Source organism: Chamaea fasciata, unplaced genomic scaffold, assembly GCF_029207755.1.
Source record: "Chamaea fasciata isolate MVZ Bird 193981 ecotype frontalis unplaced genomic scaffold, bChaFas1.0.hap1 SCAF_6, whole genome shotgun sequence".
Taxonomy (NCBI): Eukaryota; Metazoa; Chordata; class Aves; order Passeriformes; family Sylviidae; genus Chamaea; species Chamaea fasciata.
The window spans coordinates 11,163,553-11,235,641 of record NW_027094091.1 but is presented as its reverse complement, the minus strand read 5'-3'; the positions used below and the strand labels follow the sequence as shown (position 1 = coordinate 11,235,641).

The window sequence follows — 72,089 nt, the reverse complement described above, 5'->3', positions numbered from 1 at the left end:
ATCTAATTTGCTGATATCTATGAGGAGATATCCTAGAGAGACCACATTCCATGGTTGTAGGTAACATAGGAGATGTTTTTCTGAATTTCAGCTTGCAGGGTCTTTTTAGGGGTTCTTGTGCCCCTTAATTTTTAATAAAAAGAATGACTTGCTGTCTTTAATACATGCTGCTACTCTTTAAGTTCTAATCCTAGCACTGTGAAATAGATTATAGCATGCTTCTGGTGGACCATTACTTGCTTCTGGAACAAACAAGGAAACTCATATCCTGAAAATCTGATATTTGCCTAATTTCTTCCTACTTCTTCTCTCTGTGTTTCTCCTGTAGATTTCTCTTTATTTAAACCACGAGAAAGTGTGAATATTGGCTTTGTCTTTCTGCCTTCTTTAAGGTATTCAGTGAACTTTAGAAAACTTGTAATTTTCTGTGTAAGAAGAAGCATGTGCAGGGAAGACAAGGAATTGCACATACGTGGAGAAAGATGAAACAGAGTATTTGGAACAATGTTGGACTGAAAAATCCATGCTAAATGAAAGCTCAGCTGGGCATAACTTTGCATCTGGTATGTAGCCTAAACTTCTCACAGCCTCTGCTGTAAAACTAGAAAAATGCTGTCTGGGCAATTTGTGTGAGCTCCAAACAGTATGAATGGAGTAAGGAAGCCCCACACGTGACAGCAGGTGCTAATATCTTTATTCTGCTGCACCTGAGACCCTGACATTCCCCCTCTAATGCTTCTGAAAATGCGGGTCAATTATTAGGAGCAGAGTTCTCATTTTTGATCCTGTGTTTAATTCCCTGAAGCTATTATTGCCTTAAGGGAGTGGGGGAAAAGGGGAGAAGATAATTATACTTGACCTTGTGCTATGACTTGTGCAAACTCTTGGATTAGCAATGAACACTGTCAAAGCTTGGTTAGGAAGCAGTGGGGGACACGACACTTTGTAAAGCATGTTGCTGAATATGCAAGTGACCAAAATTGAAATAGAGAGGACAAGAGAGAAGCAGAAAACAAATACTGAGGCCAACTCTGAAAATGCAGTGCTGACAGGAGTTAATGCCTTTTTCTTTCTTGTTGTCAGAACATCAGTGATAATCAGAAAAAATGGTACTTATTGTAGAAAAACAATTAAGTTGGGCCTTCACAACTCAAGTGATTAAAAAAAATAGAAATTACACTACAGGAACATGTTGGAACAGAGCCTGTGATGGCTAAGCAGCAGCTGTAGATCAAATGCATGGAGCAGAGAATGGATTCTTATCACCTTTGCTTTTCTTTGCCATTTCTACTGCACTTTCTCTCACATTATCCTACTATTAGCATTACCAGCTTCCATTTTGGTAAGGATTGCAATGTCTTGAATAAGCGTTTTTTGGGAACCATCTGGCCCCAGATGCCAAAGAACAGCTGTAGATAGAGCTGGCTTCTAATGTAGCTAAAGTTCACATCTCTCTGTAAAATAAAACAGAGCCGTGCCCGCATTGATGCTGACATAGCAACACTGAGTCTCGCGGAGTTCTGTTTCTCCTTTTGGTTTTCTTTGCCTTCAGCCTCTTCCTCCACTAGGGATTCCCAACCAAGTCCTGTTCACCTTGCTTGTGTGAAAATAGTTTTTGTTATCAGTAGAATTATTCTCTTGCATTTTTAGACCATACAGTCTGTGTCCTAAATGTAGACATTGTTTATCAAATAGGGATGAAAGGAAAAGAAGGTGATATGAAACCACACATAGATATAGAAATTTTGCTATGATTTCAATTTTTCTAAATACTTTTTTTGGTTTGTCTGTGTCTTTGTGGCACTGGCAATCCAAAATCAAAAGCAGTTAGGCAAATTGAAACATACCAGAAAACACTTCAAAGGGTGAAACTATAGGGCTGGATCCTGCTCTCATTTCTTGTGGTGTAAATCTGGTGCAATGTGGACATCTTACAGATTTACTTAGTTGTCACAAACTATTCCCAGCCTAGGAAATGAAAGTGATTGTTGTTTTCAAGACTGGGCTATGTGCAGGAGGGAGAATTTGAGAACTTGACATGATTTATGAAAATGTAATAATTTCCTGAATTCCTAGGACTTAGCAGTAGCATTACAGCTCAGCTGGAGCTTTATGTGAAGTTAGAAAATTTCAAAGGCAGCATCAACAGCCAGACTGCTTCCAAGAATGGGCACGTGGTTGTTGCATTCCCTGTGCCTGGGTCCACAGAAAGGAGAGCAGTGCCATGACCTTTCCTTTCCCTCCTGCCCCTGGGGCTTGGCACAGTGAGCGATGCTGATCTGACCCAACCCACTGCACAGGGGTGCAGAGCAGTACATAAAAAGATACTTTATCTTCATACCCTCTTCTGGCTTTTGAGAATCAAACAGAATCTGGAAATGACCTGGCTTGCTGATCATCCCTTTCTGCTTCCATTTCAGTAAGTAAAAGTACCTGTGACTGCTGTGTACTGTGGAGCAAGCAGAATTGTATTTGTGTTATTGCTTTAATAACGGGCTGTGCTGTCAAAACAGAGCAAATGGGGAATGAACAATGAGACAGGAAAGTAATCCCCTGTTTATACCAAATCATTTTCCGTAGCCCTCTCTGAAAGGACCAAAGAGTGAGTAAAGTCAGGGGAAGAGGGGGCTGCAAAAACATGTTTTGATTGCCTTATGAAGAAGTATCTGTTAACATTTGTCTTTAAAATTTGCTAAGCTTCATTGGTTAACACTGCACTTAATGTGGGCATTTTCCTCCAGTGCAGCTAGATTACCCTACCTGACCTCTTTGCTCTGTTTGTTCTTTTATTTTTTGAGAGAATTTTTGATAATGAATTGCAAAACGAAATGTGATTCACTGCTGTAAGTGCTCTCTTTACTTTTCTGTATTCTTTGGCCATTGAAGTAATTGCTTATAGGAGACAAATATGTTCATGTTATGAAAACCACTCCCTATAAGTATAGTGTATATCCAAACTCGTGTCCTTATCCTGATCAGATACATTTTTTTAGATAAAGTGCCCTTAGACAAAGTGCCTTGATCAATAAATATTCCAGTGAACATTAAATGAAATAGGAATTGGACTGGATGAGTTTTAATATTTTGTACTTCCTCCATGGAGTCCCTGAAAGTTAATCCAAACCCTGCTTCTCTTGGATTGCCAAGTAACAAGGAGCAGAAAAAAATGGGGGAAAAAAGAAGAAAAAAATCTCTAGCCAACTGCAGCGTAAAAGGCTGTTACAGGATGAACATAATACTAAAAGGAGAGTTAAAAACACTGCCCAGCCACACTGTACGTTTATACCGGGATTACCTAATGAAAGCACGAGAGGAGCATGTATGTTGTATGCAAATGTGATATAAATGTAAAATATATGATTATTATCCTACATCTAAGGACATAACAGTGCTTTAAATTAAAGTTTATATACAAGTTAAATTTTGATTAAGGACTGGATAGGTGAATTATCTGAATTGGAGGGGGCTTGGGTGATATGCTGGAGCTACTGGGCCAGTTGCAGAGCTGAGATTTACTTTGAGTAACCTCAGAGCAAGGGACTGTGGTGTCTGGTGGATCCAAGAGCAGAGCTGGGATTGGAGCTTCCCTACATGAAATGTCCATCAGGATAAAATTGCAGATCACTCACAATGTTTTCATCAATTAAGGTTGAAAATAATCGTCAGCTGTTGGGGATTTTTTCACTCTTTTCTGTTTCAGTTGTTCTGGCATCTATCTGAGGACTTTCTCTTGCTCTGAGAGCTCTCTGTGTGTCTGTGCCCTGTGGTTAGACAGCAGTCAGTATTCAAGATGTATTCATGAGCTAACTTGATGCTGAGAAGCCAGGTTTCACACTTGTTCACTTCTTTCAAAAAGAAACAGGTTGTGATTCTGAATTACCTTCTGTAGGCTTTTATCTTCTGGAGACTTTGTCATCCATGGATTTATTTAAAATTGATTTTTTTTTCCCCAGGCCATAATTTGCTTTGTGAAAGTCTGTCCAGGAGTCCTGCATCAGGAGAAGTGAAGGATAGGTACTGCCTTAGCTATTTCATGTTCTTTTGCTGGTATCTAACCAATGACTTTCTGGATTTGGGCTTTCTGGGAATTGAGTCTCATTTTTCTTTGCACAGTAGTTCTTCAGAGGACTCAAACTCACCACAGGTGGTGTTGTTTAATCAGTAAATCAGCTGAGCCACGGTGACTTCCTGTGAGGACGTGTTCATGGGGCTCATCCCTAAACTGTGCCCTGATGGCTCACAGAGATCTCCAGTGAGCCATGTCAAGATGTCAGTGATGTGACTGCTATTTGCTCTCCTTGTTTTTCAATGGTGTATTAGTAATCCTAAATCAGAAAAATAATTGAAGTTTTAGTTCAGTTGCTAGTCTTAAAGAAAGCTTTTTTTTTAAATTCATCTTAAAATTCAGTTTACTGTCTTTTTTCCCCCCTTATTTTAAATCAGGATGTGTATTACTTGATAATTTGGTCAACTCTGCAGCAACAAAGGCCAGCCAGTGCCTCATTGCATGTTGTGCCCTCTGGTTTGAATAGTAACAGCACATTTTCATGCTGAGTTTAGATGAATTGGCTCCTGCCTGTGTGTGCTGGGTAATGTCCTTTCGTATTCTTGGCATTGGTAATGAATAGGATTTTGAACACTGCTTGTAGATGTTAAGGCTTACTGCAGGAAAAATGCTCACAAAAACTCTGAGCTTCTAATAAGTGCCTAAAAGCCAAAGAGGTATCAGAATTATGGTACTAATTCAGTTGCTATTGTTGCTTGCCTGGTTTCTAATTGCCTGTACAAGCACTTAAACTCATTCACTCATAGGTGACTTCACTTCACAGTTCTCAGTGGTTTTTTTCCTGTCCTTTTGCCCATATATAAGAGAACTGTCAATTTCTTTGCTAATAGGTCTGCATTCATTTTTAAAATCCCAGATATTTTCTTGAAGTTTAGTAGTATTCTGGCATCTTAATTAAAAAGAAGTTTGACCTGGATTTTTTTGCCTGAAACAAACAAACAAAAAACCAGCTGTTACTGATACCATGGTTTGCAATAGGGTAAAAAACCCCTTCAAGAACCCTAACCAAAAACCTGATAAACCCCCAAAACACCAAGACTCTATTGAAATGTCTTTTGTCCGAAGATGGTCAGAGTATTTGCCACCATGTGATTTATTGTTTGCAAAACCAGAAACTGTCAAAACTGTCCACTTCTTGAATAGCAAGACAAATTATAAACAACTAACAAATAACAAATCGCCATTTTTGAGGAACTACTGTGATTTGGAGATCCTATTTGATTTTACAGCAGAGTAATGCTATTGAAAAGCTGGATTTCACACAGACAGTAAAGGGGGATTCTATATGTTGAGGGGTTTTTTTGATTGTGGGTTTGGAGTTTTTTTCCAAGAGAGATATTTATTTCAGCTGTGGATTTAATCCTTCCTTCAAAGAGAACTGGAGGATGAAGTGAGTGCCAGAGCGGCACTGTGGGTTGCTACAGTACTTTTGTTCTTTGCCACTGCAGTGTTAAACAAGTTTCTGTTAATGTGGTGGTGCAGGTGAAAATGCTGGAACTTCATTAATGGTCCTGCTGACGAAGTGTGAGCCAGGACAAAATCCAGTTCCTCCTCTGTTCACTGAGTTCGATTTGCAGGACGAGCAGGGGCAGAAAGCAGCTTGCCCTGCTTGTGTTACTCCACTGAACAGATTGCACTGAGATTCTACAGGGGCAGTAGAGTAAAAGAAAAACAGCAATAAAAATGTGAAATCTTTCTGCAGTCACATTTTGAGTAAAACCAAACATCTGAGACCTTCTGAGTGAGACTTTGCAGGCAAATTACGATGGGTCATCTGTGCTGTAGCCAAAATATACTGAGAAAAATAACTGGAGAATGACACATTGACAAGGAAAAGGTAAGGAAATGAACACATCATTTTACCTTGCAGTCTGTGTAATTCAGCACAGTGTCAGAGAAGGGGCTCAGGCTCTGACACAGGCATCTGTGGTTCTACTGGTGCCTGATTTGCTACCTCCTTAACTCTAGCGTGCATAAAATGGATGGTCTTGTGGCCAACAATGTCTCTAGGTCTTAGGAGTAAATCTGAATGAATAATAATGATTCTTCCAATTTCCTAGTTAGAACGAATTAAATAAATTTGAAACCAAATAAAAAGTTTTAAACCAGTTTAAAGCCATTGATTCTTTTTTCCTGCCAATTGTTCCACAACTCTTATGTGAGAGTAAATTCAGTGCTATATATGTACTTTTACAATGGATAGTTTTAATAGACAGGCAGTGACAAAGCAAGTCCTGTCCAATTAAAAAAGTAGCCAACTCACTAATGAATTACACTAGATGCTAAAGGAAAAGTTGGTTTTGTTCTGCTTTTCATAATCTCTCTGGTAGAACTATTTTCTAAACAATATTTTACATAAACCAGTTTAACTCATGTTAAAGGGTGGCTCAACATGCTTGTTAAGAGACATGAAAAAATAAAACATTTTTCAACAATGGGAGTGCATCTAACAATTCACTGTTCCCAAGTATTACAATACAGAGGAAAGTGAAAAATAGAAAATCACAGTCAGGTGAAGATTGTAACAACAGAAATTCTTTAAAAAATAGCACTTCTGGTCTCTTGGTAATGCAATCAATATATCCTCTAAAAGATTTAAGGCAGTAAGAGTTTCTTTAAATAGCAGAGTAGCTTTGAAATTCCCTTTTATACCTAGGTAGAGCAACATTAAATCAAGAGGCAGCATCATCAAACTTGCTTTGACTGATGAAAGAAAAGGGGTGGTGGGGGTTTTTTTTGTGGGTTTTTTTTTTTTTTGTGTTTTTTTTTTTTTTTTTTCTCTTCAAGAGATCTGGATAGCTGAAAGTCATTTGTGACAAAAATCAGATTTTGTATCCCTATTACCTTCCTACGGAGATCTTTGCAGTTCTAACCAGTGCTTTGCCTTTCTCCCTACCAATCACCAAAATCTTTGCTGTTTTTCACTCAGTCATGTATACTGGAGACTTTGCTTATTTCCCAGGGCACACTTCAGATGATGCATAAAACTTGGGTCATGAACACTGGTGGTAATTAAAGATCCGTGGTATGTATGTTCTAGGTTGTTAACTCGGCTATTTGGGCACAATTCCAGCCTGGGTAATTATGTGCTGTCTCGCTGACTTCTGTCATCAGCTGCCACTGGCTAAGGTATTGCATTCAGCTCCTGTCCTACATGAGTGTATAATATTATTGTGTGTTGGTTTATGAGATCCTCAGCATGAGCTAGCCATGTACACTCACAGCCCAGAAAGCCAAAGCTCCCCTGGGCTGCATCCAAAGCAGTGGGAGCAGCGGGTGAGGGAGGGGATTCTGCCCCTCTGCTCTGCTCTCCTGAGACCCCACCTGCAGAGCTGCATCAGCCCCTGGGCCTCCAGCACAGGAAGGACAGGGACCTGCTGGAGCCAGTCCAGAGGAGACCACAAGAAGGCTGGAGCTTCTCTGCTGTGAAGATAGGCTGAGCGTGTTGGGGTTGTTCAGCCTAGAGAAGAGAAGGCTCCAGAAAGACCTTCCAGTACATAAAGGGGGCTACAAGAGAGGTATAGAAGGACTTTTGACATGGGCATGTAGTGATAGGACAAGGGGAAATCGCTTTTAACTGAAAGAGGGCAGGTTTAGGTTAGATATTAGGAGGAAATTCTTTACAGTGAGGGTGATGAGACACTGGAGCAAGTTGCTCAGATAAATTGCTGATGTCCCATCCCTGACTGTTCAGGGCCAGGCTGGATGGGTCTTTGAGCAACCTGCTGTGCACTGGAAGGTGCCTCTGGCCGTGGCAGGGAAGTTGGAACTAGATGATCTTGAAGGTCCCTTCCAGCCCAAACTATTCTATGATTTTGTGATTCTGTTGGTTGCTCAGTCTCCTGGGCATGTGTTCTAGTAACAAATTTACCCTTTGAAAAATCACTAATAATTTTATGTCTGTCTTGTTGCCTCATAAAAACATCCAATTCTGACAGAGCACATCCTCAACATTTACTGCAAGTCAAGTCCCTTCAGTATTCCTTGTGAAATTAAGTGTGTGAAATCACCAGTTATTTTGGAAAAAGAAACTTTCATCAGAAATACAGGAATTTCTGAGCAGGTTTTGTTCACTTCTTTTTTCCCCCAAGTATTCCCTCCTCTACCCCCAGTAACATTGAATATGCCTGAGAATACATGTATCTTCGTGTCAGAGAAGAGTCAAGGAGAACTGCAGTTCACGCCATCTTTATGGAAAAGAAGTCAATTAGTAGAAGAGAATTCTGGTTGCTATTGTCTTAATGTATTTGTATATTTATAAATAATGACATTAGGTTCCACTATGTTATCTGAATGTTAGTTGAAAGCTTTTGAATGTCTAAATCATTAATACTGTAACAGATTCTAGTTCGAGGAAAATGATGCCACTTTTTATTCCATCGAATGCTTTGTGAGAATTGTATTTTGTCTTGTTCATGCTCTGCTGGCAATTACTGCTAAGCAGCAAATTCCTGAAGATGTTGGAGGCGTAGTTCTAACAGCATCTTACGCTGCCTAGAACAGAGGGCTAAATATATCTCTGGTCATTTTTATTTTTAAATTTGAGTTTTATCATAAGAATAAACTTCAGTAAAGTATCCCAAGGGACTACTGTGATGAAGTTAATATAGCAGAGATTTTATGTTTGATAACATCACCTGCAGCAAACTGTTCTGTCACCAAAAACATTCTGCCATCATGGAAATAACCTCTTCAGGCATAATTTCTGTGGCTTTTTTGAATAACAGGAATTGAACTCCAGGATGAAAATTTCAAAAAAAAAAAATCTCAGAGACTAGGTATTAGTGGGATTTTAAATAAATAAATAAATAAATATGTGTGTATATATATATGTGTATATAATGCCTCAGAGAATAGAATACTCGCAGACAGCCTCACCATCTGTAAGTCTGATGCTGGGACTGTTGACTGCTTACACAGACTTTCCTTTCTGATACTGGAGACAATCATAGCAGTTGGTGTCATGGATTCTGAGATGTCAAAAAAAGCAGATTTTTTCCTTTCCCCCCCTTTTTTTTCTGCTGCATTTTTCCTGTTAAAGAGGAAGCAAAAAATGGAGAGGATACAATATGTCATTAGATGTGATCAGAAACTCTCCTTCCTATTGAGGTGGGACTAGCAGCACTTCAGGAAAATTCTTGATCCTTTGCTGGTATAAAGAATGTAAAAATATCATTAGATATTAGTAAAAAACTTTTTCACCATGAAAGCCATTGGTGGTTAAGCATTGGAGCAGTTGTCCAGACGTGTTGTGGGATCCTCACTGTTTCCTTTGGTACAACCCACAACAGCCTGCTCTGACTTGGAAGTTGACCCTGCTTTCATCAGGGCATTGGATCTTATGACCTCCAGATATCCTTTCCCTTATATTTTATGCTTCTAAATATTCATCTGGGTATTTGGAAGTGAATTTATCACTTGTTTTTCCACTACCTTCACTAAATTCTAAATAAAAGACTGTCCCTGTTCCATTACAGCAGGTGGAGATGTTAATTTTGACTTCAGTTGGAATTAGTACATGTTCCAAGTCTCAGTAGTCCTGTTCTAGTGCCCATTAAATCAGACCTTATGACTCTTACTCATTTCTCTAATTTCTCTAATCCATTTATATATGTGACATCTATAATAGTGTGTGGGAGGCAGTTCCACGGTATTGCTGTGTGAAAAACTATTTTGTAGCCTAAAAGTTTAACTACTGTTTTATTTGCATTCTTTCCCATTGCCTTCCCTCTGATGCTTGATACGAGTTTGTCAGGCCATTTATATGAAGCAGAAACAGTAAGAAAAACATCTTGAATAAAAGAGCTTAGTACATAACACTGGATTGGAAACTGTCAACCATGACAGAAGATGAAAGTGTTGAAATTTAAATAAGCATCCTGGGCAGTGTATTTCTACCTCATCCTCAACACTAATGTGCTGTCGTTGTGATGGTAAGACATTCTGCATGCAGAAGTTACAGCCTCATCTCAGAGCAGGACTGGTGTGCAATTTCTCAAAGCTCACTGACTGGCAGTGAGGGCTTGGCTGGTTGAAGAGAATCCTTCCACCCAGCTGAGGAACAGCCTGGTAGTCTTGCTGCTTCTGAGAGGAGCCAGATTTGAGCTTGTGACCTGGAGGTGAAAAGCTCTGTATCCCATTAGCTTTTCTCTGGGGGATGTTCAGTCTTTCCATTTTTAGGTGTTTAAGGTTTGCTGGATTTTCTCTGATGGCTGCATTTGGCAGCAGTGAACCGTTGATAAGAAATGAGATCAGACCCGTTCCCCTGAGGTTTCCTCCCTCCACTTGTAGCTCAACAGTGTGGATAGTGAAGAAATCAGTTATTTACCAACAATGTACAGTAGTTGAGCAGAAAAATGTCCTCATGTCTCTCTAAGAGTCTTTAGCTCCAAATCATACAAGAAACTGCTTGAAATGGCTGGAGATATGCATGACTGCAGCAAGACAAAAATGGTAATAGCTTTGTAATCAAGTCAAGCTGGGTATTGGAGCCTTCTCAAACTTGCTTGTAAGAAAATTTGCTGGTAGGAACGGGATCCATCATGTTTGTACCTACTTCCCAGACTCCTCTTTAAAGCACCCAGTCAGTGGCAGGACCTCCCTGGGAGATGGGAGAATGTGGCATCTCTGTGTCTATGCAAGAGACAATTGAAACAAATTAAAATGTTGCCTGTAATAAGCAAATCGGGACTTTCCCATGAGCTTGTTTCTTCCTGGAGAGTTTATAGTATAGGAAATTATTTCAAGCAGGTGCTTCTCAGTGCAGCCATATTCAGCAGCCTGTTATAAAGAAATCTAGGAAGATGTCTCATGCTGTGTATGGAGAATCAATTTGAGCAGATAACCTGGAATGTGGGAATCTGCCCTACAGCCATTATGCCACCAGTGAAGCTGGGTGACATTCCTTGTGGAGCCTGTCAGGAGGCCTCAGTGCAGTGCAGCTCTGCCAGCTGTCTCTCTTCCATGCAGGGTAGCACAGTCCATTTAGATTCAATTTTGTTTTTATTCTTTGATGAGTGTTTAATAACCATTTCCAAATCTCTGCACAGTTGGGAAGTGACATTGTCAAGAACAGGTGCAGTCAGATGAAATTATGTGGTAATGCTTGTTGTAACAGCCCTGGAAGATGTAAAGCGGAAAAGTTTTATTTCTGTCAGGGCAGAATTAGCTAAATGGAATTGAGTTATCCCAGGATAAAATAATTACCCTCTTGCTTTGTCTCACTTTCCATCATGAGAAGAATGGGATGGGATTTTTGGTTAGGGATAAAAATTCATATGTTCTCATTCCAGCTCTGAGATCAGCTTGCTGGGTGACTTTTAAAAACTCCCATGGACAAAATTTTGAGTTTATTTCTTCTACAACCAGGTGCTTATATAAGCCACCTAGTTTCTTTATGTAAATCCACAACTTTGCTTCTCATTCTGGACACCCAACATTCCCAGCATTTGCTATTTCTGTAATTAACTGTATATTTATACAGAGGTTCGTGACTGAATGTTTCAGCTTTATGTTTGCTGTAGGAACTCTCTAGGTTCCCAGGAAAATTAGTGGAACTTCGTGGAATGCAGAAGCATGCAGTGTCTTCTGAAATATTTCTTTTATTTCTTAGGTTTTTTTTCTGGTAAAATGGGAGGTAATAATTCATACGTCATTGCTTTGTTTTGAGGCTTTTAATCAATTAGAGTTGGGTTCTGCAAGACCCTGAACATGATTGGCTCTGATGGATATTAATAGCTGATCATGAAGAGGTGCAAGAAGGAACCTTAATATTTGCAACTGCTCTGAGATCTTTGCTTTGAGATGCTTTTCAAGTGCTCAGGCTTATTAAGCTCTGCCCTAATGGTAGGAATACACTTCTCTGTCAGTGGGGATGAACTGTTTGTGGGAATGTTCTTTTATTCACTGTATGTTTTACTGCTTTTTCTCTGATCTTTTCCTCTGACTGCTTCATCTAAATGTTTTGGTGAACTCTGAGCACTCAAAAGCCTTCCTTCTTGCAACACTCCACTCTTCTTTTCTGTTTTCTTTTTCTGATGCTCCACCTTTTTGCTTTGCTACTTCAGTGCAGCAAAACAGCAGGCACAGAAATCTCTGTCCTTCAGAGGAAAAGGATTACAGGGGTTAGATGTTGCAAAAGTATACATGGAATGAATAATTCCCGTTAGAAAATCAGTTTGTAGACTAAGGGAAAGTAGCTGGGAAGGAAGGGAAGAGAAGAGAAAGATTTACTTGAAATTATTGTTTCCTGTTAAGTCTTTGTTAGTGTGAACAGCTGATGTCTGATTCTCTAAACTCCTCGCCTTAAGCATGAATCCCCTCTTCATTGCATTAACTCCCTGTTTGCCAGTAGATGGGTTGCCTCAGTAGATGGCAGTCTCTTTCCTCAGTCAGGGCAGAGGCCGTGAGCCGGAGCTGCAGGGCGGTCCTGCCCTCTCTGGGAGAAGACAAAGCCCACAGCCCAGTGAACTGGGCTCAGTCAGGATGGTGTGCAGATTCCATGGAAATATGCGTGTTCCACCCCAGCGGCCTATAGCTCTCATTAATTACATCTCATCTTTCCAAGTTAACAGCTGCTCTTTTTTATCACATCATAAAGTTTGGAAGCAACAGAGATATGAGATCCAAGCTCTGTCTCACTAACAGGAGCTTTGCTTGGCCGTTGAGCCTTGGAGCTGCTATTTATTCACACAGTGAAAATGAAAGGTGTGTCAATCCCAAAATATTGTCTTTAGCAATGTGTTTGTCCAAAAATATGAGAAGAAGGCCAAGGAGGTAAGTAATATGGGTAAAACCCTAAGGACAAATGACATATGAGGAGGTGTATGCTACCAAGCAAAGCTTCTCATAGAGACAGATTTCCTAATGGAAGAGAAGCTATTTTTCATTTAATTCAGATTATGATAGTTGCAGCAAAAACTGCACTGTTTTTAGTATAACACAAAAAATAATTTAATTTGTATTTTGTTAGTAATACTTAATTAAATGTTAATATTTTCTTAAAATATTTTAGGAAGTAATGAAATCTGCTAGTGCATTCCTTGTTAAAATGTTAAAAACGTTCAGTCCTAAATTAATGAATTATTTTTAAAAAGTCATTATAAGACTTTAAAAGAATATAAAATGTAATTTGAATTTGAGGTTTTTTAGCTTCTGAGGGAGATTAAATCCAAGAGAAACTGGTTTGATTTTAAACTGTGCTTTTGGTTTTCTTCATGTTGACTTTACAAGACAAGTCAGCTTCCAGTCCCAGACACCATCATACAATGGCAGAAACTCAATCCTAGAGTTTCCAGTTGAGAGTCAAATAGTAGGATAGATTTGAAGATAAAAACTCTGGTAGCTGTTTGGTGATTTTTGTTATTGGTTTTTTTTTACTTTACTCTCATCAGCAAGTACAGTGTCCAGAGCACCAACGTGTCTGTGAGACAGCAAACCCATTACTAATTGGGCAGCTGCCTGTTACACCAGCTGGACTCTGTTAGACCTCTCCAGCTTTCAGTCAGGCTTGGAGGGCACAAATACATGAATGATCCTTGTCTCTCTTCCGTTAGTACAGAAGGACATACAGGCCTGGATAGATCACTTACAGAGTTCACTCCAAAATGTCCTAGCTTATTATAATTTTTGCCCTTTGAGCCTGAAAAATAATTTTAAAACTTTAGCTACTAAATAATACTTCTAATTTTGAAGCCTCTGAGCTTCAAAAGTGTTAAGTGTTTTGCACCCTGCATTTTGACATACTGTATGCTGTCATAGTGTTACTACAACACCTGCTTCAAAATTCTTCTCTCTCCTACCTGTCAGTGCATCATTTCATGCTCCACTAAGTGGTGTGAATAGCAAACCCATCTGTTCATTACTCATGTAGCCATTGTGTGAAATATGAATGAAACATCTCATGTCTGAAAAGAGTCATTGTCAACTGAGTCCAGCTGGTTTGGCTGTATTCTGCCCAGAATCCAGAGTCCAGTTGCTTCCTGCAGTTGTGCTTAGTCTCAGCTCAGTTTTATTCAAGCAAATGTCTAATGTGTTACTCAAAATCCTCAGTTTATTCACCTTCTCCTCCTTGAAGTGTACTTTGGGGTTGGGATCCTGGCTAGGACATTAACTGTGGCGTAAGGTCATTCTTTGATTTTATCCTTGTAGGCACAGATAAGTGAATAATATATGTGTGTATGCTTACAGATGAGGGAAAGAGATGAACTTGTTATGTACTACAGGAAGCTAATGAATGTTTTAAAGATACTGTTTTTCCTCCCACACTATCTTTACTGAAATAACTTCCATTTGCATCACAAGTTTTCTCGACCAGCTCTAGAGTTCCATTTCCATCAAAGCTTTTCGTACCGTTCAATGGTTTGGCAGAAGGAATTGTTCCTTGGGAAGCCATCATTGTCAGTACTACAGATCAGATGGCAATGGCTTCTAAAATAGCAGGTTAATATCCCTGTCTGACAGGATTAAATGCCTAGCAGCGATTCTTGCTTTTACAGCTATCAGGGTAAGTGATGCCATATGCAATGATAAAGATGTGGCATTGTTCAGCTTGTCTTTTGGAGAATGATTAAATGACATGCTTAAATCCTTTGTGGCCTCACAGTCAACAGTGGAACAGAACAGCTAAACTGTGAGGAACAATGGCTAAGTTACCTACCTAAAACTTATTTTTTACTTACAAGTTGCAGGCAGAAGGAACAGCACATTCTATTTTCATTTGTGACTTAGCAAACTGATCTATTGTAAAGTCTGTCTCTGGTGCAAAGTTCCCCACACTCCTCATGAAGCCACTCCTCTCTTTGGGGTAAACATTTGCATGACAACACATTTAGTAAAACCTGAGTCTGCATCATCCCTTTAGACCATAGGGTAAAATTTTGGTTTTGAATTTAAATATCTGAATAGAGTTGTCTACATGTGAAGGAAGCAGGAGGCAAAAATTCTTTTACAAAGTCAGAAAAGATCTCATTGTAGGAGTCTAAAGTTATGCAGCTTGTGAAGTAACACAGTCTAGGGCTGTTCAGCATTGTGTGCTGGTTGCTGACATCAGATTTAAAAGCAGTGTTTGGAGTGATAGTTTGGTCTGCTTCCATATTTTTTTTGTTTCTAGCGTAGAACTAATCATTCATAATAGGATATTGCAGAAGATAGTGTTGGGAAAGAGAGACCTCAGGTGCTTAAATGGTCATCAAAGCTGCAAAGTCAGGATTAGCTGTGCCAGTACATTTGGAGAAAGCCTTGGAAGGTTAGATCACTGCTGGTAGGTGCTTGGGAGCCTCCTCCACCACTGCACCACGGACACACTGATCGTTCTGTTGATCTGGATGCTGTTACAGGTGTTTGAGGAGCTTCTCTGCATGCTTAAGTTTTCCTCCAGTTTGGAGATAGGAAGAAAGTACTTTAACTTTGGTGTCTTTTGTCTGTTAGTCTATAGTTCCTTTGTGTTCTTCTTTTGAGAATCACATATTATTATTTGTATTATTTCACATATAGAAATGGCATCATTAACCAAAAATATTAGGAATTTGAGAATTCTTTGATTAAATTTTAATGTAAGATTATGTGTTTCTTTTAAAATGAGAAGTAACTGTCTGGCATAAACCTTCTTTATCAAGAGCAAAACCTGTGATTCTTCAGTCTCTCTGTTGTCTAGCTTTAAGAGATCCCCCTAATAGTAAATTAACCCTTATATATCAGGCAGCTAACAAATTACAGTAGGATAAAATATAACCTGCAGGGTTGTATTATGTACAGTTTTCAGGCTGTAGGACATGAGCAGGTTTGGGTCAGCCCTAATGTTAGAAAATGACTCAAAGTTCAGAAAGCTGGAAAGCTGATGGTGTTTGCTTTACTTAATAAAGCAAACTGTAAGTCAAACATTTAATCACAGCACTCTGGTAACAGGGGCCCTGTTTTAATACAGCTCTTTTACTGGCCTCTTTGTACTTCAGAAATAATATAGGCGATCCTGATGGATAAGGTGTTTTCAATGCCAGTCTCATGTGGAACTTTTATTTTCAGACACAGGGCTTCTATAACAATATAAATCACCGATGTGAGAGCTGTTCTGATCTATGGTGGTTTTTCCAGTAGGGAAATAACCTGCTGAGTTTATTAATGTTTGCCTAATTTACATCATTAGAGTAATTTTTTTTAAATAGCTCTGACTGTTTGCTTTATTGCTAGCACGTGTGTGGGGAGGAGGGATGCCAGAGTGTGAGGCTGCTCATTTCTGAGTGGGGTGGGAAGCTGAGCCTCATGTCCTCCTGGGTGCTCCCTGAGCAGGGAATATCTTTGAGGCTTCAGGCTGTGAAGGCTTGCACACCTCCACAGGTGTTCCTGTTTCAGTGTGGTTTCCCTGGTTCAATAGATCTTTGTGGCATCGGGACAAGAGCAGGGGCTGGGGAGGCAGGAGAATGGGACTTGTGTGCTCAGCAAGGAGACAACACAACACCCATTTGAGTTTCAAGATTTTAAAGCGGAGCTGGTGACATTCCTCTTACAGGTGTTGCCCATATCAGCTGGCGAAGGGGGATTTTTGCAGCTCTTTGTGTGCTGGTCATATGGCAATGCCTGCAGACCTCAGCAGGATTGTTCTTGTACTGCTGTGGTGGAGAGGGGGCTCAGCAGGGGCTCTGGGGGGAATGCTGTAGTGTTTCTGAAAGGCTTGCCTGACTCTCACCCTATTTCTCAGGGGTGGATTGCAGGAGATAGCACCATGTCTGTTACTAACACTGTTAGCAGTAAAAAGGTGAGACTCTAGCTGAAAAGACCTGATTTGCATGTCAGACTGAAATTCTGTTGGTTTTTTCCCCTCCTTGCTCATTCTCAAAGGGAAATAAAGGAAAGGAAAAGGTAATAGTACAGTTGGACTTCCAGCAGACCAAGTTATCATCTTGGTTATTCTTTGTTAGTGAAAATCTGGAATCTCTCCTTGGTTTGCTAGTTATTCCAGATTTACTACAATGAGATAAGAATTTGATGAAGCTCCTGTAATTTTTGTGAGCTGTTTGTAATTGGTATCTGCCTCTCTAGCTACACATACAAAGGCAATATGTGGACCCATGTCTGCACTTCACTAAAATTGTACTTCATTTTTGTAGTGGCAGAGCTAATTCAGTTCATAGTTTCTGTGACTAAATCCTTTTTACCTGAGGGGGAAAACTTCAATGAATTCTCCAGTCTGAGCTGTAATGCCTTTTGAGTTTGCCCCGAGATGCAGTGAGGTGCTCTGCCCCATAGTGCATCTAGCCAGGCAGGTAAAGCAGAGGCTGAGAGTTGGAAAACCCCTGATCATTTCTGTTTCTGAGTTCGTATTAAGTCTCTGAGTTAAATTTAAATCTTTCACCCATACAGTGTTATACAGATTGCTTGAAGAATTGTGTTTGAATGACTGATTCTTTTTGTGTAAATACATTGCAGAATTTAAGGTTTTGAGGTTATTTAGATTTTGGATAAAATGGAATTCTGAAGGAGCTGTTTAATCAGGTACGCTGGCTGTACATAGTTTTGTATTTGTAGGCTGTAAGGAAGAAGTTACAGGCAACTCAACTTAATACAAGAAAGTATTTTCTTATTTTTCCTGGGTAGGAAATTCTTTTCTTCACTTTGTGTGGACAGCTGCTCAGCTGCAGGTAAAAAATGTTATAGTTTATGGGACTGCCAGCTGGAGCCAATTAAAATCTAATGGACCAGAGTTGGCACTAAAATATCTTATTCTGCCCTAGCAATGTAGAGGTTTGTTCTGCTGCTTACACATGATTTAAAAAGTTTACATTGTTGTAAAGGAACAAATTTGCTTACCATTTTGCAAACCAAATCATGTTTGAATTTAAAATCTGATGCAGAAATATTATCATTTGGGTCCTTTATTGAGGTCATGGTTCTGCCAAGCATGAAGAGTTGTGATGCAGAGACTTTCCTTGCCTGATGTTCTGTCCTGAGTATATGAGATGGAAGCAGAGAGCTGAAAGACTTGCTTTGGTCACACCAAGGATCTGCTACATACCTAGGAAAAAATGTGGGTGTTAAAATAATTCTGACTTCCTCAAGCAAAAGAAACCTGGGCAAAGATGAGGAGCTTGAGTTACAGTATTGGAGAGTGAAAATCATCATTCTTGAGAGTAACTTGGGCAAAGGGAGACATGGATCAGGTGTGCCAGAGGGACAGAATAAAGAGGAAGAGCTCAGCAAAAAGAATCGAGTTTTTGAAAAAGAGTTCAGTTCATTTGAACTGGAAGGAGCTGTCATTTGTTCTTGAGAGGTATGATTCAAACTAGGTTCTTTGTGCAAACCTGAATGCTTAAAAGGCATCTTTTGCCTTTTCAAATGAAGTATTTTCAAAGATTGATTTGAAACCTTTTCTCTTCTTTTTGAAGGTGGGGAGAATTGTTTTTCAAAACATACAAAATTCACCAACGCTGTGTGAAAAATGGCTCACGTAGGCAGTCTTTCTATCTCAGAAACACTTCCATTTCTTTACTTAGTGGTAGTTTACAATAATTTAATTTTGTGTTTTCAGTGAGAACATTTCATCCAAGGTTTGTGTGATAAGCAGGAACTCAATTGCATGGGATTGTTTCTCCACGTTCTAAAAGATTGCTCAGGGCACAAAACATAACCTGATAACAAGAACCTTGGTAATCCTGTAGATGCATGAAAAAGGAAAGAGATTATTCTTGAGGCCTAATCCTGGAGTATATTGTCCCATGGTTTCCACAAACAAACAGGCTGTGCATTTGAAAAATGAGAAATGTGAATAGTGAGTATTTGAAAGTGTCCAATTTCTCGGTTTTGCTATTCATGGGACAGATCTAAGCTGCTGTTAAGCATTTTTTCACTTATTCAAAGATTCATGTATTTAAAGATTGGTCAACCCTTGCCACTTTTAATCCTGAACTAATCATTTTTAACCCAGAAATGGGTTATTCCATGCCTGTGTTCTTATGTGCTGCAGGTGGACAAGCTGCTCTAGAAGGCAAAGAGAAAAGAGGTTTGGGAGAAAAATAAAAGAACATGAGAAAAAATTGACTTTAGAGATAATTGTGTGGAACGGATTATAAAATGCCTGAAAAACTTTAGATGAAGTGCTTCAAAGTGTCCAGGGAGAGTCACAAAACCTAGAGTGCATCTAGTGTAATGGTATCTACAAACAGTGTTGTTTGCCTTGCTTTAACCTGTCGCAGTGTTTCACTGCTTCCTGGGTGACCAGTCTGATTTCAGATGAAATACTTTCCACTCCTGTTGGGATACAGGCAGTTACTTGGTGTCTTGGTGGAATTCCAGCCTTGGATGGGTTTGTATTGAGGAGCATTTATTGTTTGACCATTCTGATGTGAAGATGGGGAGCTCAGAGAAAACCGTCCTCAGAGAAATGAGACTGGGGCCAGGCCTAATTCAGTCTTAATTTTCTTTTCCGTAGTTTTCCTTTATTTCTTTGGGAGACATTTCTATGTATTTTTCAGATGATAAGTTAATTAAAATACAAGTAATTTCTTAGAGCTTTACACAGTTAAAACTATGTAGTTTTCCTCCATATGATATATTCAGTTCTCCTCAATACTGAAACCAAGGATTCCAAGAGAAGTGGAGATCACACAGCTACAGTTTGGTTCTCAGGCACAGGATTGAAACACTCTCACGAAACCACTGAAAACACTCCATAGATGGTATTATTGTGCCTCTATCAAAGCCAGAGCACTTCCTTCTCTGAACTTGTCAATATGTCACTTAAAATAGACATTAGTATTTGAAGAGACACAAAACTTCATAACATTAGTAACAGCTTCATAATGTTAAAGAGAAATATATAACCTAATTGGGGAATGAATGTAGACTTTTTTGGCTGCTCTTCAGACAGGAGATTTATTAGAAACACTGTAGTGTTCTAATTTTCCCTCAGTTTACAGTAAGGTTCTCCAATTGCCTCTCTCTTGAAACTGAATCTTTTTAGGTACTATTTTTTTTAGCGAACATTGTGGAGGAAAAGGAAGAAGAAACCAAACTAGACTATGGATGATTCATAATAAGAACTACTGAGGCTGTGAAAAACCCTGGTATGGATTCTGACGAGTTGGCATATCTCCTTCCACATCGATAAATTTGTCACTGGAGAAACTGTTTATTCCTTTGCAGTTGTATGATTTATGCTGGACCTTTTGTACTGCTTATGTGGACCTATAGCTCATTCTCAAACAGCAGAAGATGAACTCTGACTAATAGATCCCAGTGACCGTCCTACAATTTATGCAGGATCAGTGTTTTAAAAGGGTAGTGTGCATGATTTAAGTAGGATTTGAGTATATAGCCATAGTTTGTCCTTTGCTGTCAGCAAAGCCATCCTAAGTTCATTTCTTTAAAGAAGCTCCAGGCCAAATGTCAGGAAAAATTAAATCAAGCAGTGATGTAGTCCCATAGGGAAAATGTATTTCAATTGTGAGGTATTCATGGGTATAATATGTCATCCTGTAGTCTGTGACTGTTGGGTGCACTTACAGGCAATGTGGCTTGGTAATTGCTACTTGTTAAGAAATTTGGGTATGATAAAAAATGACCTGCCAGGGAGAGAGACAGTTTTGTTAATTTTATTTATGAGACTTTCATCAAAATCGGAATGATGTGTGTATGTACCAGAAAATCCTCTTTGAAACAGCATCTTTTATTAAAGAACATAGTTTTTGTCTTCAGCAAGGAGATACCATAATCTTTTAGAGCTTTGGTTTCTGCAGTCTGAGAAACAGTTTGGACACAAGCTCCTTATTTTGCTCAACCAACATTCTGATACACAATTTGCCCTTCCTGAGGGCAAGTGTAAGCAAATTTTCCGTCTGTGCACAGATGTGGGACAAAGCTAGGCTTGTTGGATCAGTCTGAATCCAAACCTGGAAAGAATTAATTCTATCTTCTGTAGCTTTGTTTTTGTAGAAAGTTTCTTCTTTTCCCCGGAGTTCTGATTTTTGTAGAAAGTTTCTTCTTTTTCCTGGCATATTCTAAATAAACCAAGCTAGAACCTACAGTTCAGATTATTCTTTATGTGGATGCCTGACCCAGGAGCAAGATTGAGGGGATCAGAGTTGGAGGCCTGGTGAACTGAGGTGGAGCCACAAGCTGCCTGTCCATGAGACACTTCCCTGCCCATGCAGTTGTATTAGCTTATTCCAAGCTTTTCTGGGGGCATAGGGGATGGCAGTGGTTTTCTAGATCATCTTTAATTGCATTTAGGTAACTCTGTGGTATCAGTAACCATAAGCACCCATATGTAGCACTGAAGCATCCTTGTCATTCTTAGCCCTGTTATTTGATTATTGTGAAGCATTGCTTGTGGCGCACACATATAATTTAGGATCTTTTCAGATGCAAATGGATGTTTAAATCAGAAGAAGCTGGTGCACATTTGATAGCAGCATCCTTCCAGAATGGAAAGTTTTATCACCTTCTAGATCCTTACGGAACAATAGACCTGATCTCTCAGCTGGACAAAATCATGTATTGCTTTGGGCTTTAGCAACTCTCTGACATTAATGATCTAACCCAGCATTGTTCCTATATCTGAGGAAAAGGGTGATGCAGCCATATTTCACAGATTTATTTTAAGGATGTGAGAAGTGGAAGAGGACAGATTCTGCTTCAACTTGTGTCACATAAGTCCAGAGGAGGTGAATTAAAAACCCCAAGTAATTTTAATCAGAGCACTTGTGTTGTTCCACAGTAACACTTTCCTAGCCAGCAGCCTAAAACCAGTGACAGAAAACGAATGAATCACGAGAATTTCTGAATACTTTCATTGTGCTCTAACACAATGCCTGAGATGTTCCGGGTAAGGAAATAGGTTGCACAGAATTTTGAATAGGAAAAAAACCCTCATGTACTTAACCCTTTAGAGTCTGCTGCAGGCAGGAGAATCAAGGATGGGATGTCATCAGACAGTTTCATCTGGCCCTTGCATGTCTGGCAAGCCAGTCCTTTTGGGGAACATTTTACTGTTCATGGCCTATTTGAAAAATTAGGTCTTTTCACATCAGATTCAACTTTATCACTTTTTTGGGGTGTGGATTTGTTGAACTAAAAAACCCATCCAAAGGAACACAGTTTTTGTTGCATTCTTTAGTATTCATTCTTCTGTGTCTTTAAAGAATCATGAATTACTTGAGTTCTCGTAGAACTAAAGTACTTCAGGATACAGTTAACCAGTGCCTCTTCACTGGAAAGGAACTTGGTTCACAGATCAAAGTGCAGCTTTTCAAAAATAGTGAGCAAAAGATTTTAATCAAGCTGCCCATATGACCATAAAGAGATGGTGTCTTTTCCTGAGGAGTCAAGGCTGATTGTGAATTGATTGACTATTTCAAAAGTGCATTTCATTGCAGTGGCTTTCCTTTGTTGTATTGCTGGAATTGGTTGTATTGCTTGGATTTAGGACCTTTTCCTAGGTTGTTTCAGTGTCCAGCCTCAGTGATGCTGTGCCACCCACAGACATCTGTTTTAGCTGTTTAGATTTCTAATGAAGAGGTTACATAAACCATAGATTACTAACAAGATGGAAGCATGTTTGTTGATTAATTTGTTATATAATTACTGTTCTAAACATTGGTACTGTCTAGCCCAATACCCAATGTTCACAGCTCTTGGGTTGAGTAAGCATTCATTCCCATCCTTTCTTCCCAGGGGTCTCCTTTGTTTGGTTTCATAGCACTTTTCCTGCCTTTGATATTGCTGTGTGCAGTATTTTTCTCCTTTGTTCTGTCTCCTCTCCAGTTATTTACCCCTTCCTTCACTGGAACCAGTATTACTAATTTTTTTCTAGATAATAGATTTTCTCAACTTTTTTTCTAGTGCCCTTTTAAAATTTTTTTTAGTATGTTCTCTCTGGTTTTGTTTATGTAGAAGTTCTTGCCTCCATCTTAATTATATTTTAGGCAGGCAGTTAAAATATATTTCCCCCTCCTACCTTCATTATACTGGACATGAGATTGTGCTCATAGTAGCTGTTACCTCTTGTGCAGTTGCTCAGCAGCACCTGCAGCTACTTCCTTCCTTTTTAGAGACTCATTCTTTGCCTACTGACTCTGGCTGAGCATCCTGAGGGATGGAAGCTCCCACTGAAGTTATGAAAAAAAGGTTTTTTAAGAGGCAAAGAAATTCTCTAATTGGCAAATGAAGCAATCTCTGCTGAAGAAGATGGAAGACAGTACAGTTGTTAGTAATTGTGATTCCTAACTGTTCTACGTTGACAAAGCAATTTATGTAGACGTTAGCAGAAGTTGTTCTAGTGAGGAGAGCACAGAGCCCAGAGCCTGCCTGTGCTGCAAATGGCAGTAATGGGAATGAACCAACTCCTTTTGGATCAGGAAGACTTAGCTGTCCAGGCCTGCAGCTTTCCATTTCTTTCCACTTAACCTTTGAAAAGTGTGGTTAAATTTTTCAGACTCATTTATGTAGTTTGGTGCGTTATGATAGATGTGCTTTTTTACAGAAGCCATTTGTAGCACAATGGCTATGTTACAATGTTGTTTCTAAAGACTTGGGGGATTCTTTTTGGGCCATATGACTCACAACTTTGAAGTCACTGAGCAAAGGGTCAAGCCCTTCCTCACTCAATAGATGCTTTCAGCTCCAAGTGCTACTAGTACATTCAGGGCTAAAACTCTTGTTATTGAAACAGCTGTAGCTTCAAAATGTCGTGAAGCTGCGCTAACGCTTCATTTCCTGCAGTGAATCATTTTACTTATGAAAGTATAAAAGCCAGGGACATTTAGGGAAAAGAAAAAAAGACAGAAATAGAAAGAAATAAACCTTCTGTGCTCTGAAATGGATCTTTTTTTCCCCCCATTGGATAAGTTTGTCCTACCACAGCAGTAAAATGCAATGATATGGAATAATTATATGCTCCTAAGCTCTTCCAATTGATCTACTGTTGTGAAAATGTATTCAGTAAATTCACCTAAGCGACTTTGGACAGCAAAACACAAGGACATTATGAATAAAAGAAACACTAATTTTGCTGATACAATGGAGTATTGTGACCACAGGAACATCATTGTAAACCTCCATTCTAGATTAGAGTAGGTTTGTCGTCAGAAAAATCGGTGTGTAGTTCAGAAGGTGACCTCAGCGAATACTTGTGGACCTTCATATTTATTCTCTCCCTCTATTTTCTGCTTTTAAATTTTTATTTTGATTAGAAAACCAAACTCACTTATTCCTGTTACTGATAGCAGGAAAGTGATTTTATTAATTAATTAAATAAATAATTTATTTATGGTTTTGGAATTTTTTCTGGGTGAGGAAACAGGAAAAATAAAGCCTAGATTTCTTCCCCTGGTTGGCTTTCTGATGCTGTTCATATTTAAAGTACAGTTTAATTTTAAAAATACTCAGATTTGAGGGAGGAGATGAAAAGAAGAAAGTGCCACTGTTAGTGATTTGCATCTATCAGTAACTGCATTTTGAAGCAGCACTGTATTATCACTGTGAACAATGAAAACAGAAAAATGCAATGTCATAGATACAAAGTATACTCATTACTATTCCCCTGTTTTCCTGGAAGTATTCATCTTCTGCATTTGTCAGCCGTACTTTAAAATATGAGGTAAAAATTGTTTAAATGTTTGTCAAATGGGAATGTAGGAGTTAGGGAATGCTGTAATGAGAAGTTATTTCAACACATGAGATAATATATATGCTTTGTAATATACACAGTTTGATATTATCAAGACATTACTGCAGAATTAACAGATTTCAAAGGACACTATGTAACAGCCAATGAATAGGATATATTGCAAATAAGGTCATCTTGTTATACAGCTAGAAGTAATAAATTTATAGTGCTCATGATTGTTTTTTCTGTATACATTTATCCTTCAGTGGCATTCGACTGTTTTTCTTTGTGTCTTAAAACAGCAGAACAACTTACAGTCAAACAACAGAACCAATGAAAATAGAAGGGAAATTAGGCAAAGAAAGGAGGCAAAGTGCATTTCAGAGGCTGGGTAGTAGAGGAGACTATGCCTTCAAAAATATATGTTTATATATATTAATTTCAAAATTATAATTTTAACAAGAGACTGTAACTTGCCCAGATACAGAGCTGCTTTAACAAAGAGAAAAGCAAGCTTTTCATGCTTCGAGTTTTTGTACTATTAAAAGTTAGAAAATTTCAAGAGAAAGTTTTAAACTTTGTGGGTTTATAATTAAGCGTTTGAATTTTAAATGCCATTTTCATCTGTCTGCCTCCTACTTTTTGATTTGACTACAAGAAATGACAGGATCTGGGAAAAGAAGGAAAAAACCCAACTACAGAAAAAAGAAAAAAAAGGAGACGATAAATTTTGTCAAAGTAAGTAACAAAATCTCCCAACCTCCCTTCCAAAATGTTGGGATTTTTCTCCCCTGTTTTTAATATGGAGAAGTCTATTTTTGTCTACACAAACCTACTTCAAAAAAGAAAAACCTGACTAGTTTTATTTGTTAAATTATTATGGTAGAAGTGAGTGCTTAGAAGGTTGTTGAATGGTGTGACAACTATAATTACCCACACAAGGAATAATTTTTGAGAGTAGAGGGATCTTCAATCCTGTTGTCAAAGACATGGCAAGAACATTTGGCTGGAAACCAAAGCACGACAAATTCAAGCAGAAAGTAAAAGCACAGGTTTTAATGTGTGTGTGTATGTGTGTTATCTATATGAACTTCTGCAGAGCTAATATTTGGAGTAGCTGAAGAAGTGGGGAGATGGGAGAAGAACTTTACTTTTTCTTGGCTCTGTATCACTTTGCATGCAGTGACAAGAACCAGGGTATTGTTACAGATTGGTGGACTAGGATATGTCGTTCCCATTCATGAACTAACACAGATCATGGCCATCCAGAGGATGAAGCAAAGTAGTTTTAGGTTTGCAGTGTAATGCAGGGAGATTAAGACAATATTTGACCAAGACAGGGGCCTGTTTTATGCTATGGTCAGCTGCAGTTTGCTCTAGCTCTGGGTTTGCCCAAACTTGTGCCTGGGTGATGGAGCAGGCAGGGCAACATGCTGTCTGCTGGGTTCCAAGCCTTTCCAAGGACAGGGGAATGGCTGTTGGGTAGACCTGAGGCTGTGACTCAAGATTTGCTCTTGGGAGGAGACAGGAGACTGAATTTTTTGCATTCCCAGTGGATGAGCGGAAAGTAGTATCAGATACACTTGTGTGCTCCAAAAGAATTCCTGAGTTGAATCGTGATAGATCAGAGGGTTTCTGCGGGATTAGTCAGCATTAGTATTGGGCCATTAGGAGTTAAATTGTTTTCCCAGAGTCTCAGAAAGGAGTGGAATTGGAGCCAGAACTTGAAGCCAGGATTTGAAGCCAGGTCCTGTGGACGGACAATGAAGCTTGGCTCTTTTTTTCGTGGGGTACAGAGCAGCTGCGTAGAAACATTTGTAATATATGAATTCAGAATATCTGCACAATCAAATTGTAGCATTGATACTTCAGCAGTTGCATTTGAGACCTCTGTGGACTGAGGAAGTTGGACTTTAGTAGATTTTATATTTTCTAAATTGATATTGTAATCATGTTTTCACTATAAAAAATTTTCCCCCTGAAATATACCAACATTTGATATACTTCCTCCATCTGTCTCTGTCCAGATTTGAATGGTTTGTGAGGTAAATTTAATCTCTCCATTGCATCATTAGATTCAACATCTTCTCATAATTTCCATCCTGAGCCATGTTACGGAGGTCTTTGTAGCTCTTCCGTGTACTAGTGAAATTTGGACTTAAATGGCTAAGATGTGTGTGGTTTTCCTCCCTGTTGCTTAGGGGTAATTAAAATAAACTGGTATGGAGAGTTATCTTTAAGTTTGAGGAAGACCTAATGTTTAGACAGGGAATTGCTTAGGAGGTTGGTTTTTTGCTGCTTACACTTAGGTAACACCCGCCTCATTAGTGCAGATTGCAATTATTGTTAATTAGTCCATGCAAAACAAACCAAGGAGATTGCCTTATCCGTTTCTAAATCTCACCTTTTTTAAACCGGTGTTATTCCAGCCTCTGTTATAGAATCACTGTAGATTTACACTTCATGAGTACCATGACATCCCGAATAATGCTCTCCAAGTCAAATGTGTTCCTTGTTTGGTAAAACCTGAACTCTCTGAGCAGCATCTCAGGTCAAACAAAGGTATAGCTCATTCCCCGTGTGTATTCAGGCACCTCTGTTTTACTCCAGGTGTTTAGTGCTGTAAGCACTCTGTGCCCAGAGGGTGCAGGTTTACACAGCTGTGTGCCCTCTTAGGTGCAATTCATTTAAGATATTTGCTGCACTGACACATGGAGGAGAGGTAAAGTATTGACCCCGGGCTTGTGGCAGCATGATGTCTGAACTCTGGCTGGCACTTTACTCAAGATATCCTCACTTGGAATAATTTCCAACTTTTGCTATGATTGACCTTATTTGTTCCATTTCATTAGTCTTTTGAAATCCAGGTATTCACAGTGTGTACCTTAAAGACATTAAATCAGCTTTTGAAGTCACAGCTTGGCAATCCTGCCTTGTGTGTTCCATGTGTTCCTTGGCATTAGTAGCCCCATGCTCTAACCAACTGAGCTAGTTCACCAGGAATGAGTAGAACAGAGGTAAAGGATATGGAGACAAACAAACAATTTTTAAAATGTTTTGAAATAGATTGCTGCCTGCATTAGATAGAGCTGGGAGAGATCTGTGGTGTGCTGAGATGGGCAGAACCTGGACACATTGATGCAGACTACATAATATCTTGTACTATGCCTGACATCCAAGAGGCAGTGAAGGACCATTAGAAATTAAAATCAGAAATTAAAAGTATAATTAAAACTCTATATATGCATCCATTCACAATATAGAAGGAAAACACCTAAAGGGAAATCTATTTTTTTTTTTTTTTACCAGAAGGATTTTAAATGAGAATAAGGAATAAACTCCAGACATTTGTTGTGTTGAAGAAGGAGCCAGCCTGTGGCAGTTGTGCCATTCTGCTGAAGCCAGTGTCTCTGTTTCACCACTGAAGGGTTCTGCAGACTCAGGAGATCAATTGTTAGCAGTCACATTCTGAAACTACATTTCTTCAGTTGCTTTGTGCTGCTTGATGTTTGCTTACAAAAGAAATCTCCCACATTCAATGTTGGGTGAAATGCTGACTCATCTGAAATCACCTGAGCCAGCATTTGACGCCAGGTCTTTCCAGTGCTCATGCTTTCTTCTGCTCTGGAAAGGATATGGGATACTTCCAAGCATCACAAGAGCTGAAGATGAGCCCTCCCTTTCCACTCCAATTCCATGGGATGGTTATCAGGAATAGTCCTGATATTGTCAGAAATATTTACTGTATATGCTTGTGATCTTATGCAAGCATAAATAATATACTTTTTTTTTCACTTGTCAGTCAGTTGCGTGCACACACTGTAATCCAATACTCAGAGAAGTAGGAAGTCTCCAAAGTGATCTTGGCTTTTCAAGAATTTTAAGCTTTGCAAATAAAGTAACTTTTGGCAGATGTCTAGTATGAAGGGTATGAGTAGAAAATAACAATCATTATGTATCTGCTGTCATTGTTTCTGTGTTTGTTCAGAGCTTGGCAGTAAGTAATGTTCTGGTTTGTGTTTTTGAGTGTGTATTTTGGTTATGGTACAGGCAAGAGTTGCAAAAGCACTGTTGTTTGTTTCGAGTTTCACAGGAGACGTAAGAAAGGATTCTTGTTGAAAAATGAGATTAAAAAGGTGTGTAGGCTGGGACCACAAACCCATTCCTCTTCTTGCTTAGACTGGTCCAGCCATTGCCTTGTGTGACTCGTAAGCACGTGCACATCTATTGCATCCATAACATTGCACTTGTGTACTAAACTGGAAAAGGAAAAGGACTCCTGCCTTTGGTGGTGGTCTTCCAGATTTGCTGAAGTATTGATACGTGTGCTTGCCAGAGTCCTTTTATCGAACTCACTGAATTAATGTGCAGAATACAATGGGCTACATAGTTGCTTTGTGCTTGACGTGGTCTTTTTTATGAGGAATAAAAACTAGGGGCTGAATTAAAACAACCAAACCCCTGAAGTATTCAGTATCTTCAATTAAAATCAGTGGTTTTGTAGTGCAGGCCTGCCTTATGCTGCATATTTTTTCAGTCAAATGAGTGGCATCTTTCCACAATAATTAATAGGTGGAGCTGTGTGAAAGATGTTTCCTTAAAGCATAAAGCAGAGAAGCAGAAAACTGTATTGGTGGTGAGGTATCAGTTCAGCTGCATTCTCTCCCTACAGGCTGAGAAATGTTATTATGTGACCTCCTGATGAGAGAAGTTATCATTAAAATAGTTAAATTCAATATGGTTCAAATCAAGATAGAAATTTTATGCTGTAGTCACAGAGGGTCTTTGCTGCTGTTGCTGCTGCTGCTAAGTGTTTATGACTAAAAAGCTTTATATTTTAGATGACAACAAATCCAACAGTTCGGGCCAAAACAAAATATGAAATAGAAATACAAAAACTATGGATGTGATGTATTAAAAGTGACCAACATCTTATATTAACTCAAATACAGCTTTCATGTGTGTCAACATACTGGGCCAAAAACCCCAAAGCTACACAAGCTTATCTTAGTTTCTTCCTTGAATTGTTTTCCCTGCTTATCTTGAAAGCTGACATATTTTTGTCATTGATATCTCTGTATTACCAAAATATTTTAGATAACAAGTTCTAACTCAATTTGTGGAACTTGACTGTATTTCTTGGTTTTGCCACTTTGTGTGAAGCTTAAACTGCAGATAGGTCAAAAGTGAATGAAAGGTATTAACTGTCCCTTAATATTAAGCCTGTGTATGGATGTTACCGGGGAGTCCAGTGACAGCTGTGGCTCTGGGGACTTTTGGTGGAATAGGAAATTGAAACCAAGAGATTCTGTAATTTGGTTTAGCCTAAGGCAGTAAGCAGTAATATTTCTGAGGTCTGCTGGAATGCTGCAGGAAATTGAAACTGGGCTCAGTGCAGCATCGAAGGTGAAGGGTGTCATTGTCCAAAACTTTCTTGCATTTTTAGGAGACGTTTGAAAGAACTCAGAGACTCAGTAAAGGACATGCCAATGGGGCAGTGATGGGAAGATGCTGCTTTCTTTCTATGCACTTTTAATTTGTCCTATGTCATTTGTTGGTATCACTGTTTTGATATGGTGGAGCAACTCTTTCAGCTTTATTCAGTTTTTTCCAGGCATCTTATTTCCAAATGTGTGCTTTCTGTCTGTGACAAATGCCACAAGTTAGCAGCCTGAAGGAAGAGTTAGCAGGAGGTGGAGTTAGGTAAAGAAAATACAAGAATTTGACTTCAGTACGGTACGAAGAACCAATAATATCTTGATCACTGCATTTTTGTAACCGATTTGACACAGGTCATTGGTGACTGGAGCCTACTAAAGCAATGTGGTCGCTTCACACAGACGATCAATATATAAATGCAAGTCAGATAAGAGAGGCTTGGTTTTCTTGACTGCTTGGCTGTTCCTTGACAAGTGCAGTATGTAGTGGTCTGTGAGTGCCCTCCTTGCCATTTTTTCAGTGTGTGTGTATGGGTGAGTGATACTGAGAGGTGAAAACAAACTGTTTTATTTGCCTCCTTACACATCTCTTTCTCTCTTTCTCTCTTTCTCTCTTTCTCTCTTTCTCTCTCTCTCTTTCTCTCTCTTTCTCTCTTTCCTCTCTTTCTCTCTTTCTCTCTTTCTCTCTTTCTTTCTTTCTTTCTTTCTTCTTTCTTTCTTTCTTTCTTTCTTTCTTTCTTTCTTTCTTTCTTTCTTTCTTTCTTTCTTTCTTTCTTTCTTTCTTTCTTCTATTTTTCTTTTATTAATTCTCCTTTCACTGTTACATGACATCAAGGAATGGCACTCACATTGGAGGTTTTTGGGAATTTGCTTTAAAAAGTAGGGAGTTTGACATGGGGAATATGCAGTGTGTGGCAGATGTTTCTTCTTCTGCCGGTGAGCTTGGCTCCTGAGCTTTTGTATATATCAGAAATATAAACCCGGATCTGACTTGGCAAAGAGCCCCTTGCTCTTGAGCAGCTGACTTAAAACCTCAGGACAGAAATCTTTTTGGTTTCCCATCAGGTACAACTTTGAAATGAAACTTAGTTCCTATTGATTTTATGTATTTGTGTGAATGTGTCCATACCTACATACATCCTTCCACCTCCCCTGCCCTCCCCCAAGTATTTTAGAATTCGCTTTTCTGTAATTTTCCTTTCCTTCTGTTTTGTCCAAGGCCTTACTGCCACTTCAATACATACAGGATGCTGTGGAATAAAAATCTGTGCAGAGATAACACCTTGAACTGGCAGTCAGCCCTTTGCCAGCTGTGTGGGCAGACACAGAGACCATTTGAAGGCATTCTAGTTTCAAGAGAAAGCCACTTTCAGAGGAAAGATAATGTTTGAGAAATAAAACTCAACATTCAAGGACTGGGGCACAGGTTGGATACCGTTTGGATTTTTCTTCATCTTATCCTTTCCAAAATTTTCCAGTTTTAGGTCAAAACCATGCTTCTTGCAGAAATCCAGCAACTTCAAAGTCATTCTGCTGACAAAAGATTCACAGCTTGGGCTGCAGTTGCTGATATGATGGAAACTGCTGTGTGCTTTGAGACCTCATGGGGTGTTCTAGCCAAAATTCTCTTGTTCATTAAAAATTGAAGTTAAGAGGTAAGAGCAAACCATAGGAAAAAATACGAAATGTTTTTAAAAGACTACAGTTGTAAAATTAGTGTATTTTATTGTGTTTTCTCAATGTTAAAAGATATCATGCAGCATCCAGAACAACCCATTTTACTATTTCTGTAATTGGATTTTTTATACTGATGGCATCTGCCTGTTCCACCATTACTTAGTACCTTGTCTGTTACAGAAATGAACCATTGTGATGGAAAAATTTGCAGTCTAAATGTACAAGTGTTAGCAGTAGACAAAGGAAACTTTAGTATCTTCCTGTGTAAATGGGGTATATGCATGGGAAAATTCAGTAATCTGGGTTTACATAATCTCTATCTGCAGACCTGGATGCCTGGAAAGAGAGCCCATATTTTGAAATATCTTTGAAGATATGTTTTGTCTGAATTTGTATAAATCTGTTTTGTATGACTGGGTGTGCCATTGAACAGGCCAGAATTATTTAGGAATCACACAGAAGGTGGCCTCCCCAGTGTAAGTCTCCCCACAATGTAATCTAACTGTTGGTTTTCTAAGCCCCATTTCACTGAAAGAGAACTGATAGAGAGGTGAAGAAGGTTTTTTATGGCATTCCCAAGCCAGATATCCCAAAGAGGGGTTATAAGGCTAATGTAGGATTTTCCTTGCTTTCACAGTAGTTCACCTGCTCAACTTCCATCACTGAAATATGAGCAGTATCACAGTCTTCATTACTAAATGCCACTGATTAGTTAAAAGGCAGGTATGTGAAAGACTGCTACTATATGCTTATATGTGGTGAAAGCAACTATAAATTCCACCACTATGCTTCATTAAAAAAAAATAAAAAGAAGTTGTCTCTGTTAGTACTGAGTTTTTCCAGGTTCAGGCTTTAATAGATTTGAAGTTTGGGTCATATCTAGGCTTTAGTCCTATGTAGAGCTGAACTATATAGTATTGTAATATGATAAATACAACATTATTTTACCTTGTGATTTTTTTAAAATTTAATCTTATCTGCTTGCAAAAATCAATCCTTTTTAATTGTGAGTTTTGTTAATTGATCTCAGATTTTTATACAGTAGCTTCTGCTTCCTAATATTTCATTGAGTTAGTTTTGTGGCAAATTAAATCTACCTTTTTGAAGGCAGTTTTCCTTTTTAGTTAATCATCTTTGACAATATAGCAGGAATTGTCTGAATGCTACTTTTTTGCACTAAATATTTAGTTCATTTAATTTCTTATTAGAAAAGCACTTTCTGTAACAGGATTGGCATTTATTTCAACAGTACAAAAATGTTCTGTATCATTATCAAAGTTACCACCTGGAGTGCTGTAAGTCATGCACATACATGGAACAAAACTGCACTTTGTTACAGATTTTCAAATGCAAAGTAGCTGCATATCAATTTAAAATAACTTTTAACTTCAGTAGAGTTTCTCAAGATTTATGCATGTGTAATTGAGAACAACACGCAGCTTCATGTATAAATCTAATAATGCAGCTGTATTGCAGAAGTAAATCTAAACTTTATTGCTGTCTAATAAATTATCTGGTAAGCACTATAATTAAACTACAAACCAGTTCATTAGTTGCAGCGACATCACTAAATTGGGTCTAATAGAAGCTGTGTAGTTTCAGAATGTGAGTGTCTGATTGTGAATATTATTGCTGTGACAGCAACAGTTAATTCAAATAATGATGCAACTTTAATGAATGAGGTTGTGTGACAGAATTAGCAAGAGCAAATTTGCTGAATAATTGGTTCTTTCTTGGTACAGTAAGTCATTGATTTCTATTCTCTTCCTTTTCCTCCTTCCTCTTACAGTTGTTATCATCAGTCTGGTCATATGCGCACAATGTCCTGAGACCTCAGCTACAGCTGCAGCAGCAGTCTGGCGCCTAGCAGAACAGAGCAGGCCTGGCAGAAGAAATGCCAGAGCAAATCCAGCACCAAGCTCGCAGGCGTGTGGTCCCAGGGGCACAGGCTGTGAAAGAAAGGGAGGGAGAGCTCTCAGTGGTGGGGAAGAAGCCCCCTGCTCTGCTGCAGCCAGAGCTGGGACAACAACAGGCTTTCTGCTGCAAAGCTCTTCTACCTGTTCCTCATTGTTTAAAGAAATGAAGATGCAGCCTAATGTAGTGCTTTCCAGGTGTAAAGTGATGTGTCTGCACTGCAGATCTGATGTATTTGTTTTCTTCATTCACTTCTCCTTGATTTGATCTGTTGCTATTTTGCTTACAGATCAAACTCATTGTCCTTTTCTCTTACAGTGTGGATTCTCATCCAGCCATGGCAGAGTGTGTGCTTGCATAGGAGCTCAAGAATATATACATCTATACACAGCACATGCTACAGTGTTTGCAAAGCTATAATGTCACAGTTTCTCAGCAAATGCTTTCTGGGTGTGTAGCATCATCCAGTATGTAATCCCGTTTAATACATTTGTTTAATAGCACCAGACTGTGGCTTGAACTGCCAGATTTAAATTGAAAGTAGTTACTGTAATAGCCATATTAAGGAGAAGTGAAAAATATCAACTAAACCACTGGAGGCAGTTGGTTAAGATGTTGCTTGATAGGCAGGTGTCCAAAGATCAGATGTAGCTCTAGACTCTGTATTAGAATAAATCGATTTTCCTGTACATTTCATTTTTTCTTAACATTTCTCAGAAAATTTAGATTTGGAGCTATATTTAGTCCCTCAAGGAGCCTGCTTTGATTTTGTTTTAGCATGCTGAAAGCTTTGATTGGACCTGCGTGTTAACTTGCCATCACTTCAAGGAAGTGTTACATAGATTCATCAGTACTCCTTTTCCCATGCCCTGACTCCCTGACGTGTTCTGCAGCAGGCTCGTGGAATGACAGCTCCCTGCTGCTGATGCCACTGCAGCCTTTGCACTCCTCTCACTCACAGATTCTGGGTTTTAATGCCATATAACTGCATTTAAGTGTTCAGAAATTTGGGACATCTACTTTGCAAACTCTTGACAGTGCCGAAAAAAAGCTCCTAAATAATTTGTAAAAGTAACATTTTCCGTAGGTCTCCACACACTGGAGTGACAGGTACAGGCTGTGCAGGCACAAAGAAAGCTGTTCCTTTTCTGTGTGCTCTGTGCCATGTCCTCACCAATATTATACATTCTGGAGTCACAGATGATTCCACATGGATTCTAGAATTCCTCTAATTTTGGGTTAACCTTTTGGGTTCTAATTTCATAGAATAATGAAATACTGACCCAAACAAGGGATGTAAGTGTCCACGGAGTGGGAGAAGAGATGGAAGTGATTTAAGTAATACACAAATTTTGGTTTCTCTAGCATGCTAAATTTTTTATTGGATTCTGCAGAGTTGAGAAAGTCAGGCTTTTTAATCTGCTGTCTGTAGGATTCTTGCAGATGCTTTGCAAATACTTCTGTACTCCAAGTACTCTGGACTGATCTTCTGCCAAAATCCAGGAGGTGTTCTCCTGCTTTTTTTGATAAAGCAAGCAGTCTTTGTTTGGTATCCTGTCAACTGGGATCTAGAGTAGCATAATGAAATGCGTGCTGCTGTATTATAATCTTTAGTGATTACATAACATTTAAAATAATTTTTCAAATGGTGAACTCAGTTGCAGTTCAAAACCTTCTTTACATAATATAAAATCTGACGAGTCTCTAAATCTGTAACTTTATGCCTTGATTCTGCAAGTAATTGGGCGTGTATTATTTATATTATGTGCAGACATCTGTAATTTTTCCTTTCCAGCTGAGTAGGGTTTTTAAATGACAATGATTTTTGTTTTGTAATAATTTGTAATATACCAAAGACAATCTGACATTTACCCTTTGGCAGCATTTGGATGCTACTGGAGAGCTTCAGCTTTGACCCTTGCTGTTTAAACAGGTGCTCAATAAAAAACAGTTTTCATCTACTTCCTTATGGACCTTTTCTTACCAGTGTTCACTGCAGCATCCTGTTGAGGAGTGCTGCCAAGAACCACTGACACTGTATTTTGATAGTTTACATACAAGCATTAGACAGTTGTTTATACCAAATTTTCTTCATGTTTCTAGTTTTGCAGCTATTTGAAGAAATGAGCAGATATTCCCATTTCTTTTGAAGGTCATGGATTTGCCTGCATTTTCTCTAAATTTGGTCTTTTCCTTCTAGAACAGTAATAGATGTAAATTCATTAACAAAAAAATACCTGAAGGCGGCTGTGGCCAGGTGTGGATTGGTCCCTTCTCCCAGGCAGCAAGGGAGAGGACAAGAGGAAATGGCCTCGAATTGCACAAGGGAGGTTTAGGTTAGATACAAGGAAAAGCTTTTTTATGAAAGGGTTCTCAAACATTGGGACAGCGAGTCCAAAGACATGGTGAAATCACTGTCCCTGGAGGGATCTAAAAAACGTGCACAATTGGTCTTTGGAACATACTTTAATGGTGTTTTGGCACCTGGATTAATTGTTGGACTTGATAATATTAAAGGTCTTTTCCAACCTAAATGATTCTGTGATTCAATGAAATCATGGAATGGCATGTTATATACAAACTCTACAGCAATTCACTAATAGGCAGTTCCTGAAGGGTGTTTAAATTTAGTTTAACATTTCCTTGCTAGATTAGCTTTCATCTCCTGTATCAGTATAATGAAGGTTTACCTATAAAGTTGTATATAAAATAATATCATATAAAGAATAATGTGTATGGTCCCTGTTTGACTCTTCGATAATTATTATCATTGGTAATCCTTAAAAATCCAAAAAGCTATGTGAAACAAGTATTTTAGAGTTCCACTATTCAACATCCTCTAAATATAGTCTAAAATTTACTTTATTTAAGAATGAGTAAAAAGACACAGATGTGTTTAAATGGATTTATAGTCTTCCATTCACAACTGTTCATTTCTTTAAAAACAGTTACATCAGTTTAATTTGCATTTGAATGTTTACTTATGGAAATTAAACCTATCTGAGTCAGATATATTTTTTAAGGGCAACTGCATGGTGTTCAGTGATGCAGTTTGATATTACATTGTATATGGTACAGACACAACTGAGTGTGGAATGACTAATTGGAAGTTAAATTGATTTAAACCACCTCTAGGGATGCTCCATATAAGTATCCACACAGAATGGTTGGCAAGTGATAAGTTCTTAAGTGATTGTAACTCCATGACTCTTAGCAACTGCTGGTATCTTCAGGAACAACTTAGGGCTCAGACTTGTAATCAGTTTATTAAAGCTTAATAAATGACCTTGCATCAGCTGAGGTACACAGTGAAAGCCCAGCAATGTAATCTACCTTAAATCTCAGTGTAAGAGGTTTGAACTCCATGGGATTTCCTGGCTGTGGGCTGAGAGAGTGCGTACGGATATCAGAGTTGTGGTAACGTGAATTTGGGATGATAATGAAGTGTGTTGGGATAAGTGTTTGTGTTTTTCCTGGTGCATTAAAATACCTCAGTGGATTACAACCACCAGTATGTAAATGAAGCATCTGTCGTAAGATTCTTCCAGTGGTACTGCCCAAGGTCTTTAAATTAATTGCATAGGTATTTATTAGAATTTTCTTTGCAAATTCCAGTAAGCTTGTGTTTAGATGTTTAAATTGCATACCTTACTCTTTTTCAAAAATCTTGAGCTTTGAAATCACTGCAAGTTGCTAAGGGTTCAGCATTTTTAAGAACAAGCCATGTGTTTAGGCTCTTAATGAAATAGGTGGGCCTGGTTTGAGCATCCTCAGGATATGATCCACAGTCTATTACTTTAATAAGAAGCCTTCAATTTATCTTAAAAATATTAACTCAATCTGTAATCGATTCTGAGCTATTACTGCATATTTTAAAATAATTTATTTTAAAGACTATCTCATTCTGCAATGGATGGACTTCTGGAGAGGGATTCACATACAGTGATCACAGCTGTGTAGCTGTGCAAAACAAACCAGTGACTTGGCTTAGAAGGAATTGTTCAGGGACTGAAGTCTGTACAATGCAGGTCAGCAGGTGAAAATGCAGACTCTTTGTAATTGGTAATGGTTTTGTTATTTGCAGGTGTAATGTATCCTCTGAATTGTTCTAAAAGATAAAAGACATGGAAAGCCAATATTTTCTCTTGGGTTCCTCTCTGTGAGGTGAAACTATGCTCCAAGCTCACCTGCTTCCCAGGAATGTCAAAAAGGAGTCTGAAGTATGTTCTTTCACTAGTGCTTGATTTAAAAAAGGAAAAGAAATCAGGATGTCAGGACTGTGGGCATTGTCTCACTGACTTGAATCCAATCATTTCAGTAACTACAACCCAAGCTGCTGTAGAGTACTGGTGTTTTCCCCATTGGATGGGTGGTAGGAAGTAGGCATTAAGACCTGAGTATAATTCTTGTTGCACAAGCATTTACCTTGCCTTACAAAGATGTGGCAATGATGCTGCACCAGCTGCAGGAGCCAAACCCAACCCTCTTCTGTTGCACCCTTCAAGTGGGTTCAGAGGGTCGTGGTTGGGCATGCTAGCCCAAGGATGGCAGGCTGTCACTATCATTTCTGTCCATCTGGATCTCTGGTGTCCTGTCTGATTGGGGAAGCAAGTAAGTAGAAATCTAAAGCATTCTTTTGAGGCTTCATTAATTTAGGACAACACTCAGGGTTTCTGTTTCCTTGATTAAACTTCTTTCCAAGTTTAAGTACTACATGTTTTCAAAATTAAGATTAAGTAGTAAGCTGGAATGATATTTTTTAGAAAATCAACCAAGTTAGAATCTTACTGTCATATACTACAATGTTTTTCATTAATGCATTTAAATTTTCAAATTGGATATGATCAATTAATGAGATTGCATTTGATGCAAATTTCAATTCATTGTTACTGTCATCACATTCATGTACGTTGTTATAACATCTGTGTACTGAGCTAACTCTGCCATGGAATGCATTAATGAGCATGCAAAGTTGGGAACAGTCTTGCAATGAGTCAGAATTGTGTATTTAATATTGAAAGGTTTCTGTGGTACTGCAGTGATCTGTAAACACTGAGCTTGAAACAGTAGCTCATTAATGCAAACCACGCTGTCTTATGAACAACAGTTTAGATAACACCAGACTAGATAAAGAATAGGTTTTGATTTCATTCTTTATTTCTTTCCAGATTTCACTTTCTTCCATTAATTATTGAGCAGAAATATTAGACTGAGAAAACTTCATTGTTTTCTTCACCTTTTCCAGAGTTGAATATAATCTCAGGGAAAGAAATCCACATAAACAATATTACACATTTCTTATTCTGAGGTTAACAAATAGGGAAAAAATGACAGAATATTAAAGAATTAGTAGTTTCTTATCAATCCCTCACTCAGTTTTTGTTCCCTTTTCAGTTATACAAATAATTTTTACTTGAGGAGCCTCCATATGTATTTCACTTCTAATGCACGTCTTCTTTGGCCTTACTTTAGAAGACATAAATGTGCTTGCATCTTCTTCCTGTTGTAACCAGTTTTTCTCCTCTTTCAAGGAATGTGTTTTATATTAGCATTACAATCTGTAGGAGAAAGCATCCAAGACACTACCTAAAAGTATAGATTTAAGGGTATGTGCTGCAAATGTCATTATGTCACTCTGTCTGTTGATGGACAGTCTCTTTGTCATCCTTCCAAAAGGCTTATTTGGATATTATTTGGAATTAAATTGAGGTAGGAAAAAACCCCATGTAAGTGTTGGTACTGGAAATGTAAAGGAACCCTTTTGGGACCCCACCTATGAATAACAGTGTCAGCAATGGAAAGACAAAATAGGACTGCTCTTGATGTGTTTCCTTTCCCCATTTATTGTCCTAATTTTTCAGCAGCTAGAGGCTGGAGGCTGGTCAATGACACTGTACAGTGCTGTAGCTCTCCTGACAAGCCTTTCCCCATGTTTTCCAGGTATGAAAAAGCCTTTGAACACTTTCATAGATGTGGCTGAGTGTGACCTTTTCTGGTAATTCTTTTCCACATTTTCTTACTCGGAAAGACGGGCAACTGCCTCTTTTCTAGAAGCCAAGATCTGAGAGTGGGTAGCTTTCGTAGCTGTTTTTCATCATTCTGCTTGGAGGAAGAGGTCAGGCCACTTCACAATGATGAAGACTGATGTATCACGGACAGGGTCAGAAGCAGAATTTGCTTTATTCTCCTAGAACTCCATTAACTGTTTAAGAGCTGGATTTTGCTTCAACTTACATTCTGTAGGCAATATCTTCACTGACTTTTGTAGAATAGTTTACAGATAAAACACTGTCAAGCTGAACAGATCATCTTAATCACTGCTTGTATAAACCTGTTTTTTCCCACCTATCATCACCTTGTGAACAACTGTCTTGCATTTTCCTGCTTCAGAGCTTTAGTTTTCACTTCAGTCTGCTTTAGTCACTAAGTTGCATAAAATGTCCTTCTTGTAGCCAAGGTAGGAATTATCATAAAATTCCAGTGCATAAAGTTTCCTACATTGCATAATGTGTCCATTTATATTGGCAAATTCAGTTGTGTGCAATACATGGCATGGAGTCTGTTCTAAATCTGTCACTGATGGGAGGTTTGTCAACAGGCCCTTCCTGAATACTTAGTAGAGAGAAGTTGGCAAAGTCAGGATCACATAATGACTATGGTAGACTGAATTCTTGGCTGAACCTGGATTTTGCTAGGAATTGTGAAGGTTTCAGAACTGCCATATGATAACTAAGCAGTGACCTATCTTACTGCTTAGTTTTTTCAAGTCCCTTTGAAGCCAGTGCCCTGAGGAGATGTGTCCTATAATGCCCATGTGCAAGACCAGGTTGAAACATACTGCTGCTCTAAATACAGAAAGGCTGATGTTGCAACAGCTTTCTGTACCAGTGCCATGGCTGTTGAGACATTGTTGGTCTTTAATGTTGTTAATGTGTCATGTTTAATAAAAGTGACTACTTAACTACTTCTGCTCCGATTTAATATCTTGACCCAGATCTGGCAATCTTGGAATCATCTTTCACACAGACGTTTCCCTGTTCCTCCTCTTGACAGGTTATGCTTTTGTTTCAGACAGACTCGATCTCTCCTCTGATGCAAATACACAGCCACTTTCCAGACAGTATATCTTGTGAAAAAGATTTAATCCCAAAAGTCCTTTTCTTTAGTGACCCTCTTAACCAATTTGTACTAGCCCCATCTTTCTTACTCATTTCCTTCTTGGAAAGGTTCATAAACTAACAGTGTAGTTAACGGTGAATTGACAATGAATGCATAGAAAGGTGAGTCCATGCAGGTCCAGGAGGTCCTAAGAGTGGCACAGTGTTCTTGTTGCGAAGATTTTGTTGTTGCTGAAATCCAGTAAATGAAACTGGAGCTTTCAAACTGGTTGTGGCTCCTACTTAGAACAGTTTAATCTTTTGTTTCCTCAAATGCGATAGCAAAAGAGTATTGAAAGCTTGCTTGCCATGATCATACTCAGTTCAGAATGAACCACAGTGCAGCAAATTTTAGGGGTCCATCTGAAGTGATAATTTTCATGACTTCTGATCATGTTTTTATTGGAGATTCTCTCCCAAGGATTCAGAAATTGTTCTTAATCCCTATATATGTAGGATTACATTTTCCAAACTGTCAATATAGTCTGCTCCGATTGGATGCAGTCAAGGTCAGTTTTACTTCTGACTTCAGTGATAGAATTATGTACCTACTCCACATGCTTTTAACAGTCAAGTTCTCTAGTTGTTTAAAATTTGGATGTACTTATCCCTGACAATTCTACTTTGCTTAATAAAATTCCTTCTGGATTTGGTTCTTGACCATATCCCGTGACCAGTATAACCTTGCTAATAAGGAATTATAAACTTGTAGGTGGTTTAATCTGACCCAGCTTTCTATGGCAGTGCCTTTATACCCTTACTGTTACTATATGATAACCATTTTGTCTTCCTTGAGTAAAGACTCTTTGAAACATTTCAAAGGAAATAGGATTGGAAATATAAGATTTTATAGGAAATTCAGTGGCAAGGGATTTGAAAAAGGTTTATTCATGAACATTCCATTATCCAAAGAATATGTGAAGGGAATAGTTATGGTACCATGAGGGTTCATTTCTGAGTAATTGATTGGAAGGTAGTATTTTAATGTTGAGATTAGTGCTCTATAAAAGACTTAACTGAGAATCGCCTTGCATTGAAGGGTACTACTACACCAGTAGGTGAGATCATCGTTTAGGTGGTAACAGAAATGACAGGGAATATCTGTCTGTTTCCTTGTTATTCTCTCCTTCATCCTCTGCCATTCTTTTCCTCTAGGTCTTCCCATTCAAGTTCACCATGCAGAACAGCTGCCCTGGGCCAGCTCCTGCTGAGCCAGCCTGATGGGAGAGCACAGATTTTTTTTGTTTTTCTGTGCTAAGTTGTGGGTGGGTGTTGCACATAATAAACCTAGACCGAAAAAGAAAAAAAAAAAAAAAAAAAGAAAAAAAGAAAAGAAAAGAAAAAAAGAAAGCACTAAAATTGAAACAGAGCCTGAGCACTTTTGGGGAGGGTGAGATGGTGTTCTGGGAAACTGCAGTTGCTGTATATTCCATCTGTGCCGGCATCTGAGAGGAACGGTTATTAGTGCAGGACCCAGAGCATCACACCTGCAGTCCAGTCTCTGTGGGATCAGTAATTACATGTTAATTAACAAGTCTGGAATGAGTGAGAGTTTGCATGTCAGCAGATAATCTGTATAGTGACTAATAAACTGCAGAATGTTTTCAATTAGCAGTCTTGAAAAGGAAATCCCAGTGAGTGTTTTGCTTGGTAGGGAAAGGACGGAATGAATGCACTCTGTTGTTAGTTACCCTCCAAATAGGAAAGTGGCAGATTTAAAAACTACATCGTAAAGATTAAGATCCGAGAACACAAATGCTTAAGTTACTTGCTACTACTGTGCATTGATGAAATCATACACAGTAAACTTCAGTGAACTTAAATTTTTCACTAGATTAAATATGAGAAAACATGGGAAAACTCCATTCTTGCCTAGATTATTTCAAGCTTTAAGGTATAAAATGTATTTTTATTGCAAGTTTTTTAATGGACTGAAGCAGGGACAACTCTAGAATCTGTTCGCCAGGGAAACAAATGTTGCATTCTTTCTTTGGCCTGAATTCTGGGAATCATTGACTATATTCCACCTCTCTTAGGCTTTTCACTGTGATCTCCAGGTGTTAGGTTCCTTCCATTATATGTTTACATAGTAATGTAAGGAGAACTTATTTCTTGGTAACCTGGCTTGTCTGTTTTAACTTGACTTTATTTCTGTTCTGTCCATGTTTGCACTCAGGGTCAGCATTTGAAAACACAATTTCCAAAAGTGTTGGAGCAATTTTATAATTTAAAAGAATTTTTTTTTCCTCTAGGATGATATTACAATAGCAGGCAATTTGGGACCCTGCTTTTTAATTAGCTACAAGTAAGGAAAGGTTATACAAGGAAAGAATGATGAAAAATTTGTTTGGGATTTACAGTTCATAGAAGTGAACTATAAAACTTTTGCATGAAGTGCTTCAAGATATGTAGTACATAAATTTGAACAACTTTCCAGCACTGCAGATGGATCAGAACCATTCAAATCAACATGAAGTCATTGTTTTTAAGTTAATTCTTGCTAAGTGAGTTGTATTCAAAATTAATGTGAGTCAGATGATGTATATTGTGATGGCCATGATGTATTTAGAATTACTGTTTTAAAGATATACTCAAAATATCGATGATTTTTGGCCTTGTGAATATGCAGAACTACCTGTCTCTGACTCTATGTTGTGCAGGTAATTTTAATCTTTTGTCCCAGAGTGGATGCTTTAGGAAAAGGAATCTTCAGCTCCTCCCAACCAGGATTGGAGCTGTGTGGAACCCTGGCTGGGCTGAACTACAGAAGCAGGATTATAAACTCCACTCCTCTGCTATTGCCACATCATATATCTCTGATAATGAGTATTTTGCAGCAAGAGATTTTTTTTTAATCTTGGAACAAGTGCAGCTTGGATATGAATAATGTCAACAGTTGTAGCTTTGCTTCTTAATAATCATCAGTCTTCAGGTTGGCAGTGAACTGTTGGCCTGTCTGAAGTACAGAGCGTAGAATCCCCCTTTACATCCTGGGTGGTACATCTTACCCCATTTAACCACTGAACTAGTTGTGTTCAAGGCATGAGTTACCCTTTCTGGACCTTCTGTCAACATCAGTTTCCCTCTCTCACCCCCATCCCTCAGATTGTTGCTGCCACTTGTAGGAAAGCAAGGCAAAGGCCCTTGGGAACGTGCTGGAACATTTCCACATGGTGAGATGTAGCAGACTTGGGCCAGTCACTTGAAAAGTCCAGACGCTGTGAGAAGTTTTCCCCAATTTCTTTTCTATGTTTTCCTGCAGATCCCTTCCTGGCTGCTACACTGAACCGATATTGGATACAAGAGACCTCAGTACAATCTAAGGCATCATTTCCTTCATTACCCTTTATTTAATTTGTATGATTCTCTGTAGAACCTGTTAGGAAATCAAACTGGATTTGGCCAAGCCCCATCTAGGGCAGGCAGGCAGATTTTCTGCCATTCTAGATAAACTGTGATCCCTGACTTCAAGACTTTTCAGTTCTTACGGGGGCTTATCAGTGCTCACCTCCATCAAGTGCATGGTGGTAGGTGATCCTTAATTAAATTAATCTAGTTCACATCTTCCCCTTCTCCCTTCTTCTTTTCCCCTCCTTCCCTTCCTGTATTTCTGAGGGATACTCAACCTTGTGTCTCACTCACATCAGCTTGCAGATTTTTTAGTTTTCTTGTCATGTTAAATCCAGGATTGCTTGGAGCACAAGAAATAGCTTGTGTTTTTCACTCTGAAGACAGTGTGCATCTGGAATTATGTCCTCACAGGTAATTGAAGTTGCAGCTGTTGTACCAGCCACCTCTCCTCACACTGTCAGGGAAGAGAAGTACTGTGGAAGATTACTAGAACTTCAAATCAGCAGTTGGTGTTTCTAACACATGCAGTCCTTCATATGTATTAATGTGATGATTTGTATTTACAAATGTTGAAGTTGAAATTAGAGGGTTTTTTGGATACAAAATGTTATTGTGGTCATCTTGTGTTGATCCTTTGGGTTTTCCACCAGTCTGACAGCAGTCCATAACTTACTGCTCAGAATGTTTGTAAAGGGATAGTAAGTTGTATTTTTCCTCCCTTACATGGCTTGTTCCAGATTGAATTAATCTAATTTAATTATTTTAGAGTAATTTCTCTCATAATTTTGGGTACATGTAGAAATTATTAAATTACTTGTGACTCCTCTTAGAAGTTTGCACTTAGTAATTTCTCTCACAATTTTGGGTACATGTAGAAATTATCAAATTACTTGTGACTCCTCTTAGAAGTTTGCACTTTGACAGGTTATACTATACAAAATGCTAAAATAAAAATATCAGTGAAACAGTAACAGTGGGACAGGACTTTTCAATTGCTATGAAATAAAACCACATGGAAGTGGAGTGTAAAGGACTTGACTTAGGTTTTCAGGTGTTCAGTCAACCTCATGGAAAGTCATTTAACCCTCTGTATCTGTTTGTCTCTTGTTTTCCATCACCCATGTGATTTACAGTTTCTAGAAATTCCTCTCACAAGTGTCTCTAAAATGCTCTGAGACACCCGGATGCCAAAGAACTATAAATATTAGCAAGTAGTCTTCAGTTCGAATTGCTGTCTGGACTGGGGTCACCACCATAGCTTTAAAAACAGGCTTTCAAACCATGCAGTCTCAAATTAGAAGTAGTTTTTAAAAGCTGATACTTTTCCCAAATAAAATCGGCTAATCCCAAAGAAAAGCTGATGTCCTTAACTCATCTTGCTTTAATTTCTGCAATGTTAATGCCTCTTGTCCAGGCTGTCAGTGTGGCTCCTCGATGAATCCCTCTGTATCCTGTTTGCAGGGGCTGCTTGAAATGCTGTGGGATTCCTGAGCTGAGGTGCCTGGCCAAAATCCTGTCCTGCTGTCTGCTGTGTGAGAGTGCATTACCCCACCAGGCAGGGGGCCATGCTGAACCTGCTGGGTTTTTAACTAGGCATCACGAGTCAGACACTTTACTGTTAAAAGTGCAGGGTTTGGGCTATTTAATTATTTGTTAGCCGTAAGAATCTGAGGACTCACGAACCGTCTCTTTTGAGGAATGCAGTGATTTCATCAGATAAATGTTTAAAGCAGGGCTAAGATAGCAGCCAACCACAGCAGAAAAATATTTTTTCCTTTGAGATAACCTCTTAAATATATACATATTTAAAACCATTTTATCTTTTCTGTCTGATTTTAAGCACCCCTTCTGTCAGCAGCAGACAGAATTAAAAAGAGAAAACCCTCAGTGGATGCCTTTCTTTTTTTTTTGTGAAATGTGTCAGATGATAAGCAAAATGTAACTGGGTATTTATTCTACTTTTCATGTGCCCTGCAAACTGGGGAAGGCAGCAAGAGATAGAGCAGCAACAGCCTGATAAGCCTGGCTTTTCTCTTTTTGCTGGCTTTCTATTTACTTTACTTCCTTTGAGGGAACACTGGGCTAGAGACCAAATGTCTTTACTCATCTGGGAGATTTTAGAGCTGCTGGGAATAGACTGGTGCGAAAAGCAACTCCTTGATTACAAGATTTGTAGGTAAATGTTACCCTTGCAATAATCACGATTTCCCCTCCATCTCCTCCACAGCACATTCTGTTCTAGCAGTCCTTAACAAACAATAATAGCAAAAATAAGCCATATTTTTTTTTACACTGGTTATTTTCTCTCTCCTTACTGAAAAGGACACATAATGGTATGAATCTGGCTTCCCATCTGTTGCTAGGTGCAATTCAAAGTGGCAGTTTTGACCTATAAAGATTTGGCTGTTTTGCGTCATGCGTACCCTAGAGACAGCCTCTCCCCTTTAATTTCTCTGTGTCTCCATTTTCCATCTGTGAAAAATCAGGATAACACTACTTTTCTACTTCACAGGGATTTTACAAGGACACATTTATTAACAGGCACAAAGCATAGGCTCTGTATTAGACATCACGCAAATATCTGTGTCTAAAAACTTGCTGCCACCCTCAGTCCCACAGAAGCCGAGTTGATTGACCTTCGTTATGTGACAGAAGGTGATTTGTTGTCCTAGGCGGTGTTATGGATGTCCATCTCTGAATCTTGCCATTTTAAAACACATTCATAATAGGTTACATGCAAGTCATCCAGCTGAATTTGGTCTTTCCCATTAAGTAGTTTGGGACATCCCAGGGGTAGGAAATTAACCTGTCATTAGCCTATCATTAAGTGTGTTTACATGTTGCACTTGTGGGTCCCAAATAAAGTAAGGGCCAGAGGGAGCCACAAACTATTGGACTGACTGGAGGAGGTGTGCGTGAGATACTTACCTATTTGGGAATGGTGTCCTCAGCATGTGTCTCCAGAGCTGTGGTTGCCTGTTGTATTAGAAGGGAAGTAGTTTTTCAGTCAGCTCCATAAATCAGTAGTTCTCAGGTGCATTTTTGCAGTCATATGCAGGTCAGGTTTAAGCAGTTCAATGTGCCTGTTTGAGAGAAGACATCTCCAGGGCAAGTTGGTTGATCAAAGAGATATTTTAGACTTGTACTAAATTATGGACTTAGTCGTGCATGAGTTCAGGGGATGGGTAGGAGTGTTTTGAGGAGCTGTGGCTTTACAGCAGCAATCCTTCAGTGCAGACTCAGGGTATTTCATAGCTCTCCTATTTCTGATGAGATTGTTGGAATGACAAAATTCAAGCTCAGGAGTGATAGTAGTTCTGTGACTGAGTGGCAGGCAGGGCAGCAGCATTCCTTGTGGATGATTGCAAGACATGGTCCATCAGCTAGATGGACTGACGTGCTCGTTGATGTGGGCTCTTAATAACCCTTAGTAAAGTCTTTGGAGTCTTATTTCCAGGCTGTGCTAAGCATGGCTGGTGCATATGATGTTAGCCCTCAGTGGGGATATTGGTAGCTATTCCCAGTCTCACAGCGACAGAAAAGATGCAGGCTGTGCCAAAGTAGCACATGGGAAACTGTTATAGGGCCTATTAAAGATCATTGCAGTGTTCTAAGTTTTTCACCATATTACATCCAAATATTCTATTTTTTCATAATATTATCTTCGTAACAGTAATGAAAATTGACCTTGTTAAATAAGAAACTGTTCTATTAAAACTCCATTGCCTTATGTGTGTGTGTATACGCAGGCTTTGCAGAAGATGCAAAGTCTTCTGCAGAGAGCTCTATCAGCTTAAATAAAAGAAAATTGGAGCTGCCACTTTACCTCTCTAATTCCCCTTAATTCTATTCTTTGTGGCTATAATAAATTTTATCCTTTTTAGGTTTAGCTACCTTTTAAGAATCTGGTTGAGAGAATTTAGAATAAATAGATAGAAGGAAACTGCAGCGGATCTTTCTCCAACCTTTGTTTAGGAACATGTTACCATAAGTGCAAATAAGTGGTTAATTAAAATTTAGCTTAAAATGTATTCACTTCAGTTCACTAAACAAGACAGAAGCCCCTTCATGTGAACTTCAATGATGTGGAAGCCGCAGTTTTGAGGTTTGGCAGTGACACAGCTTTTGAGAACTGGAAAAGTGTATCACGGAAAGATAGAGACAGGGCCTCATCCTGCAAGGCTTTACTGATTTGATAGCTCTTCTTATTTCCTTAGGGCACGTTTGCCTGTAGCACTGCATTCCAGTGCTCAAAGGATGGGGTCAGGAGGAGGTGACATCTCTCTGAGTATGAGGGAGCAGGCAGGTCGAGCCGCGCTGAGCCTCCTCCCGCTCCTCCTGCTGAGGCGAGGAGCAGCGCCCCGGCAGGACCATGTGAGCTATCTCACAGCACCTCGTTAGCATGGGATGATGGCTTTATTGAAGGAGCAAGTCATAAAAAAGTTTCCTTTGGTTAAAAATGAGCAGTTTTATTTCAGTGTGATGACAGCCTGATACTGAGGATTGAATTTTTGTGTTGCAGCTAGTTGTGTGTGTGCAGGCGAGGGAAGGGAGATGTAGACATACATCTAAAAAGCAGCTACTGCAGGAGGTGAAATCCAAAGAAGAAAAACTTGCCGTGATTTTTTTTTTTTTATTTTTTAAACTTCTGAGGTTTTCATGGTCCTATCAGCTGAATGAATATCTTTTCGAATAACAGACTGCTTACATGGAAGTCCTGGCTCTGAATCTCACTTAAAGATTATAATTTGCAACTATGGGTGAGATAACTACCAAGGATGAATGTTTCAGATGTAATTTTTTTACTGCTAGTTGTAAAGCAAACATTTAATTGAGGTATTGCACTGTCCTGTATCTTGTCATCATGGAAACAGTCTACAAAAAGATTCAGTGTTACCTGTTCCAAGGAAAAAAGCTACTGTAGGAAAATGTGTCAAAAAACCTCCCACATAATGTAATACCAGTGTTTAAAAATCCACGCTCACTTTTCACGTGAACATCCCAAAGTGCTTTTCAGATGGAGAAACTCGAACCCAAATTAATGACACCGTACTTCTGGTGCCCTATCACAATATATTTATTTACTTTTCCTTTTGCATGTTGTTACCTTGGAAGGCCAAGCCTGGTTTTTAATAGTTCACATCAGAGAAGCTCCCCCGCCCTTCCCTGCTCTGGAGGTCTACAGGTGCTACTGCAATGTAAATAATGCATGTCAGCAGTCACCTGCTGGAGCAGGGGCACGGCCAGCAGAACTCAGGCTCCAGGGCAAGTTTACCTGCACACTAGACGAGACTGCCTCCCTGGTGTTGGTTTTCATCACTGATATTATACTGAAGTCCATAGAAAATACCACAGAGAATGAGCCAAGTATTTTCTGAAAACAGGGTCTGCACAATTTTTACATTTAGGACAGTACTTGCATAGCTCACTCTAAAATACACGTGAATATCTGCTGTCTGTCACAAGCTGTCATGACTGTCACTGGATACCCTCAGACACGCACCATGAGGATTATCGAAATTCTTCGATACGGAGAGGAGAGGTCTCTCTCCACCTGCCAGGGCGGCGCGGGCCGATGGAGCCGCGGAGGGACCGGGCCCAACCTCCGGGCAGCGGCTCCTTGTCTGCGCGCCGGCCGCCAGCAGAGGGCGCCAGGGGATGCCGCTCGGCGTCGGCGCTCTCCACGAGCCCTGGGGAGCCCGCGCCCATCCCAAAGGAACCCGCCCCGATCCCGAGGAACCCCGCGCCCATCCCAAAGGAACCCGCCCCGATCCCAAAGGAACCCGCGCCCATCCCAAAGGAACCCGCCCCGATCCCGAGGAACCCCGCGCCCATCCCAAAGGAACCTGCCCCGATCCCGTAGAAACCCGCGTCCATCCCAAAGGAACCCGCCCCGATCCCAAAGGAACCCGCCCGGATCCCAAAGAAACGCGCGCCCATCCCAAAGGAGCCCGCGCCGATCGTGGGATTCGACGCCAACACTGTGTTGCTTTTGCTGCCACGGTGCTTCACCCACCAAGCGCTCAGGGCTGCTTGAGCTGGCAGCAGGCAGCTTGAGTTCTTCAGCACGCACTGCAGACCTCGTGCCTCACGTCAGGAGGTCTTCACCTAACTCCATTGGCAAGCAGAGCGATAGTGCCTGTGATAGAGGACTTTCTGCTGAAATAGCAAATAATATGTGCGGGTAATGAGTTGGGATATGCATGCACCTGTAATTCGGGTGGCCCTATGTAATACCCATATTTAGAGAGTAGGTGGGGAAGGGGAGAAAGTGTTACAGATCTTGTATAGTTCAACCACCTTGATTGGAGATGAACCTAACTGGAAATACTCTATTTCTGTCCTCACTGAGTAAGGTTTTAGGTGCAGCTGTTCTCTGTGATGTCCCTACTTGCCTGGATAGTGTGATGTACAACTGGCATACAGATGCACTACCTGCAAGGGAGGAACTTATTTAAAAAGGAACTAATTTAAGAGGTGTTTAGTGTTGTGGACAGATGAATAAATAAAATGATCAATCGTATGTCCTCAAATTCTCACGTGAGACACTGTGACCCTGGTGCTGTGGTCCATTCTGTATCAATGTCTACCTATATATTTAATGTATTTTTTTCATGTGATGGCTCCATTTACCTCCCAATCTTTGTAAAGTAACTAACACAGTAGTGCTGGCATTATTATCATGTCATATCATACCCAGAGGCCCTGGATAGTATCATGTCATGAATAACAGTAATGCCATTTCCACCTTTAAAGCCTGTCCTGACCTCATCATGTTCTTTTTTTAAAATATCGATCTTTTAAATGGTGTTCATTGTTACTCTTCATGAAAACTGAAAGAGGACCATCAGCTTGCCACAGAGAATACTGAATCGTAGAGCAAACAGATCAGTTATAACCATTTTTGGGTGTTTTGGTGCCTTTGCATTCTTCAGGGTAAAGTGCTATATATTCTTAGTGCTGCTGACCTGATTTTAATCCTAGCTAATGTCTTGCAGCCACTGCGTAGAATAATGAATTCAGTCTTACAGAATGATGCTATAAAAGCAGTTTAAAAAAGGTCAAAGATGGAATTTATTTTCTCTGTGTTGTTGGAACTCCAGTGTTTGAGTGTTTGGAAACTTGATATGCCTTTCTAGCAAGTGAATAAATCAGTGAGAGGCTAGAGCCTTATATTGGCAGTTCCTGAGTAGCTTCTCTTTGGAGGTAAATCAGTGAGAGCTAAAAAGTGTTGAATGTCTTCAGCTATCTGTGGTTATAGAAGAGATCAGAGCAGGATAGAATAGAATTCATCCATGAATTAAGCCACCACAAATGATTTTCAGTCAACACACAGTTTCTGCACATACTATAATAATAAAGAACAGGGGTGGCCATATCAGAGGTCATAAGGAAAAGCTGAAGTGTGTTAAATGTTCACATCTGTCAATCTTGTTCGTTTTAGCGGGGATGGAAAATAGCTGAAGAAATCATGATGCCTGTCCCAAATTACTCTATGCATGCTATAGGAAGTCTCTAGGGATGGTATTTGATTCTGAACACGGTATCTTTTGTCATCAGTCATCAAATTGGCATTGCATGCTGTTCTGAACCTATTACCCGTTTTTTTTGTGAAACACACAGAATCATCTCAACAAGATAAAGCTCTGGGTGCAAATCTCCATGGCTCACAATAAACACTTCTTGAACAAAGCAAAATTCATACTATGGTTTTCTTCTGATGATGTTCTGAGCCTTGTACATTTAATACACAAACATAGCAGCAGTTTTTATCAAAATAAAGATTGTAAAGACATAAAAATATTTCATGGAGCCTACTCATGAAAGTGAGGATTTTGTAGATTGTTCCCTGGAACAGTAAGATCCACTTACATGTGAGCACTTACATATGATTCCAGTGACTTGACAGGGGATGTGAAGCTGCTCTTCTAGGAGAAGGAAAAAGGCTTCCTAGTGGGTACAGTGCAGTTTTCTTAAAAGGATAATTTGTGATCATAAATTTTTTTGACAAATGTTTTTGACTGTACAAAAGTACTTAATCATTTGTGGATTTAAAAAAAATGCTGATGACTGAAGATAAGTATTTTTATTATCTTAGAGACTGGAAAGACTATAGGCGTAATACTGTCAGATTTTCATTGACTATGGTGGTATAGGACAAGAAAATATTTCTCTGTTTAAGAGGGAAACCACTTTGGATTTTTCTCTAGTGCTTATGATGTTTAACTTACTAGACATACATTTGCTTTTTGGTTTGTAGATGTATACTGTTTTTTGATCAAAACAAATGTTTTGTACTGTTTTTTGATTAAACTAAATAAACCTTTAGCTTTATCTGCTTTTCTCTCAAAATGAAAGAAGAATCTTATTGCATCTTTTTAAAAAAGTATCAAAAAAGAAGTATCAGAAATACACAAAATTTTAGCAAATATTTGTTCTTTATTTTAAAAATATTATGTCTGCATTCTAGAATTATGGCACTCATCCCTTTTGAATATAGACATAGACAAAATAGACACAGGGAAACACAGACAAGGAAGACAGAGAAATTATTACGTCTGTAAGTTTTTACACTGAAAGATATGATTCTTCTGGTGTTCAGCTTTGATGGTTTAGAACATATATTAATGTAGAGTGGAGGCACATGTATGTAAACCCTCAACATTTGGAAACAAAATAAACTTTCTTATAATCTGTACAGAGTTTTTGAAAAAGGACCAAATTCTCTTCCTTGCTGTTCAGTAGAAGGGGCTGTTTGCAACAGAACAACATTTCTAGAAGAACTTTGCCAGATGTATAGTAATGCTTTTGTTTCAATTTGAGAAGGCTTTAAAAACGGCTTTTCTAATTCAGGATATTTTGATATTCAGGAAATAATTTAAAAGGTTCTGTATTAGGAATAATGCCTTTAATGAATGCATTTTAAATTAAATAGGATTAAAATATTGGTTTTTTTCTGCCTAGCTCTGAGTTGCCAATCAAGGCATATTTTTTGGTTTGCCCCAGATTCTCTCCCATGTAAAGTCACAGGGGTCAGCAGAGCTAATATATGCAAACGTTTTTGCCCAATGTCATTTTTGGTAACTTAATTTATGCTTAATTGCTCCACATAATTACAAAGAGTACTTTAATGGTAGTTTATGAGAAATAATCTCAATGAACCATTGCTAACACCATGGCTCCACAAATGAAACATTGCATCACAGTCTGCTAGTCCTGGTACCAATTTCTGTGTTAAATAAATGAAAGGTGACATGAGTAGCTCAGCTTGTAAAAAATAGTAATTTCCCCCATACCACATGAAGATTTCTTGCTCCTTGTATAATTTCCCTGGCCTGAGTGTAATGGGATTCTGTACAAGCCATCTCTACAGTCAAAGAGTACCTGGTCAGTTAGGCTGGTGTATTCCTGCTTGGTATCTCTGGGCTATGGATGGGTTATAATAATGACACAGTGCTGAGCACTGGTGTTATAATTGTTCTGGAGAGTCTGCTGCTTACAGGTTGAATTTATCCAGTGCCTGTGTTGCAGGAGGCTGCATGTTTTAACTTGAGAAATCTATTACAATAGATTAGGCTGGCCTAAATTGATACTGCAACTTAAAACACTAAGGAGAATGACACCACCAGCAGCTGTGGAGTAACCCATACCTACTTTGTAAGTTACCTAGAAATACATCTGTCTATTAGTACGTAAACTTGCAGTAGATTTTTAGTCTCTTTTCTTTAGCTAGTCACAGTATTTTCCTTTACTTCTCTGTATTGCATGAAGATTTCTGAGGTTTCTTTCAAGCTATTTCCTTAAATATTTGATTTCATTAGTGTTATGTAAATACTAGGAATCTGGGGCGAGATTCTGGTCTGTTTTCATTTGCCGAGGTGTGGAGGAACTGCTCAGCTGAACTATCCTAGACTTGTGTGGCAAGGGAGGTCATGGTCTGGTCCCTACCAGAAAATGTGAATTGTAGTCTCTCACTTGATTCATGTGCATTGTTCTCATTATCCTTAATGGATGTTGCGGATATATATTAGGGGAATAGGCCCTATTAGGAACCGTCTAAGGAGTGAAATGAAAATGATAATCACTTTGTCTTGGATGAGGTAGTGTATTTATTCTATGGGATTTTAAAGGCTATTTTAGTGCTTAAATTATCTGGTGCATTAGGGAATGGTTTTGATAGGCTTTGGTTAATTGACAGTGGTAGGTATGTTGTAGAAAATTATTACACACATTGGGACTTCAATTTTGCTGTGAATTACATTATTTTTGGAGATGTAAATTGCAGTCTCTCCCAGGAGACAGAAATGATGTGCTGTTTATTTGATTTTTAGCAATAATTAAAACGATGTGTTAAATTAGGCGCAGGTATTGTCATGAAACAGGACAAACCTACTTGTGTGGGGGAGTTCAGAATCCTTGACAAAGCCATGACTTTTTTGTAGTAAAATAAGCTGTGTACCTTGTGGTTTGTGTCCTAGAAATCATCCTTCTCCATGTATACCGTCACGTAAGAAAGCCAAGTAGTCTGGCAGAGAGACAAGGCAACAGAGCTGTTCACTGAGATGGAGGGTGGATGCACTCCAAATGGGAATTAAACTAATTGAAGTGGACTGGAGCTATTGCCTTGCCTGACACTTAGCTGACACAGAAGACTGTAATTTTGAATGCTGTTGATCCCTTAATTTTCATCCCTTGCCATTCAGATCAGGCTGTGACTGAAGCAGTAAGTACCTACGTAAGGGCTTCAAGGGAGGATTCACTGCCAGCCGTACAGTGCAGAGGTCTGCAGGTTACATCTCACTTCTCAGATCACCAGGCTTTGTGGTAGGGCTGTAGGAGGGAACAAGGTTAAAAGAAAAATCCTTTCGTCTCCTTGTTATTTGGACTTCATGGCTTCCTACCAGCAGCCCCAATTTAGTTAAGGTTGTTTTTCTCTCCCCTAGAGTAGAGAAATAAGTAAGGTTTGTTACAGCTGATGGGAAGCAAATTGAGTGCAGTGGAGTGGGTGATCTTTATTGAGAACTAGGGGGCAATGTCACATATCACCCTGAGTGCAGAACCTGCGAGCATAAAGATCCTCTTTCCTTCCTAACCAGAGCAGGGGCATCGTGCTAGATGGATAGAGTGAATGTGTGAGGACTTGGAGAGTTCTTTTATGCTGTAATTGAGAAGAATCTTAGATAAACTGGTAATCTCCAAGGGACAGCAAAGAAAGTTTTATCAGCAAGTTGACAGCTTTGTTAAGAGAAAGAAAAAGACTTAAGGGTGAGTACTATCAGTGCAGAGTAAGTTGTTTCTGAATAGTGCTGTGGGTGTCTGTGCACATCCTGAAATCCTTCTAAGCATAAGGTGTTCGTCTGAAGCACAGGTGTGGGATTTGGAATAGCATTGACATCCTTTCCTGAATTCCAGCAAAGACAAACCTACCATATCAGGGATCTACAGAATTAAGACTTAATTTAGTTTCTGTTGTACAGCATTGTCTGCAGATGCTCTATTTATAGTGAAATGCTTTGCAATTTAACCATGCCACTTCTTAATGAGGTCATCCAGTGCCTTGAGACCACATATTATTCAGACACTGGAAGGAGCACCAAGAATAATTCTGATTTTTTTTCCCCATTTTTGTCCAGGGCCTTACCACAGAAGGCTTTTATTTAACTTTAATTACAAATCACTTATGTATTATTTAAACCTGTAAATGACAATGTATACTCACAACTTAGGATGTTAAAATTCAGCCGTGCTAGCAACCTACAGTCTCTGGGGTCTCACTGAGGTCTCACGTTATATTTCTCAGTATTTGTGAGGTATAAGTTAGCAATGTGGTATTCAAATGCTGTAGAATTAAGGGCCATCAACTTAGAAAAAACTCTTAGGCAACTGTAGGCAAACTCTGAATGCAACTGTCAACCAAACAGAGGGAGAATGCAAAACTTGAAGTGTTGCGTCAAAAGAACTGTGTGACTCCTGTAGTCTCTGCCGGTAGGAAATACTTGATTTTTCCAAAGACAGGGATAGAAAGTGACCAGTAACATCTAACTGCCAAATAAATATAAATTTCTCCATTACTGAGGCTTATCATAGCAAACTGAAAAAAGTAAGTAGTATTATGTCCAAAACATTATTTATAACATTAGTGTATTGATTGGATATTCTCTCAACCATTGTTTTTATTGACTTTATGTTCACAGCTGTTCATCATAGCACTTACTCCTTTCCTCGTTCCTTTTCTTTTTCATACTTAAAGACAGAAGTGTCATTTCATCTCAATAGCAATAGGACTTGATGATTTTCGCATTCAAAAAAATAAAAAAGCTGGAGAGGTTCCCAAAATCTTCCACATTCTCAATTTGTGTTTTTCTCTATCACTTTTCCCAGCTTCCTATGCTTTCATCTTGATGACCATTTCCTTGGCAAATCAAAAAGTCTTCTTGCTGTCAGAGAAACTCCTTATTTCTTCTATCCTTTGGAACAATATTTTCACATCTCTCCAGCCCATCAATTCACATTATTGACAGTCCTCTGTGCTTCAAATCTTGTCTAAAAGTATATCTTTCTCCCTTTTCTCTGTACCTTTATTTCTGTGCCATTCTGCTCTGTCTTGGTATTGCAGTTATTAAGTATATATTTTCAAGGTAAAAAAAAAAAGGGTAAATTTTGTTTGAAAAACTCAAAGATGAAATTTTATAATATTTCCTCTTTTCTGTCAATTCCCAAGGCTGCTCCCTGCAAAAATATTCTGTAAATGTTCCCTATCAGTTCCCAGCTCTATCATGCAAAGTTGCATCTTGATATTGGTTTATCTGTGTTGTTTACAGCTATGTAGAAAAGAAGGGTGAACAGCATTATTTTCCTACTGTTTCTGCTAGACCAATTGAGAATCATTCCTTCTCAAAATCACTGGCAAATATATGCCGCTATTTGCTGTGTAGCACATGTAAGGAAAAGCCATCAAATGAAAGTATCTTGACCATGAAATATTGATAACATTTTTCTGGAGCTGAAACTCTAAGACCGAATCACAGAATCATTTAGTTTGGAAAGAGATCATGTCTGAGATCACAGAGTCCAATCTTTGACTGATCACTACCTTGCCAACTAAACCATGGCGCTGCAAGCCACATCCAGTTTTTCTTGGACACCCCAAGGGACAGTGACTCCACCACCTCCGTGGACAGTCCATTCCAATGTTTAGCAACTCTTTCCATGAAGAAATTCCTCTTGATGTCCAGTCTGAACCTCTCCTGCCACAGCTTGAGGCTATACCTCTTATCCTGTCAATAGTTGCCTGAGAGAAGAGAGCAATTCTCCTCTGGCTACAGCCTCCTTTCGGGTAGTTGTAAAGAACAGTAAGGTCTCCTCTGAGCCTCTTTTTCTCCAGACTAAACACCCCCAGCTCCCTCAGCCACTCCTTGTAGAACTTGTGTTCCAGACCCTTCACCAGCTCCATGGTCCTTCTCTGGACTTGCTCCAGCACCTCAGTGTCTTTCTTGCAGTGAGGGGCCCAGAACTGGACACACAGCTTGAGGTGTGGCCTCATCACTGCTGAGTACAAGGTAGAGTAACTTCCCTGGTCCTGCTGGACATGCTTTTCCAGATCCAAGACAGAAGGTCACTGCCCTTCTTGGCCTCCTGGGCACGCTCTGGCTCATGTTCATCACTGTCAACCAGCACCCCCAGGTCCTTTCCCACCACACCACTTTCCAGCCACTCTGCCCCAACCTGTATCACAGCCTGGGGTTGTTGTGACCCAAGTGCACGACCCAGCACTTGGCCTTGTTGAGCCTCCTGCCACTGGCCTCAGCCCCTCGATCCAGCCTGTCCAGATCCCTCTGCAGAGCCTTCCCGCCCTCCAGCCTGACTTGGTGTAGTCCACAAATTTGCTGAGGGTACACTCAATGTCCTCATCCAGTTCATCAGAACAGGACTGGGCCCAACACTGATCCCTGGGGAGCATGACTGATGATAGGATGCTCACTGGATGTTTTGCTGAAAGAGCAAATTAAAAGCTGAAGGGAAATTAGAGGGGGAATAAACCCTGATGATGAAAACATGTTTTTACCGTGGTGAGAAGTGTTTTGTACAGTATAACAGTAAAAGGCCAAAGTGGTCAAAGAGACCAGGGTTTGCTCCAGCCACACCTGAGCTTGCTTTGTCTGTTAGCACCCTCATCTGTCCTAACTGCTCTGTAAACAAGAGCATTACTTGTCTGTCACCTCAGATGGCTTTGTGTTAAGGAGCTGTGCTGTCCTGTAGGCAGGCTGCATTTCAGGCAGTCTTGGCACAGAGGAGCTGTCTGGTCTTGGGGAGTGATGTTTTCCTCTGTTTTTGAGTGTATCATATGTTTTTCACAACTGAATTTCTCAGTCTGAATGTGATGCCATGGCACGTGGATCAATAGTGTTCCTCTGTGGCAAGGTGTCCTGAATGCCAAATGTCTTTGGCTGTCTTATTCTAAGACAACTTAGCAGAGCCAAGAAGCTTGCACCACCACTTTCATTAGGGGTAATTATCCTTGAGCAGCTGGGATAGGAGCCGGAGCCTGAATGGTAATTAGCTGCCATTGCAAGGAGATGCATTTGCAGGATTCTGTACCATTTTACTCTCTGTTTAAAGAACAGACAGGGAATTGTGATAAATCTTCAGTTCTTGCTGTTGGAGAAGAGCTGCCTGCCTACAGATCAGCTTAAATTAGGATGTTCTTTGCATGCCCGTCCATGTGGTCTTGCTGCAGTGAGAAATCATCCTGCACTTGGATGGTTTGGGTCTTTGCAGCAGCATGAACATTTTCCTGTATGTTTTCTCAACAGATGTGCTGCCTTATCAGGTTTTTTTTAATGTTGTAGTAAAGTGACAAATAGTGCAAATCTGTTTCACTTTTGTTATAGAGGCAGAGATATGTATGCACGTCCCCTGTGAACAGAATCAATAGAACCAAACACAAACCTCAGTCCAATATAAGATTGATGTGTCTTTATCCATCAGTATTTTCAAAATGTGCATTTTCAGTAGATGTTTTGTGCTAGACTTAAATAGAAGAATAACTTTTTAAAACATTTTCTTCCCCACAGCCGTATTTGGTATTATGTTTGATATCTGCCAAATAGCACTGGAAGAGCTTGACAAGGAAGTATGTCCTTCCTGCAATATCTTTTCATGGTATGGGAGAATTTTTAGAGAGATGGGAAAGAATCTATAAATCTTTTTTTATGCAGAACAAATCTGCTTGACACTTGATGATGTCTGCTTTGTTCTTTGATAATAACAACGGTCATCCCTATGTACTAATGTTCATCTTGAAAACTTTTTACAAGTATTAGTTAATGAACTTTTGGAGCAGTATTTAACAAATAAAAAGAGGAGGCGCATGATGCAAAACTGAAGTAAAGATGTTAGGCAATACACACTTGTCCTCTATTGTATTGTATTGTATTTCTGCGTAGGCGACACTTCTTGTTAGATTGGAAGGAAAGAAAGCAGTCGAAGGATTGCTTCTTGCTTTGCTAAGGACAGTGTCAGTGAGATCAAGGGCATTCAGCATGACACTGCTAGATGCTGGGTCTGGTAGGATTTGTCCTAAATGTACAGTTGCATTTTCTGGTTGCCAAATTAGATTCTCCATGACTGGCATTTTTAGTGTACTATGTAATTATTGATTTCTGCTCACATTGCATATGAGAATAAACAATAACAACCTCTGTCTATTACAGATTTTTCCATATACCCTACATTTTATCCTGCAACTTCAAACATTTGAGTTAAGGTTTTTCTGCTTTCTGTGGGAAATCTAAGGCCAGGTTAATTTCCTCCTCCAGTTACAGTAGAATTTCAATACACAGTATTTATAACAGTATTGAGAATCAGTGATGCATTGCATTGGTGGGTGTGGAGAGGACTTCAGCAGAGACTGAAGTGTTTGAGGGGATAGACACAGGTTTGATTTTTGCTGTATGCCTTCAAGTGTGTTTTTCAGCTTTCTGAAAGCCTTTCTGGAAATCTGGTGATCTCTGGAGGGGAGGCTGTGCTTGTCTGTCTGTTAATCAGTAGCAGCAGTATTCATTGCCAGGTACATTTCTTCCTTTGATATTTTTGCTCTGCAAACCACAAAGTCCAGCAGTTCACCTTCTGCTGTAAATGTGCTTTGTTAGTGCTGGTATTTGGCTGCTGCCTTTTTGTATAGAAAAGAATGTGGTATGAAGGCTTGATTATAGTGAAGCCTAAAAGAAAAGAGCTCAGAGGATGGAGTAGAAACGTCCTGACTTTAAAATAATGATCCATTTATGAATAACAAAATCTTGTCACATAACCTTCCCTTGCAGAAAATCTTCTCTCTGCCTTCTTGCCCTTTTTTTTTTTTTTTGGCTGGTCTTGGTGTCCAGAACCTTATTGCATGTAGCTTCTGTGAAGTTACAACTTAATAATTGAAATTTCCCTATTGTCGGCTACATATAGGCCCCCTGGTGCCTTGTTAAGTGCTGTGTTACCAGTGAATGTTCTTAATTATGTTAGGGAAGATGTTGTTCAAGTCACAAGTCATTTGCTCAAGGTTTGGGCCCAGCAGGTTAAACATTTTCAAATTAATTTCAGTTGCTAAACAGAAACAACGTAGATCTCCAGAATGCTGATAACGTGCACTTTCCACTGAATTCTGTGGGAGATTATTTTCTATATTTTAAAAGCAGGCAAAGTGCTGGTTAAATGACAGGATAGGCTGGTTCTAATCTCCCACTTTAGAATATGCTGAGTATGATTTTTTTAGAGAGAGGTGTCTATAAAGTCTCTGATTTGCATATTTAGAAGGGACATTAATTACGTGCTAATGAAAACAGTCACGTATAAAGTTCTAGGAACAACTTCAGATCACAGATGACTAAACATGAAGATTTGGTGTACTCTCTTACCAGTTTTACATGAAATAAAACAGTAAATCTGTCTAAGAATTTTGATCACTCCTTTGTGCATGCAGATATGTACTACAGCAAATGCTCTAAGCATTGTAGATACTAAAGGTATTTGTAGGTGAATGGGGTTTTTTTAGATCATTTTACCTAAGGACATGTCTGTTTTTATGGATCTTCCCTTATATGTTTTTTTTTTTCCTTTTCTTGGAAGCCATAGAATCTTTCTAATTTCTTTGATGTCATTATCATCAGCAGCTTTGCCCTCTGCCCTTTTTAATCAATGAATGACAGCCACTAGAAACCCAGACTCAGAGGAGTTGATACAGGATTGTGTGTAGCATGTAGGGCAGGGCTGCACTGCTGATAGACATGGAGTTTTGCAACAGCAGACTTATATCTGGCCAAAACTAGATGCTGACAAATAATAGGGGAAAGTGTTCCCCTGCCTCCCATATCCAGTTGAAAATAAATCAATAAATAATGCTAGCAAACAAGTAAACTAAAAGCCCCTGAACAGATATAGATCTTCAGCCAAGCTTAAATAATGTCATTAATTTTTAGTAGAAAAGAGCATTACTATGTCCTGCTGACCAAGAAGGGAATGTAAGGTTGGGAGTTTGTCATGAACTTGGCCTTAGTTTATGACAGAAACGTGCAACAATTGCAATTATACCTGAATTTCCATAACCATTATTTCAACGCATTTTGTTAGCAGAAACATAGCTTGAATTAAGTGTTGTCATGGGTTTATGTAGCAAACTTCAGTCTGGGCATATTATTATTATTTTCATTGCTAGGATTGGGGATTCCTGTTACCGTATCTTGAAGTAGACACAGTTTTGTTTTTTATTCACTCTTGCTGTTGATAGCCTGTCCACCTTTGGGAGAGCAAACCTGTTCACCTTTGGGAAAGCAGGTTAGCTGTTTTAATCTGAGCTACTAGTGGTGAATATCGATACTTTTTAGTACTATACTTCAGTTTCCATCTGTGACTTTGTTAGTAAAGAACTTCTGACTTCCTATGACTAAGATCATAAGCAGCATTGAACTCACAGAAAAAACTGTCAGCCATAAAATTTAATTTTATAAATATGTGTAATGAATGCTATACTTGTTGAGATTACTTTGGGAAAATACCACTTCAACACAGATTTGCATCCACCCACAGTAAAAAAAGATTATGTTGGGGGTTTTTTTTAGCTAGGTAAAGCCAAAAAATTACTGTCAAATACTATTCAGGTTGTTCTGTCTGGGTTTATGAAGTAAAATCTCTCTATATGTAAGTGAATTTATAATAAAAATTTGGATTTTCATCAGTGAATCTTGCTTAAAATATTGTACATGTAGGGCAGGGATGGGAGACATCAGACCCTGTGAAGTGTACAAGAAATACAGCCCCTGACTGACCTCTCTTCAAACAAGTGGGAGAGCTGAAAGGCATCTGACAGGAAATGTATATGTGGGTGAAGTACTTAGTCACTGGGAGGTGGGTGGCGCTAAAAATGGGTTTGTGAGACTTGCTGTGTATATTGAGTTCATGCAGGTTGTGTGGGTATTTGACAGCTGGGTGTTGGTGGAAACTGAGGGGTTCCTATTGGAAGAACCCATAAATAATTGGGATTTGGGCTAGTTTGGACAGAAAAGCAAGTAAGTGATTAGAAAAAAAGGGTGCTGGGTGCTTGAGGAGTGTAAGGTACAGCTGGATTTGGAAGAACATGAGACTGCTGAGTCAGCAGCAGGCCCTTGAGCTGATGGTCGTGCTGCCAAACCCTTGTGGTCTCTGCTAGTAAGTACAAGGCAGCTGGAGGCAGGCAGTCTCTGGCTGCCCTTTCTCCAGAGATGGCTGTGGCTTGAAGCGCTGGCTGTGCACTTGCGGTGTTCAGCAGGACTTGAGCTACGGGTCAGAAATTGTCTGAGGTGTAGTGAGGACTTACCTCTCATCTGGTCAGTAGGCAGTGCAGCAGATTTCCCCAAGTAAGTGGGCCAGAAGGACAGGAGTCCTGCTTCAGTACCTACAGGCACTTGGATCCATGGTTAAAATGAAAAAATACCTCAGTAGAGCTGGCAGGAAAGGCAAAAGCTGCAGACATTTTGGGTGTTTTGGTTAAAACAGTTACCAAAGTGGAAACTGATTTTTTGATTATTGTAATAGGGAGTACAGCCTCTTAGTTTTTGACATATGGGACACTCTCCTTAGTTCCCTTTTCTCTGAGAATAGAGAGATAATGTGTCTCAGTCAGGCTCTTCTGCCCTGCCTTCCTCCCAGGTCAATATAGATAAGAACTTCTTCCTTCTTTCCCAGCCACTGCTGAAATCTGTTTTATAAATAGTTCCCAAAATTGTTGCTTCCATCTGAAGTTCGGTTTGCTTCTGAGCAGCCTGTCCTAATGGAGTTATTCCTGTGTGCCGGATGCCTTCCTCAGTTTTGTCCCCAAGGAATTCCCACTTTTCCCTTTTGCTGTGGATGTGAGCTTGTGCTTCTGCCTTTCCTAAGTGACCCAGATCAAAAGGGACAGAGCTGACAAGAGTGATGGTGGCTTTCTCTGCAGCATATTTGTCCTGCTTGCCTGCTGATCTACTCGTGGTTTCCTCTTTTGCCAGTCTTCAGTGGGACAATGTCTCCTATAATATTCATACATTGATATCAAAGAGTTTATTGGAATTCAAGAAGCAGCAGTTGCTGCTATGTATCAGCAGTAATTAACATTCTTTAACTCCTCATCCATTTCAATACAACATCAAAGACTTGAAGATAAAGGAGCAGTAGCCTCCAATGGTGCAGAGACTCTTTTTACCAGTTCATATATCTGCATTTTAAAGTAAGCACTTGAAAGCGAAACTAGAAGTTCTATTGTTTTTTTATTACTTACAGGAATCCAAATACTTTAGCCCTTCACACATGCAGAAGGTGTGTAAATCTGCTCACTTGTACGAGGAAGAGCAAAGAGATCACAGGTAGATTGCAAAAAGCTTCTTGAAGACTTCCATGAGTTGAGGCTCTGGGTTTATTCTGATAGTTCTTCGTATCCCATACCCAACTGCAGTGAATGACACATGCTGGGGAGTTACCATACTTTCCTCCCTGTATTCCTGTGCCCGTGGTTCATCTCCTTCCTTTCAGAGAAACCGGAGATATTTTTTTGCTCTATGAGCTCCTCCATGTTTTTAATCGCTAAGAATAATCTAATTACCTTCCACAGAACTACAACACACACCTGGTAGCCATTACCTGGATAACTGGAGATATGAGATCTGCACTGTATCTGCATGGTGCTCTCCCCCAAAAAACCCTCTACTCTATTACGGAAACTCCCCTGGACTGGGGTGACCGTACTGAGAACACAGTCCTGCAAAACCTGCAAACAGAAGAAAAATTGTTAACTAGATCAGTAGACTGAACTGCTATTGAACTATTCCAGGCTCAGCAGCATTGCTTTCCTTTGGTAGATATATTGATGAGCCAACACTAATTCCTCAGGCTCTTTATACTTCATGTTGTCAGAAGATCATCTAATGCTTTTTTGCTCTCTTCCAGAGGCTCAGAGAACACTAAATGCACTTTTCTTTCCAAGTTAGTATTACACTGAAAGACATGTTTTCAGCTAGTTTCAGCTGCTCTCCTTGTGTTTAAATCTCCCCAGCTGTCCTTACTGATCGCTTGCACTAGTTTCCCTTGCTCAGCCTTTATCTTTGTCCACCTGGCATCAAAAATTTGTGGAAACAGCAGTCTCAGCTGGAGCTTTTTAGCTTAAAACTGTGCGTCCGGGTTTACTGCAACAATATCCTGGGGTATATGACATGATTAGGCTACATGGGGCTTATGTGAACCACCAAAGAAAGCAGTTGATCACTCAGTAAGCAATCTAAAAAGTCTGAGAACGAAAGGTGACTGTTTTGGAGGGATATCACGGACCACCTTTAACATCACCCAAAAGTAAATTTGCTCTGTTAATATGTGATGAAGTATTATGATGTGGTCATCAAGAGATGAGCTTTATTTTTAGTACAGCAGTATTAGAAATACTGTTTTCAAAGTATGTGTGTATATACAGTGAGCAGAGACTTCTCCTTCCTTCGCAAGTAAATTTTTCCTTGTTGCAAAGGCTGGTGATGAATTATGACTATTCTTTAATTTTTGGATAAGTAAAGGGGAAAAAAAAATCTCCATTCATAGTTCAGGAGTTTTATCTCATGCATAGGATTGCTTCAGGGCCTTGTATCAGACCACACTGTGGTTCTGCAGCATCTCAGAACGCTCAGCATCTCCATGTGTCTATATACCAGATACCAGCAGGCATCAGGGCAGCATCTTGTGTAGGCTGCTGTACTAATTGCTGCTGGTTGCTCTTCTGCATCAGCCACTTCTCAGTTCCCTGGCAGGACTTGACTCTGCAGTCCAATCCCTGATGTTCATTGACTTCATATTGTTGTTATATGTCAGCTAGTTGGAGACTTGCCTGGTAAATGATCTTACTCATCTGATCTTCATGATGCCGGTAACTAACTTGCATTTGGACCTTTTCAGGTTTTTTTTAATCCATTTCCCTAGCAGTTGTTCCTTGAATTGTTACATCTGGTGTAAAGTAGTTGCCCTGTGGCTAAGAATTAGAACTTATATCTTTAGGAAAAACCCAGATTTGGCATCTGTTTTATAGGTCTGCACACAACATGGTCTGTAGGTTTCTGTAGTGTGTTTGCATTGCTCACCAGTGCGTTAGGAAGCTCCCTTAGGAATTGTTTGCAAACTGAATTTCCACAGACAACGTCTTATGTTTTACATCTGGGCACAGAACTCTGGCTGGGATGCCCTTGCCAGGCCTGGCACAGATGGCTTCACTTCACTTGAGCTGTCTCTTAAGACAACTGGCACGAGGAAAACTGCATGAATGTATTTGCAGTGCATACAAATAGGCATTCTGAATTACTCCTCCTGTCTGCCTTCTGGCTTGCTTTCCTTTTCAGTGTTTTAGAAAGGCAGTCTTAGACGCCTTCTCCCCTCCCTGGAAGAGCTGCAAGCTTACATAGCTATCTCTAAGACTCACTGAGAAACCACAAGCAACAGGTTTTGGTATTGCTGTTGAAAATTCTGATAGATGCAATGCAGCTTTTTCTTTAGCATTTTCATATGCAGAAACAAGTCCAAAATTTGAGTACAGAGATGCTGTCTTTGGTCAGTATGATCAGTAGGTTTACTCTCGTGAAAATGCTTTTGCCATCTGAATCTGTTGGCAGCACTTAGGATTATTTTGAAAGATCAGAAATTTTGAACACAAAAATCTACAATTTCAGACATAGTTAGGATGCAACTATTTGTCACCTACTGTAATAGAGAACCATTGTCTTGTTATCCAGCTTTAATGCTAACATGCAGATCTGGAAGGTTTTTTGGCTGGCTAGGTATAGTTTTACTTGGCAAATGCAGCTGGCTTGCTGTTCTAGTTCACCCAGAAGTGACACAGCAGATGATACTGGTTATCACAGCCAATATGGCAGGGAAAAGGTAAAGAATTTCAGAATGTAAAAGAAATAAGAGGGTAGAAGAGTAATTTTTACAAAATATTGCTGCTTACTTAAAAATGTGATCTGTCTGTGTTGCAGCGGTGAAAAGGCAAAGGGCCAAATCATCCTGGTGCTCATGATTGTACAATTCTGTGGCAGAAAACAGTATTTCCTTGTTATATGAAGAGGTCAGAGCCCAGTTGCATCCTTATTATACTATGTATAACCATGTAGGGTTAGAAATGCTCCCCTTTAGGTTCAGGAATGAGCAAAATAAGTAAGCCAGGAAAGGCAGAGACAGAAATATGTGTGTTGGTGGTAACTGCATCATTAGCGGTAATCCCAGTTGCCCAGGCCACCTCTCATGTCAGGCAGATGAGATGTATACAGCAGTTTTGTAACAAAAGACACATCACCTTTTACACTCCTAAGAACAAACTAGCCATGGGTGGAGTGTTATTGGGTAAAATTGCACCGTATGCTCGAGGGTTGTGCTGAACCCCAGTGCGGAAAATGAGAAAATCAGAAGGGTTTCTGCACCTCAGCAAAAGCAAAGTAGGTGTTTGGAGAGAAGGCTGATGGAGGTAACAAAATCACTGCAATATTCTGTCAGGTGCCATCATAATGTGGCGTGGTGCAAGCCTGAATGAGCTTCCTGGCCCCGTGTCCCCACACATAAGTGTGGCTCCTGCTGCTTAACTGCCCAGCTTGTCTGCACAGCCTGCCAGTGTCTCACTGCAGCAGTGGGCAGAGCCTGGCAGACAGAGGCTTTGCACAGAACAATTCAGCCTTGAAAAGCTTCATCCTGCCTACAGTAGCTCAGCTTTAGAGAGAAGAAGGTCTCATTGGTTCAGGATGCATTGCCAGTGCACATGGCCTTGCACTTAGCTTAACTCCCTGTTTGTGAGGAAAGCATCCTGCAAACCTCATATGTTCAGAGAAAATAAAACCCCAAATGTGAGCGTGGTTTCAGCAGTGCACATCTTGATGCAATCCCTCTTCTCCTAAGCTCAGAAGCTTTGTGGGGTTAGCAGTGGGGGAAATGAGGGCAAAGGAATTAGCAGAGGCCCAAACCACACCAATTGCATAGAAACTCTCTCTTGACGTAGTTTGCCAACATCTTCCCAAGGGGACCTGGCTCATGTGTTGAGAAAAACACATCGTTGTCCATACCCAGTGATTTACAGTCTCTTGAAATATTCTCTTTAAACAGATCTTTCATGCAAGCAGAGGCCAGTGACTTGAAGCTGTCACAAGGTATGGGAGCATGGGACAGGGGTCCAAAGAGCCTGCTTGTTTACAGACAAAAAGGAGCTGTTCAGGATTTTTTTCTTTTGTTGGTTGTTTCATTTTTAACTCATCACATGCTGTAGGTCATAAATATATTTTTATTCCTTAGAACAACAGACTTAAACACATTTCTTTGTATTGCATGGCCACACAGTAATTAGGTTGTTGTGGCACTTTTAAAGCATGTGTAGGAATTGAAAAGGTTTTTGTTTTTTCTTGTAAGGCTTTATATATACACACACATGTGTATAGATATGTACATACACACAGAGAGGAAGAATCACTTAAAATTCATGATTGCATTTTATTGATGTGAAACTGTAATATTTGCCAGAACTTAGGTGAAATAGGAAGCTTTGAGAGGTTTTTTTGGAAGTCTAAAGAGAACTGCTATTCTTTTTCACTGGTTGGCTGAACAGCATTTCCTGCACATGCGATGAGACCTCCTCCTCCTGTTGGTTTTATTATAAACACTGAGTGCACTCAGCCTTTACAAAGGGGATGGAGATCTTGACTCCTTTGAATGAGAAGCATTGAAATCATACAAACAGCTCATGCACATTGATCACTGCTATCATCCCAATTGGCCATGATCAAATCCTTTTCCCAGGAGAAACAGCTTCTCCTGCTGGCCTTCAGTGCTTCTCATTTCAGCTGTAAAGTAAGATGCTCTGATGGGAGTGTCTTTAGTGCAAGTTTCTCCCAAGATCTTATCAACAGGATTCAGGGTTATTGGCATCGACTGCCATTGAGATAGAAACCAAATCTCATGATCTGGAACTCAAAGAAAATGTTTCTTGGTTTTCACTTGAGAGCACTAATCCCTCTTTTTAATTGGGAGGCAAAACTTTAACAGGAGGATTTTATTAGACTTCACGTTCCATGAAGTAAAAGAGCAAATTGTACAGCAGCAGCTTTGAATTCCATTGATAGTGAAAGAAATATTTGAAATGGGCATAAAGGCTGAATAGAGATCCGGTTCAAGCGTGTTACATCCTTTATGAAAATGTTGCTGATATGTTGTGTTATTGGTTGGTTTTTTGTTTGTTTGTTTGTTTTGGTTTGTTTTTGTGTGTGTGTGTGTGGTTTTGTTAGTGTTGTATTTGGTTTGGTTTTGTTTTTAATGTACCTTTTCTCGAAAAAAAATATATATACCTGATATAGTATAAGGACTATTTATTCCCTCTTGCTGGGTTCTTCACATTTTTACTTAAAGCCATAGAGATTTCATATTCAGAATGTATCTGGATAAATTGCCATGCAGATTTTTTTTCTTATACAAAGGACCCACACCTCTTGAGGATTTTCATGGGCAGAGAAGTTCGGTTGCTGGAAATGAAAGGTAGTCATTACAAGGGCAAACCAGAGTAACTGTCATCTTACTGCAGAGGGAAACACTCTATTTTGGTTTGGGTCAGTCTCCATCTGCAGGTTGAAAGGGTTGACATGAACTTCTCAGAGTCCATGCAATACGTATCCTGCTAAGGCTGGCCTTGTTTTCCCCAGTTTCCCTTCTAAATGCAGTTGTAGTGGGCTCTTAACTTTAGAGCTTGCAGTCTTTCTGCCAAGCTTGTTACAAAAGTGGAGAACTTTCAGCTGTGAAATTCTGAATGAAGGGTACTGCAGAGACACAAACCCCTGAACTAATTTCCCTGCATTTTTCTTCTCTCTCTGAAAAAAGGGATGAACGTCTTATCTCATATTTCTAATGACTTGTCCAGATTCTGCATCTCCCACTACACCTTGCAGTACAGAGTAAGCAGCTGGGACTGATTTTACTGTAATAGGACATATCTGTGTTTCCAGGGGAAAGGAGAATCTTGAATTTACTTAAATTCCTTAGCAGCTCTATTCAAGTAATTCAAGACCTAGCACATCCCCTGTAGATCTGATAGCTGAACCATGTGTCAGAGAAATGCAATTAAATGTAATAAAATGTAGATTTGAATCACAGTTTGGCCTGAATGTAACCCTGAAGTATGTGCCTTATAGTAATATTTACAATAGATATAAATCATTCCAATTAGTAATAAAACTAATGAGACAGAAGCAAAGTAGCAACCTTACTAAAAATCTCATTTCAGTAATGGAATGTGACTCAGACATTTGAAGTGAAAATGGATGCATGCTGATTAAATTTGGAAATATTCTTTGAGTTTTTTTCTTAAAAAAAATCTTATTGCTTGATTGGTCACTAAGGTTTGCACTTACCTGTAGTGTAAATGCAGAGTTCCGTTAAAGTAAATGGAAGCCATCCCTGGGAATGTTCAAGGTCAGTCTGGATGGGGCTCTCGGCAACCTGATGTAGTGGGAGTTGGAATGCGATGATCTTTAAGGTCCCTTCCAGCCCAAACCAGTCTGAGATTGCGTGATCAGGAGAAATGATAGCTGGAAGGTCTAGTCTTGTAGCAGGCTCCTGCTGGAACAACTTTGATTATCATTTATCTCTGGGGTTATGTGTCTTACAAGTTAAACACCGTTTGCACAACCTAAAGTTCTTAGGGATTAGGTATATTTATGGGAACCATAAAACATGTGATCATGCTATCAGATATATTCATAGCATCAGGTGTGGTAAATATGTAGTGATCAAAGTACTGGTTTTCCTTTACTTATTCTATTTTTATAATCAAAACAGCACTAAAAAAATTGAAGCATTTAATTTCTTGTTGCTCTTTTGAATTTTCTGCTAACTCAGATAGTCAAGGGATGAATCCTTCTCACCACATCTTAGCCAAGAAATGCATATTTTAAAATGGATTCTGAGTACTTTCTGCAGCTTTTTGTGTTCTCCTGCCAGGAATGCTGGGTTCTGATACTGATTATTATCAAGTTGCAGTTTTGTTAGTCATAATTATAATAAAAGATACTTGGTGCTTTAAGAAAATACCATAAGCAATAGAGTAGAAAATTATTTCAGTGCTGTCTTGGGTTTTGCAAGCTTAACAATGTGATGTGTCTCATGGCTGCAATTTTTGCAAAGACACTTTTTCTCACAGATTCTTTCCCAGCTTTTGATCTTAGAGAGTCTTTCTGTCTTCTTTTTTTCCTCCTTGTTTCAGACTTTTTTAATTGCTACAAAACCTATCTCACAAGTCTCATCTGCATGCATCATGCAAAATCTTCTTGGCAATAGCTGAAATGTCCCCCCTGGTTTTGGGGGTTTTGTTTGTTTGTTTATTTTTAAAGCCCTCCTATAGTAGTTAAAAGCTCCCTTCTGTTAATATTGTAATGGTTGCATACAAAGAAATTAATCAGCTTCTGTCTATCAGTTGTAAACTGTCTTTTCTCTTATTAAAACCATTTACTGTAACAGGAAATGCTGCGGTTGCCTGATCCTGTCAGCTTTCTACATTTGGTAATCATGGAGAAGTACAATTGGCAAAATTCTAGGTAAACCGGGATATTTGAACCACTTCATTTTGCTCTTTACTATGAAGAATCTCCATTATTCCTTGATTTTGGTGAGATTCTCCCTCTAGCTCCCCATTCTGGTGTTTAGAGTATTAGAGATTTTTTTTTTTTTTTTTTTTTTTTTTTTTTTTTTGCACTTCCTTTGGCTGGTCAAAATTCTGAGAAGGGCTGGTGGATGCTGCTTTTTCATGTCACATCTGGGCTCAATATTTGATTTTGAGATTGGTCTTCTAGAAGGGTGCTTTGTCTTGTTCAGACCATTAACATGCTGGAATAATTGCTTATGGAATGAGGAAGAAGCCTGTCAGTCTTTGGGTGTTCCTGTCTCATTTTGCCAGTTTGATCCATAGATGTTTCTTATTCTCCATGTGGATATACAGGTGGTGGCTTCCCTGGGCCTGTGAATGCAGTGAACAAGAGCTGCTGTGCCTTTGGTGCCTTTTTCATAGCCAGTATGGAAAGATTGCTTTGGCATTTCAGCAGAAGTTCCTGTGTCTGAAAAAGGGCATGTTTTTGACTTAGCAAAGACTGAGTGATTCAGAGTTATTTCTGCATATGTGAAATGAATTTCTTTTCCGTGCTGCCTCAGTTCATGGCTTAGGGACTCTGGCTCTAGGGTCCTCCAGTATAGTTAAATCTGCTTTATATACACTTTATATGGGCTTATCTAGACTCGTAAGTTCTTTGGGGTAGGGATCTTTTGGGTTTGGTGTTTGTGCAGCATCTAGCACTGTGGGTTTAATGAGAGACTTATTGTGCAGTATCATCATGAAAGCTAATGGT

At 39.3% G+C, this 72,089-nt stretch overlaps 1 long non-coding RNA gene across 4 annotated transcripts; it reads left to right on the top strand.

Moving 5' to 3' along the window:
• The first annotated feature begins 16,342 nt into the window (after positions 1–16,342).
• On the top strand, positions 16,343–35,619 carry LOC136290941 (uncharacterized). 4 transcript variants are annotated; one of them, XR_010721395.1, is made up of 5 exons: positions 16,343–16,399; positions 16,761–16,817; positions 25,321–25,400; positions 31,579–31,755; positions 33,567–35,619. It is a non-coding gene; the product is annotated as an uncharacterized lncRNA (long non-coding RNA). The 4 variants fall into 4 exon arrangements; XR_010721394.1 differs by lacking the exon at positions 16,343–16,399 and adding an exon at positions 16,478–16,571; XR_010721393.1 differs by lacking the exon at positions 16,343–16,399 and having other exon boundaries at positions 16,731–16,817.
• The last annotated feature ends 36,470 nt before the right edge of the window (positions 35,620–72,089 follow it).